The sequence below is a fragment of the Phodopus roborovskii genome, unplaced genomic scaffold (genome assembly GCF_943737965.1).
Source record: "Phodopus roborovskii unplaced genomic scaffold, PHOROB, whole genome shotgun sequence".
In the NCBI taxonomy this organism is placed as follows: Eukaryota; Metazoa; Chordata; class Mammalia; order Rodentia; family Cricetidae; genus Phodopus; species Phodopus roborovskii.
In genome coordinates this window covers 16,115,500-16,185,144 of record NW_026126480.1, presented here as the reverse complement: position 1 = coordinate 16,185,144, position 69,645 = coordinate 16,115,500, and the positions used below count along the sequence as shown (strand labels likewise).

Below are 69,645 nucleotides of genomic sequence, written 5' to 3'. Positions count from 1 at the left end.
TAAGATGTTAATCTTGACTGTGTGAAATAGCTGAGAACCTGAGTGAACATACAGACTCTCTGCATCTTTGCTGAAAATATCTGAGTGCTTAAGAATGACACTGCATGCACAAGCTGATCCTACATTCAAAACAGCTGGACAAAACAGCCCTACAGACTACAGCCAGGATATCTGAATCTTCTTAGAATCCCCCAAGACAGCGCCCCTTACCAGCAGGAAGTAGTTTGGAAAGAACGACACCCAAATTCCCAAATATTGTGTATAAATGTTTGTTTTCATTTAATTGGACTTTGTTATATAAAATTAAATTTAAAAAATCCAAAAAAAAAAAAAAAAAAAAAAAAAAAAGAATGACACTGCATGACTTTCTGGGTAATATCCAGAGAAGGTTTACTTAAGCAATCATGGGGAAGATGTGATATTTTTTGTAGGTAATTATAAAATGAGTAGAATGTGACAAATAACCTCAAAATTACTATGGACAGTACTAATGTGTGGGTGTCACCCATTTGAATATGGACAGCATCTGAGCTAATGATAAAGTCACAGGTTTGTCTAAAACCACAAGTGGACAGCATCCCAATATCTCTTGGTAATGTTGTAGTGAGTCCAGGTGACAGATGCATCTGTAAGGTGGGTACCATGAACCTAAGTGATACATGCATTTATAGGGCACTGTGAGCCCAGGTGGCATATGCATCTGTGGGGTGCTATGAGCCCAGGTGATAATGCATCTGTGGGGTACTATTCCAGTGAGACTGGCCAACACTCTTTGTACATGATGTCTAGGCATCTGGATAACAATGTGGTGTGTCCAAGCAACAGCATCCAGATAAATGAACCTGTCTTTGCACTTGGACTCTGAATCACTGAACACCTTGTTTCTTCAGGGACCTCCCCTTTACCAGCTGCCCTCCTTGGCATCAAACCTTTAAATATCTCTCCTGATTCTTGCCTGCTTTTAAATACCCAGGATGTAGCAAATCTGTAGTTCTTGCTACTCAAAGGGCTAATGCAGAAAAAGGTTTTGAAACCACCATTTTGAGATCAGCTTGGGCAACAAGCTGTTTCCAAACACCCTGTTCCAAAGGGTGGGGGCACAATTCCCTGCTACAGCCTACTCTTCCTCAACCCCATAAAATTTCTACCATTGTTCTATTTTTCTTCTCCCAACACCCCTACTCCTTGGACATTTTGCCTAACTACTCTTGTCCACATCTTGCAACCTTTCTTGTGGTCCAATATTCCACCTTCCGAGTCAGGTCTCAGTACCCACATACCCTCCTATGAACTAGTTGTTGTGTCTAAGTAACACCAGTTGCTGTTTTGTCCATCTCTGACTAGTCAGGGCAATATTTGGCATCACTTATTCCACCTCAGTCAAGACTCTCCTCTCCTTTCTGCAAAGACACACCTACTATTTCTGTTCATTTCAATTTCTTTATGGAATGTCCCCCCTTTGCTTTTCTTTTCAATACCAGCCTTCTGTAGGACCCTATCACAGCTTAAAAACAGTGCTTAAAAACAGATTTTTTTCCCTTTTCTTATGAGTTCTTGTACTTTCTATAGATGAAGACTTTTGAAGTCTATATTTCCAGCTCGGCCCTCCAAGGTAAGTTCTAGATCTCTGGATTCAACAGCTTTGAGGAATTAGCCATCAGTATTTGAACTCCATGGGTTCCAAACTGAGTTTATGGTTATCTCCTCTTTCAAAACTGCTTTTGCTCCTTTGTTGCTGGGGACTGAATCCAGGGCCTTGCAGTAGCTAGGCAAATGCTCTAATAGGAAGTGCATATCCAGCCCCTCCTTGATTATCTTTTTTATGATATGTCCTTTCCATTTCCCAAACCAGAAACTGAATTTCATCCCTTGACCTCATCCACCCTCTCCACTTCTAATCAATCATCAGGTTCTGTTGATTCCATTTCCAGAAGTGGCTCTCAGATCCATCCACTTCTCTTCATCCCCTCTGCCAGTACCTCTGTCTATGCTAGCATCATCTTTCAGCCAGATCTGTGTAATGTAATAGCTTTCTAAAGTATCCTTCTGCAGTTCATCTCATCTGCCCATCCATTTTTGACACAACACAACTAACCCTGGCCGCACTACTGAATCCTTCAGTGAATCCTAATGCTCAGGATAAAATCTATATTCTTTTGAAAGGGCTATAAATCTCACCATAAATACTCTAGGCTGGTCCAGCACAAGTGTTGATTACGTACCTTTAATGGTACATATTCCAGCCATTCAAAAACTAGTTGTGATGAACAAATATGCCAAGGGCTTAAACTTTGAGCCTTTTTAGACAGTGCATCTTTGCCTAAGACACTTTATGCCTCTTTTTCTCTTCACTTAGCTCCCCATCTGTCGTATTTTTCTGTTTCAACATTTATCAGAAAGGCAGTCTTAATTTCCAAGGGGAGGGCAGGCTGGAGGTGTTCCCCTTGTATATTAACTATCTTTCTCCTCTTTGTGCTGCCATTACTTGCTTGTCTGTTTCCCCTACAAACTCAGAGCGCCACGAGAGAGGATTGTGTCAGTTTTACTAAACTCATATCCTTGTTGCCTAGCAAAGTTTCTGGTTCAACAAATATTTCCCGAATGAAAGAATCTAAGTGTTGGTGGGTAACAGCCAAACTGAGAAAGCATGGGTTGTTTTATGGGGTAAGTAAATATGTAGATTATAATTTATTCCAACGTTTACTCCTTGAACACAGAATCCAACTCTTTCCCTTTCTGTTTACAGAATCTACTCTCCCAGGTCGCACCCTTAGTGAAGTTATCAGACTCCCATCTCCTTTGGGTGTCCATATTCTATCAGACCCTTTTGTGGGACTTACAGGTTGTGATTTTCCCAATGGTCTTTGCCCTTGTGTACTTGGCTGCAGACTGATGAGACTGCAGGCCATGTCTAGTTCATTTCAGTGTCTTCAGCGTTTAGCCTAGCAAGTATTCATTAAGCATCGGAAGTAAATATGGGTATAGGAAGGGGGGAATGCAGTTTAAGACGTTCAGCAGCGAAGCAATGAAGATGTTAGCTGATGGGAGGAGGGAGAGTCACTTTGAAGACAGGATGAGTGAAAGCAGTGGGGAGAGAAGGTGGTGGCACACAGGGATAGGGTGTCTGATGCAAGGGGAAGTTGGCTCTAGGAAAGGAAGACATAAGAAAAGAGGAACATGGGGGGCTTTGGAAAGGACTTGGAAACCTTCAGAAAAACAGAAGAGGCACGGAGATAGACAAAGGACTTGACTCTGGAATTTGGGGAAGGTGGCAGGCAGCATTCCCTCCTGCTGGCTAAACTCAGCTTTGGGAATCTTTTCTTGGGAAGGCTGGGTGAGGTAGGGTGGGAGACAGATTACAACTTCAATCTCCTATACAGGCAGTCCTGAGAGCTCCTGTCCTCACTGCCCCCCCCCCCCCTTGCTTTTCTTTTTCTGGCCCCTGTCTCTTCAGTGTTGGCTCTGTGAACTGGATGTTAAAGGAAAAGAGCTAGACCTGCTGGCAAGAAGAGGTCCTTGCTTCCCAGCTGTGTGGCGCTGAGCTTGGGGATGATCAAAAGTCATAGGTAGGGCAGAGGTAGTGTGAGGCTAGGGGCTCTGAACCAGATGGTGTGAAGGTGTGATGGAGTTATGAGAGCCTGGGGACACAGTGAGTGGAGGGGAGGGATCTGTGTGGAAGGCAAGGAAGTACTACAAGGGAAAGCAATGGATAGTTGACAGTGTAGAGGTCCTGAGGGCTATCCATTAGTGCTATGGGTTGCAGTGAGAAGGGCTTAGGGAGGCACCCACCTCTGGTCCCGGTTCCGCGGATGCGAGGGGGCTCGCAGCTGAGATTGCCCGCGTTGCTGCCATTGAGGAGGGGGACACCCGGGCGGCACAAGGAGGACCCCGGCCCTGGCCCCGGTCCTTGGATACTGTGGTTCAGCTTGAGCAGCTCCATGGTCCCCAGAAGTCCTACTCAGCTCCTCCAAGTGGGCTACAGCCCCGGTTCCACCTGCTCCCGAAGCGCTGGTGGTTCAGGCTCCCGCCCACCACATTGCCCGCCCCTCTTGGTTCCCGCCCCCTGCCGTGTCTCCTACCCCTCCACTCCTCCGCCAGCCTGGCCTTGGCTCCAGCCGGTCCCAGGCTCTAGCCGGCTTTTGTCCCACCAGGTGACTCTTGGCGCGCCTCCCTGCTCCAGAGTTCCGCGCGCGCTCCTGGGTGACTGCTCTCCAGGCTCGCTCCCGAGCTAGGTTCTCCGTTTTTCTCTTAGAGATGTCTTTCCTGCCCACCTCTCATACCACTGCCTCTAGTTCTAGAAATTCGTGTGTGTGTGTGTGTGGTGTGTGGTGTGTGTGTGTGTGTGTGTGTGTGCGCGCGCGCGCGCGTGTGGTGTGTACCGTATGACGAGAGGAGTGAGTAGTTACTGCTGTGGAGTCCAGCGCCTTTCTTTGGTGGTTTCGGAGATGTTGAAGTGGCAGTGGTGATCTGGTTTTTGTTCCAGGGTCCCCCACTACAGTGCAGGTTCCTTAGCCGGCCTGGAGCCGCAGTTACCGTGCTCTGCCGCAGTGGAGCAATGGACGCAGTAATCATCACAGAATCACCTCACTATTCTCTCTGCAGCTTTCTTGTGAGGGCAGGGTTAGTCCTAGCTTCTGCCTCAACACACCCCACCTCTTATTGAAACCCCAAACCCAGGCTTCTGCTCCAAGAGGATTTAAGATCGCTGCAGTTGCTCACAACCGAAATAGTACAAGGAAAAAGGCTGCCTCGAATTAGAGTAACAGCTGGGTATGGATGTGAGAACTGTCCTAAATGAACCGAATTGAGGTGTAGTAAGATTCTAGTCCTGGTCCCGACCCAGGTGAAAGATGGGGAGCAGGCAGCTCGGTCATCTCCCTTGTCTCTAGGCAGCGCCCATCAGCACCCGAAACGCTGGCGTTCCCTGTTTGCCCTCAGCACAGGTGCAGCACCGGTGTTGGGTGCTGGTTCCCACGAGAGGGGGCCGGAAAAAGACTGGGTCATGGGGATGTAGTGGAGGGAACAAAGCAGAAGGCACATGTGGAGTACAAGACTGAAGTGGGCTCAGGCAGGACGGACCTCCCCTACTTTTTCACTCTTATTTCTTTCATTCTCTTCCATTCCCAAGAAATGCCAGTATGAGGTAAAAAATCTTTTGGGCCCCCAAAGTGGCTGTCAGAAGTAGCGGCAGAAGAGGGGATTAGAGTTAGGCAAAGTCTGGATATATGGGGAATCGAGGGCTAGTATCCTTTGCCTGTTTTGGAAAGGACTTGACCAGGTAGCACTGAATTTATAAGGGCTGAAGCACTGGAGGGAGGCTTAAAAGCCTGGGACGTCATCACCCGCTCCATCCTGCTCCACTGTCTCCCTTGCTCTTCTGAGAGAACCTGGCATCAGAGGAACTTGATGTGCTGTTTGTTCAGCTCCAGCACAGGTGGTATCTCTGATAATCCAATGAACTTTTCCCACATTTGATGACGGTAGCATTAAGGAACAAAGGGACAAAGGAAGTGCAGGGGGAGAGAAGGATGGAAATAGATGTAGATTGCATTCACGTATCCAGAAAACTGTGCATGCGGCAATCAGTTATGGGATTGTGCGCCATTTTCCCATGAGGCCAATCAGTCCCGGAAGAGCTCCCACTATAGTGGGGATTTTACCAAATAAGCCAAAGATTGCAACCCTACACACAAACATTAAGATACACAAATTGAAAATTTAGGAATTAGGGCTGCAGAGCATTTTCTATTTTTGCAGAGGACCTGGGTTTGGTTTCCAGGACACATTTGATGATTCTCAGCTCCACTTCCAACAGATCCATTGCTCTGTTCTGGACTTTGTGGGCATCAGGCACTCATGTGGTATACATAAATATGTGTAGACAAAACACACATACACATAAAATAAAAATAAAGAAGGAAACCTAAGACTCATTCTTACTCCTCTATGCTCCTCTACCCCTGAAATGGACCTTGTGACACAAAGTCCAGACTCTTCAAAAATAAAGAATTCATTGCCTAGAAGACAGTGCTCAAGTACCAGTCTCCTCCAGAAGTTGTCAGAGCAGAGTACGGCTCCTTCAGCATCACCAATTCTTCCTGGGGTGTGATGCATCCACTGACTGATCAGCACAGAGGAAATAGCCCTGGTTTCCTCATCCCACCAAAGGACAATCTGTTCACAACACTCCACCCCCCCCCCCCCAGGCTGGCTGAGGGTTCTGTCGGGTCTGGATTACTGCTCAGCCTCTCCCATTGCCCAGTTCTATTTTCATGCTCTCTTGCACAGGTGTTGACTTCGAGAGTATTTCTTAGTAAACATCCTTCATAGTAATCTCTGTTTTAGAGTCTGTTTCCTGGAGAGTAGAGCTACATTGCTCCCACATTCAAACAATCACAAAGTCCTGCTGATTTTAGCTACTGAACAAATCTGTTTATTATCAGCAGTCTCTTGTGCTACAATTCCAGGCTCCTAGGACAAATACCACACTTTGCTGGTGCCTCTCTTCATCCAATCCTCTACCTTATGGCCAGAGTTCTATGTTCAGAATACCATTTGAGTTATGCTAACTTACTAATCTTTGCTTTTAGGAGAGAGGGAATCAGATCTATGAAGCCTGCATGACCTGGTTTCTACTGTGATTCTCTAGTTTTTGTTCCCTCTGATGAACACACAATGGCCTCCTTAAGTGCTCCCTCCCACCTTTTCCTATGCATTTCCTAGTCATGTGGATTTTGCATATGCTTTCTGGAGGGTCCTCTTTTCCTTTGATACCCATCTATCTGATATCATCTAGAGTAGCTATCTGAAAACCTGTTTTCCTGACTCTCTTGGAGGGTGATCTCTAATCATGTCCATCCTTGTGTAATCACCTCTAGAGTCTATTTGTATTGGTGAGTACAGTGAGGTAGCTATATGATTACATTATGTGAGAACAGAGATTTTGCAGGTGGAATCAATGTCACTAGTTAGTTGCTAGTCCTAGTCAGTCCTAGTCAAATCATACAGGTTCTTTAACAGCCAAGAGTTTTCCCTGACTGAACAGACAGCAGCAAAAATCAGATACTTGAAGTCAAAATAGGGTCTTAGGTAGCTCAGGCTGTCCTGGATCTCACTATGTAGCTGAGGATGACTTTGAACTCCTGATCTTCCTGCCCCAGTGCTGGAATTGCAGGACTGCATCAATGTCCTAATTTTTGATTTTGTGGTTTGTTTTGTTTTTGTTTTGTCCACTTTACCATAAGCTAGAGTTATCTGGGAAGAGGAACTCTATTGAGAATGTGCTTTCATCAGATTGCCTGTAGTCAAGTCTATCAGGTATTTTCTTGCTTAATGATTAATATGGGAGAATCCAGCCTACTGTGCTACCACCCCTGGGAAGGTGGTCCTGGGATGTATAAGAAAGTAGGTTAAGCAAACCATGGGGGATCAAGCCAGTTAAGTAACATTCTTCTATGGCCTCCAGTACAATTATGTGTTCAGACTCCTGCTTTGAGTTTCTGACTTTCTTTGACAATGAACTGTGCTGTGGAAGTGCAAGCCAAATAAACCCTTTCCTTCCCAAGTTGTTTTGGTCATGGTGTTTTAGCATAGCGACAGAAACCTAACTAAGACAGCTACCATGCCCAATTCAGTACATTAATGGTTTTACATATGGATTTTAAAATTTTTACTTATGTGCTTTGTGTGTGTCTCTATGTGTATATCTCATATGTATGTGGATGCCTGTGGAGGCTAGAAGGTGTTGTGTCTCCGAGCTGGAGTTACAGGCAGTTGTGAGTGTAGCTGCTGAGAAATGAACTCTGGTCCTCTATAAGAGTAATAAGCACTCTTGACTGCTGAGCCATCTCTCTAACTCCTCAACAAACTATTGATGGCTTAAAGAGAGGGAACCCCGGGAAAAAACAACAACCACTGTTACAAGCTAGAGATTGGAGGTGGACACAGAACAAGGAACTGGAACTTATTTATAGCTGAGAGCAGTCACCCTATGGCAGCCAGTGAAGTACCAGGGACTTTAAGTCCTTCCTGGAATTTCAGTGCACACAACAGCTTGTGGCACCCTGAACAGAGAATTCAGCCACACTGGTTAGACCTCAGGCCAACAGCTCTATGAGCTAATAAATGAATGGCTTTAAACCACTGAAGTCATTATAATCTGTTGCAGCTGCTGTAGACAATAGATACACCTTCCAGTTAAGGAGGTGGTAAGTGGAGACCCTTGTAAGCCATACTGAAAGATACACAGCGTTGGGAAGAATGCAGTGGCGGCTCATGTCAAAGCAATTCAGCAGGAGAGACCAATCCAGATGGGATGGGATAATGACTTAAAATTAAGTCATGGAGATTATATATAAGATGGATCTAAAAACTGTTCATGAAACAGACAGGCAGCATTTAGAGAGTTTGCAGGTAGAGACTGAGAGATGGGGATTAGAAAAAAAATCCCTAAGACTTCTAGTAACTGAATAAAAACTGATAATAGAAACTATGTTTCAGGCATGTTACTTTTGATGAATTATTTTCCTCTCACAAAGAACTATAAATTTAGGTCATATATTATTTTTAAATTTATATTTATTTTGTTTTAGGATTTTAAAATGAGCATACATAGTATCTGGTCTCATTTTGACATTTAGAAATTATTTTTGTTAATTCTCCTATCAACCTCTTCTCCTCCATCCCCTGACCTTTCCCTCCCCTTCCAACCCTTTTGTAGCCTCCTTTCTCATTTCATGTCATAGTGCCCTATTGCCCTCCACCACTTCCTCAACTCTTCTTCTTATCCTCTCATGATCTCCTGTGCACACATATCCACTTAGAGCCACTCATATAAACATTGCATGTTAGGATCTGCATATGATAGGGTATTCTATTTTTTTTGTCTTTCTGAGTTACCTGGCTTAATGTAGTATTTTCCAACATGATTCACTTTAGTGCAAATTTCATTTGTGTTTACCTCTAGCAATCCATTGTGTATAGGCACCTCAATTTCATTATCCATTCGTGAATCCATTTTCTTGGAATTGTGACTAATGCAGCAGTAAACATGAGTGTGCAAGAATCTCTGTGGTGGGGCATGGAATCATTTTGTTATATACCCTGGAGTAGTATATCTGAGTTACGGTAGTTCCATTGTTTTTCTTTCAAACTGTGTTGTATTAATCATTATTATTGTGTGTGCACAGAGTTTATGATGTGCATGTGTGGGGGAAGTGCTTATGGCATGACACAAAGGTAGAGGACAGTTTTGTAGATTAGGTTTTCTCCTTCCCACCTTTATGTGGGTTATCTGGGGATAGAATGCTAGATTGTCAGGTTTGTGTGTGTGTGTGTGTGTGTGTGCATTTGAGCATGTCTAAAATTGATGTTGGAAATCCTCTTTAGTTGCTCTTTAACCTTGTTTTTTGAGGCAGGGTCTCTCAGAACTCACAGATATATCTAGTTTCATTAGCCAGATTTCATTAGCCTCACTTCATAGGCTGGAATTGCAGCCGCCTGTTGTAGCCAGTACCTGGCATTCAAGTGGCTCTAAGGATCTGAACTTTGGCCCTCTTGATTGCCAGCAATCACTTTAACTGCTGATCCATCTCCCCAGCCCCAGTGATCTTTTATTTGAGATGCCTCCATACCTGTTTCCATAATGGCTATACTAGTTTAGATTCCTGCCAGCAGTGGATAAGGGTTGTTCTTCCCACATCCTCATCTGAGGAGAATGTGCTGAATCATTCAAATGCTGTTCCTGGGTAAGAAACTGAACGACTGAGAAATTGTTCAGAATTTAGTGATGTGGAGACCCTTGGCAACCTCAGAAAGAGCCATTTTGGTTGGTCATTGAGGCAGAAGAAAGGGTGGGTGTGCTAGCCCTGAATGTGTCTGGAGGAAGTGGAGTGACTGATTCAGGAAGGAGTTTTAGAAACATGAACATTAATGAATGTGAAGAACTAGAGGAGAATGTGGAAAGACTTTAGTTTTAGTCTGAATTCTCAAACATTGTTTTCAGATGGAATAATTCCAGTACAGAGAAGACTTTAGATGGGGGCTGGAAGAACAGAGAGGGTTAGTGCATGATTTCAGATTCCTTGGAAGACAAGGAGAATGGACTCTAGGGAAGAGTAGAAGTCCCTGGCTTTTGCTAGGAGTAGAGACTCAATCTCAGCTTCAAGTGTAAAAGGAGATTGGAAGTGGAGAAGTGGAGGGTTGTAACAAAGTTGTGAGCAACCAGCTAACAATTATATTTTTGTTTTTCTGCAGTGAAGTATGGCTTTATGGCTAGTAAAGTAGCTATGCCTGAAGGACAAAGCAAGGCTTTTAGATGTGGGCGTTAAAGAGGAGGAGCAGATCCCTCCCTTCTTGCAGGCTGACTGTAGCTGGGGTGGCAAGCCATCTTTGATGATGCATGGAGGCCATGTGGGAGAGGTGTGAGGGTGACAGAGAGGAAGAAGCCTGGATGTTCTTTATTCTGAAATGATTTTTGAAAAACCTCCCTCCACACTCTCAAGTCTCTTTAAGGTTTTCACTATTGCTATAGCAACATAATTGGAATCTTAACTAATACAGTAGATTTGTGGTTTGGTGTGTTCTGGAGCTAAGACCAGTGTGTGTGTGTGTGTGTGTGTGTGTGTGTGTGTGTGTGGATGTGTTCACACATGCTACAGTTTGTGTGTGGAGGTCAGAGGACAATTTCAGGTGTCTGTCTTTGTCTTTCATCTCATCAGAGACAATGTCTCTTCCTTCATGTTCTCCAGTGTGTATACCAGGCCAGCTGGCCCCAAAGTTTCTGAGGATTTTCCCTGTCTCCACCTTCCATCTGGAATAGAAACACTAGAATTGCAGACATGTGCTGCTGAAGTCTGCTCTGTTTGAGGTCTTAGGATTTGAACTCAAGTCCTCATGTTTACACAGCAAATACTTTACCCACTGAGCCATCACCCTACCCAAAATAGCTGAGAAGGAAGAAAGAAAACACAAAACCAACAAAACCTAAATGTAATAGGGGGTAGAAAGTGGAGAGCAGAGGGATGGAGTAAGTCTGTAGGACAGTAGGGAGGGCTCTCTGGAGATTAGAGTTTTTGTTTTTGTTTTTCAGTAATAGGTTCAGTTCATGAAAGGTAGGAATTTACCAGGTGAGTAGGACAGAAAAGCACAGGGACAAGAGCAACATACTGGGACATGAAATCTAAGTTGGGTACATGAAAGGAACTATGAGGGTTATAACAGAGTCTAAAGTGAGTAACAGAGGGGCTCCAGAGACCTTGGCTCTCCTCGTGATGAAGGGAAGTGATGAGTACAATTAAATGTGCACCTTCATGGAGAGGATAGGAGAGAGAGAGAGATAGAGATAGATAGATAGATAGATAGAGAGAGAGAGAGAGAGAGAGAGAGAGAGAGAGAGAGAACAGCATTGATGAGTGTGGGCCTCAACCTGTGAAATAGGTTGAAGGGGGTAAGGAAGATTAAATATGGTCATAAAGGGTCTGGAGTGCTGATGTCTTCATAAGGAAGGAGATCAGATATTCATATATCTACTATCTCCCTTTCCTCCTTCCCCTCTTTCTGCATATACAGGAATGATCAGTCACATGGGGGTACAATGAGAAGGCAAGTGTTTTCAGACCCAGAAATGACCATTGAAGAAAGCTGAATCTGCTGATACCTAGACTCAAAACTTGTAGCTTAAGAACTGTGAACAGCTTATTTCTGTTATTCTGTTATTTAAGCAACCCAGTCTGTGGTATTTTGTTATGGCATGCCCATTCTCTAATGGTTTCTTAGGCCTTTTCCCACACTTCTTTTTAAGAATCTGTGTGTGTGTGTGTGTGTGTGTGAGAGAGAGAGAGAGAGAGAGCAAGAGATATTTGTGTGTATGTGCATGCATATGCATTCCTGTGGGTTCTGGCACTCATGTGCCTTGGCATGGGTGTGGAGATCAGAGGACATCTTGGTTGTCAGTCCTTATCTTTCCTTTTGCTGGAGACTGGGTTTCTTGTTTGTCACTGCAGAGGCTAGCAGGTCCACACGTTTCTGGGAATCTTGTATCTCTGAGTGGACTCTCACTGTGGGTGTGCTGTGATTACAGACAAACAGTGCTGCGTGAGTTCTGAGGATCCCAGGCTAGGCCCCCATGCTTGCATGACAAAGTGCCTTAGCTACCGAGCCATCTCTTTAGCCCTCCATACTTCTTTCATTACTCTTTCCTGCCTGTCTTTCCTTGTTCTCATACTTAGAGCTTGGCTGTAGATGAAGGGTCATACTTGGCTTCAGAAACCTGAGTTGCTGAGTTCTTTTAAATAGAGGTTTAAATTGTTTTCATTTTTATATTTTAATAATATTCTTTCCCTCCCCCAACTCCTCCCAGCACCTATCCACCCCCTTTCCCAAAAATTCCTTTTCTTTATCCTCCCTACATCTAAAGCAAATCAAAACAAACAAAAGAAGAAAAATATCAAACCAAACCAACCAGACAAACAAAAGCACACACAAAACAACCATGGAGTTCATTCCTGAATATGAATACTCAGTATATTGATAGTACTTCCTGGCCCTGGAGTGTGATTGATACACCCACTCCATTGAAGAAAATGGATTTTCTCTGTCCCAGGAAGTATTAATTGTCAACAGCTTCTTGGTTAGGACTGTGACTTTGTGCCCACTTCTCCTTGTACTGGTCTTGTACATGCTGTCACAGACTGTCTGTGTTCAAGTGTGCATCAGCTCTGTTGGGTCCGAAAGAGGCTGTTTCCTTTTGCTCATCTACCACCTCTGGCTCTTACAATCTTTTCACTTCCTCTTCTTTGTTGGTAATCTTTTTATTTTTCAAACATAATATTTTTATTGATTATTTGGGAATTTCATATATGTACCTTGACCACACTTGATTCCCATTCTCCCAAGTCCATCCTCACACCTTTGTGCACATGGTCAAACTCTGTGATCCCTCATTCCCCACCCCCCTGGCCAAAAAAGAATTAGTACAGACAGGAAGCCATTGAAAGAGTCCTTATGAATGGTAATAAAGATGCTGAAGTGTAGTTTTTCATAGTGGATTGTAATTTCTTTTGCATAGCATGCTGGTCCTCTTCTCTGTGCCATACTACTCTCCTCTCCTCTGTCTAACTACTGCTGGAAAACGGGAACTGATGGCCAGGAAATACTGCGAATACCATGATCTAGTGAAAGTTGTTTAGTTAATTAATTCAGCAGTGTTGAAGATTAAACCTAGGCCTTGATCATGCTGGACAAACACTCTACCACTGAGCTACATTCTCAGCCAGTAAAGTGGTTTATAAAAAGGAAAGTAAAACAAATAGCTATGGTGGAGAAAGGGGATTTCCATGGGAGGCAGTGTAAGGGAATGAAAGCATGTTAAGAGGATAGATGTTCATTACTCCAAATGGGGAAATTCTATCCAGGTCAAGGATTTGGAGAGAAGGTTGTACAGGGCCAGGAAACAGGGAGGGTTTAGATAAGAACAAGAAAGGAACTGCAAAGTCAGTATGAACATTCATAAGCAAGAGACCTGAACCCTCATCCTAGAATCTATCAGAAATCCACATGCTCAAGAAGCATGTCAAACCACACGATGTCCCGATAGAGCCAGGTTCCAGATGAGAGAAGCTGTTGTAACTCAAGTCTTGACATGCCAAGGTTGTATTTGGCTTTTGTGTAGGGGCCTTGGGGCTTCTGAGCCCCTAAACTTGACTCCTGTGCTTAGAACAATTTACATTTACATTTCCGAGGCATACTCTAACCCAGTAATACAGGCATGATCCTTCTGCAGTACTCAGTATCACAACACAGTACTCAGTAAATGCTCAGGAAAGCAGCTAAAGAAAGAACACCCAACACCCAGCCAGATAACCGGTACTGCAAGATACTTATCACTCTAAGCAGCTGACAGGTCCACAACATACTAGTAATCTACTTGGGAAGCCCACCATTCACACACACAGTAGTGTCAGTGTCATGTAATAAGCTCTAACACACACACACACACACACACACACACACACACACACACGTGCGCGCGCACACACGTAGTTGGGGGCCACTTAGGAAATGATGGTATCTCAGTCCCTGGGCTTTCCAGCTTCTTCCTTTCCCCAGTTCATAATCCCTTCCTCTGGGTCTGATCAGGTTGCCTTCTCTCTAGTCTACACCTTCCAAGGCTCTCTCTGCCTTTCTATGATACGTGGATATGCTTCTGTGTTGGGCTCCTTCCTACGCAATCCCTGCCCACGCAGGAGGCTCATCTCTTGGCATAATTAAACAAGAGGAAAACGGCTGGGAAAGCAGCCAGCTGGAGTCAGAGCAGTGATGTTGGACAGAGGAAAGAAATCAGGGGCAGTCCTGACCTTCTAGGTCCCTGAGCTCATGCTGGGGGAGTACAGAGCCACATGCCCAAGTGCCCTTGGCTGGATGATCACACTTGGTGTCAGACTGAGCCCTCAAAGCTGGTCAATGAAAGCCAGAGATATCCCAGGTCAAGGCCTTGCTTGAGGGCTAATAGAGCCAAAAGAAAGCTATTCAGAGAGCTTCCAAGAATGTCCCCAAATTATTAGCTTCTGGCACTCCTGTGGAACCTGCTGGTGAAGGGAGAAGTCCGAGAGCAACAGGCTGATATTCTGAAGCTATTAATTAGTTAATCTTGTAGAGAATCTGGGTTCAGCTCCCAGAACTCATAGTGTGGCTCATAGCTGCCCCTAACTCCATTTCTAGGGCATCTAAAGTTGGTGTCTCACCTCTAAGGTACCAGGCACATACATACATATACACACATACACAAAATAAAATAATAAAATCCTTCAAAAGTCGAAACAAGTGTTTCCACCAACCAATCAAGACCACAGTTCCCCCCAATATTATCCTTGCACCTCAAGTTCCATTTCTCCCTGGCTATTTCCCCTAGTTTTTCAAAGTAATATAATTCTGAAGCCTGGAAAAGGGTTGTAAGGGGAGGAAGAACCTGGCACCCTCTGCTGGCCAGATTTGATACTGCCAGAAGAGCCCAGAGGCCACAGCTACTTGGGCCTACAGGAGCTAGCTAGACAGCTATAGCCTCAGAACACCCTTGCTGGTTTGGCAAAGTCACTGGTAGAGGGACATGAGTAATAGTTATAGATGACGATCATTGTGGGAAAATCCTTATCTACCAAGTACTGGTGAGAAGTTTACGTTCATAAATAAATTCACATTTTATGTCTCTAGCATTTGCTCTCAATAGCTTGGAAAAATATTGTAGAACAGGCTGAGGGGTTCCCAACTAGTAAGCTCTGCTTCAGAAGCAAACATCAAGTCTGACTGGCTACAATTATATACTCTGTCCCACTGGCTGTATTTCAGTCCAGCTTAACAGGTTCCCTGACTTGAGCACTAATTTTGATTCCAGCTTGACAATCCATCTCTGATTTCATACTCAAGCCAAACTCCCCTGAGCACCAAGCAAGAATCCACCCACTTTGTCTCCTGTTCTTAGAGCCTGCATTAGCTCTTACCTCCGGATGGATGGCACGTCTCCATATGAATCTGATTCCTTCCCAAGCTCGAGAAGTTATTTTCATATGTCTTTCAGGGCTAGCAGCCAAACACAAAGAAATAAAGAAAATAGAAAGAAAGAAGGTGGGAGGGAAGGATGGAGAGAGAGAGAGAGAGAGACAGAGAGAGAGAGAGAGAGAGAGAGAGAGATAGGGAGGAAGGAGGGGGTAGTAGCATGGGCTGATATTTTTTCTTCAGGAGAGTAGCTAACTGGAAAAATAGGAGGGGTGAACACCTTTGATTTCAGCCAGGCTAAGGTATCCTACAGTTGTGGCTCTTGAAGAGAAGATGAATAGGCCCCAAGTATGCTGGAAGGGAGGAGTCCTAAACCTCAAGGCAACCATGATCTTAGTAGGAAAGCCCTTGGCATATTTTGACACTTTGGTACAAATCTAGTAGGTGTGTCAATGCTGGCCCTCTGCCCCATGTCTCCAGTGTAGCAGGTGGTTTATGCCTTTGTGGCTGCATCCTTGAGACCACACTTCATCATCCTGGACAGCCTTGTCTGTGGGCCACAGCTTTGCTTTGCAGGAATGACGTGGTCTCCCCTGGTTACCACAGAGACTGATCAAAAGCAATTTTCTTTGCAAAGGAAGGAGCTCAAATGGCTTTAGCTCCAAACTGAGGTTATCGCTTTCCTTTACAAATAAGTGAAAAAGACAAACCTAGGTCTCCTTTCATGTGACTTAGGAGCCCAGTGATTTGGGGTGTGCTATTTAGCTCCATAGCCTCCCTCAGTTTCTTCATATAAACATGTTGGTAATAATATCCTTCTCATATAGTTGTAGGAATGAACTGCGACAATGTGTGTGGCCCAGAACCTATCATAAAGTAACTCTTCAACAAATCAAATCCAGTTTTTCCAGTTGCTCTATGGGCTCCAGTTTCCTGATATGGAAAGAATGAGCATAACAATAAACTTCCTAGCATTGTTACAAGAACCCAAGAGTAAAACATATGTATAGCAGTCTATCACCAATGCCTCCTTAATGGTGTGAAAAATATTGTACATAACCTTAGTTTTATAAATTTTATTAAAGTGTCTAACCATCTAACTTTTGGAGGATTTGATCTCAGTTGTATTTTGTGGATTCCTGTCTATTTTCTCTTCCCTAACTTAGGGTCTTGCAAATGTCTCTGGCCATCTGGGCAGAGTCTATCGTCTTCTGGCAGGGCTGGCTGGGATGAGCTTGGTTCAAGCTTACACACTTTTGCGGGGTGCATTCTGAGGCTCTCGTGCCTCCGGACACTGTGGTCACTCTCTAGTTTCCAAAAGATTCAACTTTTCTATGTCCTCTGTAAAAGTGGGATCGAAGGTGCTTCCTTCCAAGAGTATATAATAGGCAGAAACTTGGATGTTATTACTTTTGTCTACTGAATATGGGAAAGGGAACTTTACAGGTATAATTAAAATGAATAGTTGGCTAATCTTGAAGGGAAATTGTTCTGCACTATTCAGGCTGACTTGGCCTGGTCTGGGGCCCCATGAAGAAGAGCTTGTTGTGGAACATTTAACTATGTAAAGATGCTTTACATTTGTTTATGCTGTGGAGCCTTTCCTTTGCTTGGTCCTAGAAGTGGTATGTTTGGGTAAAAAGGTGTGTGTGCAGTGTTCTTAAAGGAGGCATGCATCAGAAAACTAAAGAGCTGAGTCCTAAAGTCAGGAGGGGCAAACCCTGCTAATAGCTGGAATGAATCTGGAAGCAGAGTCTTTCCTGAAGCCTGCAGCTAAGAGCCCAGTCCAGCTGACCTCTGAGCAGAGCCTCAATCTGAGTCACACACTGTGAGTTAATAAGTGGTGCTGTTTTAGGCCGTGAAGTTTATGGTAAGATTCTACAGCAAGGGGGAAAAAAACTAACAAAATCTTCAATTCCTGCTTTTTTTTAATTAGTCCTAAGTAATATTCCACCCTCAGGTCCAGTTTTGGTTCTTTCTACTCTAAGCCTGTGTAGACAGATAGGAACATTTGCTTCCAAGTGAATTGCTGGCAAGGTCCTAAGAGAATTGGCTTTCATAAACAAAATGGGGCAGTGGTTTCTGATGATTCCTGGTTTGGACACTGCAATTCAAAGAGCTTTACATTCAGGGGATGCAAACTTTTCAATTATTTCCTATGATTGAGAGGAGGGATGAAACGTGTAGCACTACAAAGACTATGTCAAAAACATTTCTTACCATAAACAGAAATATCTTGCTTGATCCTTCTTACACACTACAGGTTTTTCAGACTATAAGAAGCAACTTATTTTGTGTTTTTACAGGAACTTAAATTTGTGTTCTAATCTACCTCTGCCCAGCACAATCCCAAATTGTGAAAGCATTGGCTTCAACACAGTGATGGGAACTGCTCCACCACTTAGATGACTTATACAGTGACATCACAGCCCTCATCCTAGAAGAATGGAGGCAGGAAAAGATGCACATCTGGCTTTGAAACTTTACTGTCCTGCATCCAGGAGGTTAAAGCTGGTCTGTTATCACTGTGCTTATATTGCTACAGATGAGGATTCTATGGAGTAGCAAGAATCACCCATTCTAACAGAGCCTCCAATGGGGTCAAGTGTGTCCATCACACTGTACTAATAATAAGCTTTCACTTCCTTAAGTCCACCAGGTATGTGATGAAACCATTTGCAACCTACCCACCCATTGTAGTTAAATGTGATTTGAGGGCAGAGATGATAGAAAAAGCTTCAGAGGAACTGGCACTTACCTTCTTCCAGCATTGGGCTCTTATGTTTAGGCTCTCCTCACTTTATTTTCAAAAGTGTGTGTGTGTGTGTGTGTGTGTGTGTGTGTGTGTATGCGAGCGCGCGTATACCTACTATGTACCAGGCAGTTTAGGCTGTGGCAACATAAAAATGAATGAGATAAACCCAGTGCCAGCTTTATGAACCTTTCATTTTATTAATAAAATCACAAAATAATTACATATCTTAGGATGTTTTAAAGTGCAATAACCCTCTTAATCCCTCCTGATAATGATACTTAGCATTCACTTAGATCTCTAAGTTATACATCAGGTTTGTTTTACAGTTCCGCCTGTCACAGCTCAGACCTGAAGTCTGGCCATGCTCTGATGCAGCTGAAGCAGTGACCTAGAGTGAATGTAGTTCAGACATTATATCGGACTTCTTTCCCTGCAGCTCCAACACTGTCCTTGTCCTATACCAGCAAGCCTCCTTTAAATGTACTGAGGTCACCCAAACACTTCCAGTGCAATCATCATTCTCTGTCATTGTGGGTTAAGTGAGTGTAAGTCATACTTATGCTTATGACAATGTATGTGTGTGCAGAAGACAGAAACATTTTATGTGGAACTCAGTCTTGAGCCAGCATGTGTGTGTGTGTGTGTGTGTGTGTGTGTGTGTGTGTGTGTGTGTGTTGGTGAGTCTGGGGCAAATGTATGCTACAATCGACATCACTACATAGGCATCTATAGACCAGATTACCTAAGTCTCTGTGACCTAGCAAATAGGATGACAGTTCTACAGGCAAGCTTTCCTACCATTGTAGATTCACTTGGAGCTGGGAGTCCCGGGGTCAGGATGAGGTCATTATATGGCTGAGGGTCCCTCCTGGACAGCCTTTCCCTCTCCATCCTTGGAAGTTCCTTCCCCAGGCTCAGCCTCATCATCAGCTTCAGCCATGTCCTCTGGCATTGGCCACTCTCTAGTCTGCCACTCCAGCCTTTCTATGCGGTAAGCGATCTTCAGTGCACTGGACTCTAGCTCAGCTAGTAGGCGGGCAAACTTTGTCTGTAGATCATCCAGTTGCTGGTCCAGGCCTTTTAGCCGAGACTCTGTGGCCTCCTGGAGGGCGATCTCAGCCGCCTCAGCATTCACATCCAATTTATTCATTTTCAGCAGGATCTCACGGCCCTTCTCCTCCATGACGGCCTGGGCCTGTGGATACTCACTCAGCACCTCCCGCAGATCCTCCTTGCTGAGGCAGAACAGGTCGGAATAACCTAGGCTCTTGATGTTGGCTGTTCGTCGGTTTCCCGACATGTTCCCTGTGGTCCAAGGGCAGACAGATGTGGGGAGGGACAGGAAGGTGGTGTTTCACTCCTGAACCAGGATATAACCTCTATACGGGTGCTTCTGACCCTCTTTTTTCCTGATTTATTCTTTAACTTAGTAACCAAGCCCTGTGCTTATCGTTAACCTGCCTTGATAGATATTTAATGGGCTAGTTATATAACAACACAGCCGGTACAGTAACTTTCAGCTGGTTTGTTGGAACTTCCTCCAGTGCCCATGGAACACATCTGCTTTGCTTTCTAACATTCCACCCCACCCACTGACCTTGGTTCAGCTCCTCCTCAGGGAACAGTTAATCCATATCTATCCTGCTTCTTGCCTGAGTCCTGAAGCAACTCAGACAAAGGTCAGATCTTAATCTCTGTGCTCCAAAGTACCATCTTGTCCTAGGGTTCTGCCATTCCCATTCCTCTGCCCAGCATGTCCCTATCACTTCCCCATGGGGACTCACCTTTGATGTTGATGATACTGATCTCCCCAAAGTAGAGCCCTGCACCAAGCACAGCATACTGTGTGACCCCGTCGTCTGCCACCACAGCCAGCTGGCCCTCACGGATGATGTACATCTCGCGGCCAATGTCCCCTTTGCGGCATACATATTCTCCTGGTGAATAGGTCTGGGGCTGTAGTTTCAGCACCAGCTCTTCTAGCAGACTGGCTTCACAGTTCTGGAAGATCTGGACTCGGCTCAGGGTGGACAGGTGCACGGACACAGCAACCTCTGCCCGCAGCCGCTCAGGCAAGTGCTGCAAGATGGCTACCTCATTGGTCATCTTCTTGTTGATCTGCAGATGCTGGTACCTGGGAGAAAGGCAGTAAGTACCATGTCCACACCAGAATCCTGTGTGCCTGCTTCTACCCACTTCATCGGGACTCAGCTCAGCCACGAACCCAGCCACACTGAGTTCTCCTTAGAGCAATGGGAGTACCTGACAGTTTTCTGGTCCCCTTTCTTGATTACAGACATGATCTTTTCTACTTCTTTCAAGGTGAGGAGGCACCTACCACTCCTTCATCTCCTGTCAGGCCCTACCCCAGCTGCAGTGTCCGACAGCACTTCTATGAGCTGCCATAGTTAGCAAGCTCCCACCCTCTCAGATGGGCTTTGTGGTGGCTCCCTGACATTGAGGCATTTCCTTTTACTCAGAACATAGTTTGCACTATCATAATATAGCCAACCATCTGTTGTCCATCTCCTGTGTGGTTAGTTCCCTTGTCCACCCACTCCTTCCAGAGTCTCCCAAATCCTCCCGGGCACTGGCAGCTCCCATTCTCTGGTCTCTGTGTCACTCTTGTACATAATTTCCCTTCCTTGTCAGTCTTTTGCCCGCTCTTTTCCCCTAGTCTAGATTCCCTCAGACAAAGATACCTCTTTCTAAGTCTTGTCCAGCAGACCTACCAGCGAATGCTATCTTTCAAAAGCCTGGTATAGCCAATAGGTAATAAGAACAGAGTCACTGGGCTCAGGTCCCAAGGCATACCTCCCCTCGCTAGGTCTGCAACCAGCATTCTCACCAGTCAATAACTCTCCGCTCCAACCTCCGGTTGACATGCTGCAGCTTCATGTACTTCTTTACCAGAGCGTGGTCTGGGTAGAAGGCTGCATCTGCAGTGTTCATGTTGTAAATGACAGAGCTCATGCTACCCATGATGGTGGCAAAACCCATGACAGCCAGCAGGAAGTCACCCACCATGAAGAGGTACTCTTCCTCCCGGGCTGGCAGTGGCGTGTCACCCACCGTGGTCAGGATCAGAGTGGAGAAATAGAAGCTGTAGAGATACTGGCGCCGTAAGCGCTCAAAGCCAGGCTGTGCGGGATCTGGGTATACCCATGCATCCCGTCCGAAGCCCAGGTATCTAGACAGGGCAAAGTATAAGCAGCTGTTCCAGTGAATGACAACAAAGATGTAGAGCATCAGCTTGGCGATACGGAAGGCATTTGGATAAGCTGTGCGGGTCTCTGTGCGGTCAAAGGCCTCAAAAAGGCGGGGCACCCGGAGAAAGCGGTTTAGCCTGAGCATGGGAATGTGGGGGCCCAGCCGCACATATGCTGCATCTGTGGGAACCAGAGAAGCCAGGTCCAACAGGAAGCTCCAGGTACGTACATAGCGACTGGCGATCATGCCTTTGTCCACCACTAGGATGCCCTGTTCTAGGAATCCTAGGAAGAAAGGAGATGTGCTATGGTCAACGGTGGGCAGGTCGGGACAGACCAGGTATGTTAGACCAGGCATGAGGGCAAGAGGGAGGCAGGCGTAGTAACTAACTCTCTCCCCGGTTTCTGGGGTGAGCACTCTTACTTTGTTGAGCACAGACACACATGACAGTGCAGCCCTAGAGGTAGCTGCTTTCTTAACAGACTTTTAAAAGAAATGTGAGGAAAGGGTCATCCCCCAAAACTCACTGACCTGTGTGGAAGTGCACCCCGATGTCTAGTAGGTACAGCAGATCACTCGTGTAGTCCAGCACAAACCAGACCACCAGGTAACTATGCTGCAAGTCAGGAAAGCAGGCTCTGCAGGGCAGGGGCAGAAGGGATTGGCTTAAAGATACCAACTGCGTGTAAGGTGGCTGCTAGGACAGGTCCCTCAGTATCCTTCCTTGAGCCCTTCTAGGGAAGATGCCCCTCCTTTAGGCCCTGCTCTCCCTGCCAACCCTTCTCCTTGGCTTCACTCTTTAGTACAGCTTAAGGCCCTGTCATTTAGCACTCGTGACAAACCTGCATACAACGATGATGAGGTTATACATGACTGGGAAGACCATCGTGTTCAGCCACCAGTAGTAATAATCCCCAGATGGGTCTAGGACAGGCAGCCCCTTTCTGTAGGCAAGAAGAGACTCCTCTCATTTATCCACCAGACATTCAATGCTTGGGTTGTGACCAGGGCACCAAGAAGGTGGAGGCCCCAGGGACAGGTAATTAGATCCCTCACACAGGACCAGCCTTCTCACCTGGCTTTGGATGGGGCTGGGGGGCTGGACTCTGTTGTCTTCACTTTGCTGTCCTGGCTCATGGTTCTGTGGCTTGGTCCTAAGCCTGCAGACTATTCAGTGCTTCTCTGACTGTAGTGGCTTGAGAACGTGGGGGCTAGTGCCTGGCTTCCTGAAAGAGGCTGCCCTGGGGTTCCAGCTGCTTATTCTCTGTCTTTGAAGCTCTTAGCAACAGAACTAGGGCTAGCAGGTATGGAGTGGGTGGAGGCAATGTAGCTCCAGCATCCTGCCTTGTCTCCCAGTGCTGAGGTTGGTTTACACCTGCCCAACTAAACACCTTTAATGAGGTCCCTGGGGATGGTTGGAGGAGAATGCTTTGGAAGGAAGCTTTGCTCTCATTGCTGTTTTTTCACTTGCCCCTTAAGCCCATGGTATCAAGTTCAGGAGATCCAGCCAACCCTCACTGTAGGTTTGGATTCTGTTTTTACCTTATGTATGTTCACCATTTGGGCCTAGTTATTTATTTAACAATTACGTGCCAAGTGGCTCACTTGTGTCAGGTGGTAAACTAGTCTCCAGGGACTAAGGGCTGCCTCTCACAAGGTGTTTTCATTAGCTACATCTTTATCTACATACATATCACCTACTCTTCTGGGGTGTATGTGTGTCATCCTATGCCACTTTGCCCTCATTAATGCTGCGAAGAGACACCATGACCATGGCAACTCTTATAAATGAAAGCATTTAATTAGGACTTGCGTACAGTTTCAGAGGCTTGACCTATTTATCAGCATGGCAGGGAGCATGGCAGCAGGCATGGAAGGCATGGTGATGGAGAAGTAGCTGAGAGAGATACCCTCATTCATAGGCAGAAGGGGAGGGTGGCATGGGCTATTGAAACCTCAAAGCCCAGCCTTAGTGATACACATTCTTCAACAAGGCCATACTAATCTTTTAATCCTTTCAAATAGTCCCACTCCCTGGTGACTAAACATTCAAATATATAACCCTATGGGGGTCATTCTTATTCAAGCCACCACAGTCACTTTCAAACTACTGTATCTGTACCTTTTTTCATATTAACATTTTTATTAATTTATTTTTACTTTTCAATCCATGTTCCCCCTTCTCCCCTCCTCCCGCTCCCTACTTACTCCCACCCCACCTCTCATCTGCTCCATGGAGAGGGTAAGGCTTCCCCTAGGAAGTCTACTAAGTCTGTCCCATCATCTGGTTGAGGCAGAACCAAGGCACCTCCCCACCCCCACCCCCATGTGTCTAGGCTGAACAAGGTATCTCTCCATATAGAATGGGCTCCACTAAGTCAGTTTGTGCATTAGAGTTAGGTCTTGGACCCACTGCCAGTGGCCTCATATATTGTCCCAGTCACACCATTGTCACCTATATTAAGGAAGTCTAGCTTGGTCTTATTCAGGTTCCCTATTTGTCAGACCAGAGTCAGTGATCTCTCTATAGCTTGGGTCAGCTGATTCTGTAGGTTTCCCCATCATGGTCTTCACTCCTTTTTTCATATTGTTTCTCCTCCCTCACTTTGATTGTATTCCAGGAGCTTGGCCCAATGGTTAGTTGTGAATTTCTGCATCTGCTTTCATGTGTTTCTGGAAGAGGGTTCTAGCTTCTCTGTGTTTGTGGTCTGTAGGCTGAGTATCTTTTGCTTTATGCCTGGTATCTACTTATGTGTGAGTATGTACTATATTTGTTTTTCTGGGTCTGGATTATCTCACTCGTAATTTTTTTTTCAAGTTCTGCCAATTTGTCTGCAAATTTTAGGATATCATTTTTCTTACTGCTGAGTAGTACTCCATTGTGTAAATGTACATTTTTTAAAATCCATTCTTCACTTGAGGGGTATCTAGGTTGAGTCCAAGATCTCACTATTATGAATAATGCTGCTATGAACATAGCTGGGCAAATATCCTTGTGGTGTGAATGTGCCTCTTTTGGGTATATTCTCCAAAGTGGTATTGCAGGGTCTTGAGGTAGGTTGATCCCTAATTTTCTGAGAAAATCACCATACTGATTTCCACAGCGGTTGTACAAGTTTGCACTCCCACCAGCAATGGAGGAGTGTTCCCCTTACTCCACATCTTCTCCAGCATAAGCTGTCATTGGTGTTTTTGATCTTAGTCATTCTGATTGGTGTAAAATGGAGTCTCAGAGTGGTTTTGATTTGCATTTCCCTTATGACTAAGGATGTTGACCATTTCCTTAAATGTCTTTCCACCATTTGAGATTGTTGTGTTCAGTACTCTCAGTTTAGATCTGCACTCCATTTTAAAACTGGATTATTTGGTAGTTTGAGGTCTAGTTTCTAGAGTTCTTTGTATATTTTGGAGATCAGCCCAATGCCAGATGTGGGGTTGTTGAAGATATTTTCCCATTCCGCAGGGAGCCATTTTGTCTTGTTGACCATGTTCTTTGCTTTACAGAAGTTTCTCAGTTTCAGGAGGTCCCATTTACTAATTGTTGTTCTCGGTGTCTGTGCTACTGGTGCTCTATTTAGGAAGTGGTCTCTTGTGACTGTGTTCAAGTGTATTTCCCACTTTCTCTTCTATGAGGTTTAGTGTGGATGGATTTATATTGAGTTCTTTGATCAATTTGACTTGAGTTTTGTGCATGGTGATAGATATGGATCTATTTGCATTCTTGTACAACCAGTTATATCAGCACCATTTGTTGAATATGCTTTCTTTTTTGCATTTATACTTTTAGCTTCTTTGTCAAAAATTAGGTGTTCATAGGTGCGTGGCTTGATATCAGGGTCTTTGATTTGATTGGTCCACCTGTCTGTTTTTATACCAATACAAACTGTTTTCATTACTCTATAGTAGAGTTTGAAGTCAGGGATGGTGTGTATCTGTGCCTTTATCTTCCTTTATCTACTCTTTCTCTTCAACACCCATTTCTGTCCTTTCAGCAAAAAGCATGGAACCAATATTTTCTATTATGTAACATGGCAGGTTTGAAAAAAATGATCACAAATTCTTCGATGTTTGTAACTTGGAACTGTCAACTGATAAGAGTATAGAAAGACTGATGTTGTGTGATATTTGAGCCTAGACCATCAACAACTATATTGCTGCTTTCTGGGTTTCTTAGGATGCACGTTGTGTGATAACTCCCTCTTAGGATCCTTTTCTTTCTGAGAAACTCTGGAAGTCTGAGCTGAGTTCATCCTTTCAGTTGTCCCAGCCCAGACATAGCACATATGACTGAAGAAGCCTTTAGATCAGCAGTTCTCAACCTGTGAGTCAAGACCCCTTTGAAGGTCATGTATCAGATATCCTGAATATCAGATTATATTACGATTCATTAGAGTAGCAAAACTCATAACTGGAGGTAATCCTTTAGGCTGAAATTTACATTTTTCCTTTTTGAATACTTTTTACTTTGAACCAATTTTAGGCTTGCAGAGAAGTCACAAAAATAAAGTTCCTCTGTCATCCATCACTTTATGTAACTATAGAATAATGATTACAATCAAGTAACACAGATATAATACTTCCAACAGACTTTGTTGGAAACTATTTCTCTATCTTAGTGTTTCTCACTCTTGTTTCAGCCAACATCTCTTTCGGTAAGCCATCTCTCAGCTCCTTCATCCTCTAAGCGCAGAAATCATGTTAAGTGCTGATTTTACATCCCTAATACTACGTTTTAACTGTTTGGGGCCGGTTCTAATAGACAAGGAATCCAGGCTGTCATGTAGGAACTTATTTCGCGTTCTACCGGAACATGGAAGCTTTGGGGGAGCCAGGAAGAGGCGGTCCTCGCGGGTAGGAAGGTAGAATATAAGATGCCTGTACAAGTAAATCTGACGAAAATAAACTACCTTCATGGCAGTCAGCCTAGTCTAGGATCACTTCTCCACAAGCCCTGCCCACAGAGCTGGCCCTTGGCATAGCCTTCAGAGGAAGCCCCGCCCACTTGACGCTAAAGCACCGCCCAGGACCTGTGGGCCCGCCCCCCCACCCTCGTCTGGATCTTCAGCCGGATTCCTTCCCAGGCCAGGTTGTTCTGACCTCAGAGCCTCTCCCTCCCTAGGAGCAGCCTTCTCCCTTCTATTTCGAATTTTTCTCTCTAGGCCCCGCCCCTGCCCGCAGGTCTCCGCCTCTTCTCAGGTCGGCCCCTATGAAACGCCGGAATTCTCAGAAGGGCGGAGTCTGGAGCGGGAAGGGGCGGGGCATGGGGGGTGTGGAAGCGCTCCTTCCTTGGAATGCGGGCTGCGACCCCGCCCCTGCGCTCGGCCGTTGCCTGGAAACGAGCGTCGACGCTCTAGCTGGGGCCTGACCGGGCCAATGAGCTGGCACGCCGCTGCCCAGCCGTGCGTCGCTGGGCGGTTGCGTGAGGTGCGCGGGGGCGCGGGCTGCGTGTGGCGCGGGGCGGGGCGCGGCTGGTGCGCCTGAGGAGCGATGGCGGCGGCCTGAACTCACCTAGCCCGGCCGCCGACAGGCCCGGGCAGGGCGGCGTGGTGCAAGCGAAAGCGACGCGTAGGCCGCGGCGCGCGCAGAGGCGCAAGGTGCCGAGGGGATTTGGGATGACGGCACCAGCTTTGGGAATTGCTGGCGTGAGAGGACAGGATGAGGGGCTGGCAGGTGGTGAGGGGCTGCTAGCGTCTGAGGTAGGGGGGCAGGGGGACAGCCTGGGTGCTGTGGACCAGGAAGAAGCCGGGTAGAGGAGATCCTGGGATGCTTTCTAAAAGGCCAAGTTGAAGGAACTCATTAACACCGTTTGCAAAGGGTGTGGGTTCGCTGAGCTTGGAAAGGTGAGGAACGTCCTGGGACAAGAGTTGAAGGGGGTAAGGCCTGTGGAGGATGAGGAGCATTAAAGGCCAAGGCGGGAATTTGCGGCGGATGGCTGTGCCTTGATGAAGGAGTTGAAGGCAGAGCAAAGGAGGAAAGAGGGGCTGAAGGTTGTGAGACTTGGATAGGAGATGAGGTTGGTTGCCGGGCCTCCGTGGATGACCTGTCCTGTCCAGTGCAGTCCAGAGATAGCAATAGTTTTAGAGCAAGCAAGGTGCATGTATTGTGCACTTGGCTGCCCTGCACCCATGAATATTTTAGAAAGGAAGAAAAAAAAAAGCAAAACAACAACAAACCCAGCATCATGAGAAATAATAACTATGATAATGTCATCCACAGAATAATAACTGAACCGCAGTTTCCTCAGGTTCCGCTTTTGTAAGGCAGACTTAAGATGAGATCCACATGAAGATTTTTTGCGAGAGGTGGAGAGGTAGAACTGCTTGTAGTTTTCTCTCTGCCTGCTTCTGGACATCCTTGCTCCATTCCCCCTTACCTATTTATGGTTGTCATCTGTATTGAACTATAAGTTGCTAATTCTACTTTTCATGGAAGTCACATGGCTTGTCACATGCAGCACTGTATTTAGGTTTACTCTCCTCAGGAATTTGAAAAGCAAAAGCAAAACATTGCTTTGTGGAAGTAAACCTTTATACAATAAATTACTCATACTTTTAAATTTACATGTTTTGACATGTGTGCACATTTGTGAAACCGAGATGCCAAACACTTTTACCCTTCTGACAAGTTTCCTCTATTCTTTTATAGTTTATCATTCCCTCTATACCCTGTAATTGAGTTAATTTTATTTGTGTTTTACAAGCCCATCTCCTTACCAACTCACACAGATAAGAATTTTGGAAAGCTGGATTCAGTGATTACTGGCCATTTTCACATCACTCAATCTTCTCTACTCAGTGTGCTAGGAAGCTGAGGCATCTTGAATCTCCTTAACCTTCCCAATGTTTGGTCTTTCCCATGAAGTTCATGCCTTGAGAATTAGAGGCAGCTTCAGTCTACATTCTGTTCCAGAATATTAGCCTGAGAGCTAGTTACTTTATTCTGTGATGTAGATAGATATATTTTCTTCTCTCTAGAGGCCAAAGAGGCCTTCTTCATAATGATAAAACCTTTGGCAGCCTGCCCAGATAATCAGAACTTTATAGGACCCACAAGTGTAACAGGGTGTAGAGTAGTGGTCTCCAAATTCTGAACCATGTATGCAGTCTATGGTAGTGTTCATGCATATAAGATAGGAAGAAAGAACTAAAGATAAAGTTATAACCTGGATGGTGTAGCTCAGTGGGAGAGTGCCCTGCTGTGTTCAAGACTCCCAACACTGCTAAAAAGAGGGTGGGGGTGGGGTTAACTTATCCATGGTTATTGCTTTTACTCTTTTGGTGTTAGGGTACTCTTTACTCTTTCACCGAAGAAACAAGTAATGATAAAATAGATGGTAAGTTTAAAGAAAATAAAAAGTGACCATCCTATTTTTAATTAGAAAATATTTTACTGGTTCATGAAATTCTAATGTTTGGAGTGATAGTGGTATGTGTATTGTTTTAGGTTGAAGCATATACTTATAGTTATTTTATGTAACTTCAGATATCTGAGTAGCATTTGTGTTTTCATATTAAATAACCATTATAAAATCAAAGTTTCATGCTTTACATAGCAACTTCAAAATTTGCTGAAATTATATTGCTACCTTGTGAAGTAGGTAAAGGAAGAAATTTCAGAGATGAGGAAACAGATTCAGAAGCTAGAAATCACACAGGGATACAGTGACAACTCAAAATTTGGCATCTTCGAAGTGCTAGTCACTTGAGGAAGGAAGAGTTGTAATAGAGCACATTATATATTAGAGAAGTTGTGATGAAATAGAGGACCGCATACTGGCAAGAAGTATGTCTTTATGATTTGTAATTGTTCTATTTGCAAAAGCAATTAATGGAGCTAAGAATGTCATAGGGATGAGAGCTTTAATATTGTGTCAGTGAAATGGACTAGCTATGTGTAATATCTGGCGCATATTCATAATGAGAACCCTGCCTTCCCTTCCTTCCTTTCTTTTTTCTTTTTAGAGACAAGGTTTCACTATGTAGACTTGGCTGGCCTGAAACTCAGAGATCTGCCTGTATCTGCCTCCTAAGTGCTGGGATAAAAGGTGCTCACTACCATGGCTGGCATGTTAGAATATTCTTAGGATTATACTAGAGAAGGCACAGAATCAGGAAAGCTTTTGTTTCCTATACTAAACTCTTTGTTGCCGCAGTGACACATTAATTAAAATGGATTGACTTCTGACTTAGAGGAATGGTAGGCCTGATAGGATGAAACAGAGATGAGGATGCTATAGTGATAGAAACTTTTTTGTGGTGGTGTGTGTAATCATATTTTCCATATCTTTCATGTGCTAGGTACTCTAAGAGCTAGGAAAACAAATTCATTTAATAAATTCTTGTTGGGAATATAGTTTCATAATGTAACAATAGAAATAAGTTGTAGAAGTTGCATAGAACTTGTGTAGAGTTCTCATTCTGGTTAAGAGAGAAATGACAGTTTAGAGGGAGAATGTAAAAATATAAAAAAATGCATCACAGTGATGTGATTATTTCTCTCTTCCTGTGTTCTAAATATACATACCTAGGTATGCATATGTCTCCACAAGTATCTCTGAATTAACATGCCTGTAACAGAACTTAGTGTTTTTGCACTCATGTGCCTTGTATTGATCCAGAATATGACTTCGGTGTCGTTATCTATCCTTTGTGCTCCCTCACCTCCTATATTTAGTCACTAAGATCCCCTCCATTATCTCTATTACCACATCTTCACCAACTTTAGCCTGGTTCCTCAGCTCCTTAGCTCTTACCTAATTTTTTTTTAAAGCCTATTTCTTTAAGAGTTGATTTTTTCCTTGCCCATTCCTAGAATGATCTTTCTAAAAATAAAAATATTAAGCATGGAACTACACTGCGTAAAAACTTTGGCTCTTTGTAGCATGTAGGACAACATCCAAATTTCTTAATATGGCCTCGGCTCACCTCTTCATGCCTTGTCTGTTGCCACTTCCTTCTTGTGTTCTAGCTTGAATAAATTGCTTATAGTTCTCTAACAAACATGTTCCTTTTTATCCTTGAAATCTTTGTAAAAGTTGCTTCCTCTTCTAGGAATATCTTTTCTTCTCAGCCCAGTAAACTTTTCTTACCCTTTAGGATCAGTTTCACCCAGGCTTTGACATCCTCTTTGTCACCCTCAAACAACAGGGGTAGAGATAACCGTGTGACATTGAAGAGTCGCTGTTGTAAAGGCAGTTTCTGTGTGCTAGACGTTCACTTTGTGCATTATGAGGATCCACTCAGATGAGATAATTGTAAGAGGCTGAGGTGATATGGGGGAGATGGGCCATATCTTGGTAGTCTACTTGTCTGAGACATGGAAAAGCAGGGACGGTATGTGTGAGTTGAGCTCCAGAAAGATAGACCATTAGGTGTCCCTACCCCACAGTATTTCTATTGGTTTAATCAGGTCTTTCCACTTTTAGTGTTTGGCCTTATGCCAATAATGAGTCTCGCTTAGGAAGAGGTCTGTTCTTGGAAGATCATTTGGTCTCTCCTTGCCTGGTAAAGTCCCTTCCTGCCTCTTGTTTTTTTGCCTCTCCCAGGGTAAAGGTTCTTAATGGAGGTTGAGCCTTTTCCTGTCCCTGCTATTTTGAGGTTGGTTGACACCTTTTGCTGTGTAGGCCTATAAAGCTGTATTGTGTTTTGGACCCTGAGGTGAGTGGCTGACCCTGGCTGTATGTAGATAGATTGGAGAAATCAACTGCTTCTTCCTGTTCATTTTGTGGTTGAGCCTGTAGATAAATCAGGAGAGAGGGAGAGAAGAGGGAATGGAGGGAGGGAGAGGGAGAGAAAGAGAGAGAGAGAGAGAGAGAGAGAGAGAGAGAGGGAGGGAGGGAGGGAGAGAGGGAAGGAGAGGGAGGGAGGAATCTTATCTTTTTCTTTGGACTTTGCTGTGGGACAAAGGGCATCATAACTATATGTCAATTCTGCTTTCTTTGTCTTGTCTTGAATTTTGCCTGGAGTTTAAGTAGGTGGCAGGAATGCCAAGGAATGGCCTTTCATATTTTTTCAGTATTTGAACAAGGCCTATATTAAGTGTTCAATTTTGCTTTCTGAGGTGCAGATTCCAAGTGGTTATTTTTCAGAGACCGCAGGAGGTAATGAGAAAAGGCCTGGGGGTCCGTCTTAATTCCTGTAGGTGCTTTGTAGTAGTTAAGCAGGGGAGCAAGAGTAGGTGCCCCAGATATGTTGCAAGGTAAGAGGGGTTTGTTAGTCTTTCAGAACCTGGGCAGGGTTTTGTTTTGGACACAATAAGGGCTTACTTTGCTGAGCTCACTGAGGCTTGAGTGTGAGGGACACACATTAGAGCAGGTTAGATTTCTCATCTCAGAGATGTGAGCACCCTGGTCAAAGAGGATCAGAAAGGAAAAGAGCAAAGAAACAGTTTACAGAATATCTTTATGCCCAGAGTGCTGTTCTCTTTCTTTTTCTTAGGAAGAATACTTAACTTTATTAGGAATTTTTTTAACAAGGAAACAGGCTCAGATTTGTGATTTATTGAAGATCACATAACTGGAAGGTGGTGCACTGAGATTTAGACTTGTTTGAGGAATTTTAAAGCCAATGCCTTACCTACTATTTGTGTTATTCTTTTCTGAGCATAAGGTTCTATTTGTTTTCAGTTCTCAAATGAGATATGTTGTAGAGAGTACTCTGTAAACACTGATATTCTTGTATCAAGCAAGCTCCTTGGCAGGTGGCAGGTGGCAGATGGCTCAGGCTGGGTTTCATAAGAGTTTCATTAATAATGGGACTGTATTTACAAAGGTATAGGCAGTGATTAAAGAAACCAACACAGGCTGGTAGAATTTTGAAAGGTTAATAGCAGTTAAGAGGGGAAGAGTTTTTATTGTTTAGTTGTGGGCTTTGCATTTCTTAGCTTATATCCTCTTGGGACTTCAAATCCTTGGGACTGTGGGTAAGTACTTTTTCCAGTGCATTCTTTCTGGCCATAGCCGCTAGTGTGTGGGCTTGTTTGATGGTTTATAGGAAGCTATCTTTGAAAGAGTGAGCATACTTTCTGTGGCTTTTCTACTTTCTCACCTTTCCTTTCTCCCTTACTGTTAGTGTCCTGAGGGAGGAGCAGGCTGGGGGATGAGGTAGATACTTCCCTCTGTTTTTGCTTCTATATTTACCTGAGTACCTCATTTTGTACTATTGTTTTCCTTCCTTCTCAAAAAGGTGGTATATCTCTTTCTTTCCCAGATATCTTAATCCTAATTATCGTTTGTTATCCCTAGCTCATTTATCCATTATATTAACTCTTTTTCTTCAGGTGACAAACAAAAAAAGCCTTGAGGTTTTTCACCCAAAACCTAAACCAAAGCAGTCCCCCGTGCCCTTTTTTTTTTTTTTTTTTTTTTTTTTTTTTTTGACACAACTCTTATTCTGTACACAGGCTGACCTGGAACTGTGATCTTCCTGCTTCAGCCTCCCGGGTGCTGGAGTACAGGCCTGGGCCAGCATTCAGTTGAGAACCACATAAACTCTTGATTTCCACCTCTCCATTTTTTTTTTTTTTTTGAAACACAAGTTGCCCTTGCTTTTGTTCTCTGTGTCACTGAAATTTGTTAATGTTAAATTACATGTTATATATTTCTGATTCTCAATCGTTCTTTAACTATTTTTCTAAGATATTAAAAAAAAAAAAAAACCTCAATAAAACCAGTGGACTTTTTTCTGTCTTCATTCTACTTGTTCTTTCTGTGGGATTATAGGCACTCCCTTCAGCCTCTTGAAACAACCATTCTTGATCTCTATATCATTATATTTTCAATTTCTCCTTTAATTTCTGCCTACTTTTATTGTCTTTATTGGATGTGTGTGTGTGTGTGTGTGTGTGTGTGTGTGTGTGTGTGTGTTTGTTTGTCTGTGTTTATATGTTTGGGAGTGTACAGTGTTGCTCTATACACCTCTAGCTGATTTGAACCTCTCCATGTAAGTCCAGGCTGGCTTTGAACTTATATACTTTTGCCTCCTGAGTGTTGGGATTAAAGGCATACAGTACCATGCCTGACATTTTTGTCTTGTTTTTCTCTTTTCTGTTTTTGAGAAATTATCTTGTTATATACTTCAGGCTGGTCTCAAACAGTCTTCCTGCCTCAGCTTCTCAAGTGCTGGGATTATAAGCATGCACTATTATTTCTGGCTAAATCTTCGTTACCAGATTCTCTTTGTGTCTTAGGGTTTCTGTTGCTATGAAGACATACAATGACACAGCAACTCATATGAAGGGAAACCTGTAATTGGAACTGGCTTACAGGTTTAGAGGCATGGCTTGTATGTAGATATGGTACTGAAGAAGGGGCTGAGAGTTCTACATCTGGTTCACCAGGCAGCAGAGAGAGAGAGAGAGAGAGAGAGAGAGAGAGAGAGAGAGAGAGAGAGAGAGAGAGAGAGAGACTGAACCTGGCTTGAGCATTTGAAACTTCAACCCCACCTCCCACTTCCATGATTCATGTCTTCCAACAAGTCCACACCTCATAGTAGCCTATGGGGACTATTTTCATTCATACCACCACACTTTGTTTTCCTAAGTCCTGGTGTTCCTTAAGATTTAGTTCTTAGCTTTATTATTCACAGCTTTCTTGATTGTCTATAGACTGACAACTTAATGAATTTCACTATGTAGTAAGTGTTCAATACATACATTGGCTAATATCATTATATTGAGACAACATTTAGTTTCACAAACAGTTTTAATGGTTTGTTGGCACTGGGATTTCAAAGAATGAATGATAGGGCTCCCTGCAGAAATAGAAGAAACACAGTATAAATAATTTGCAAAGACATTACAGATAGTAATACTTACTGCACAAGACATGTTGAGATAGAGGTGAATCTAAGATTTAGCTTTTTATTTGCATTTTTGCTATCTTAGTTTATGCCATTACTTTTTAAAAAGACACCATTGAAACTTATAACTTGTCTGTTGATATCTTTCCCTCTCTGCTCTACCTTATAATTCTATTGAGGTATTTTTAAAGGTAAATCTGATCTTATCATGTCTTTGTTAAAACTTTTTGTCTCCAGGATGTCAATAGGTAAAACTCAAGTTCCTACATCATGACATTAAATGGTGTTTGTAACCTTCACTCTTACTTTTCAACTCAGTGCCATACCTCTACTCAACTAAGAAGTGATTAAGCCACAACAAACCTGCAGTCTCTTCAGATTTGTCATGTGTCCCCCCCCTCCCCGCTCTCAGTGCTATACTTTTGGTTAGACTTTATTGTTTTGAGATTTGTTTTAACTTATAGCTTGTATAGCTTAAGTTATACTAGAACTCATGATCTTCCTGCTTCCAGCCTCCCAAGTGCTGACATTATAAGTATGAGCCATTTTGCCTGACTTTATTGTTTTTGCTATGAAGAAAGCACCTCTTGTAACTAGTGTCTCATCATTAAAGAGCTAAGTCAGATATTGTCTTTGTAACCCTCTTACAGCACCCCAGGCAGAATTAGTTGCTTTTCTTCACTCTTCTATTAGTTTTGCAAATATTTATATATATTTTGCCCATCCCACCCTATTTTTATGTTTACTCTATTTCCAGTGCTTACTTAGCACAGTGCCCATTATTTTATCACTGCCATTATACCTTGAGTTAATCAGCCGAGTATGCTTTTCCTGATCTTTAGGACTGGCTTTCCCTTTATAAGATCACATCTACAAAAGGTGTCCTTCAGCACAGCTGCCATCTTCCTTTAGTTGTGATGAGGTGATTGTGAGAGAAATGAATGCAAGGAGGTGTTGGTTAATATAACCTTAGGTCAGAGTGTGGTACTGCCACCAGATTTCAGGGTTCTTTAAGCCCCTTTTGAGCCTGAAGAGGAAACATGGCTGAACCACATAGTTCCTGTGAAGAGTTTTTGCTTGTTAGAGACAGTAGTGATGATGAAGAGGTGTTAGGTGTGGTGCAAGAGGAGCAGTAAGCCAATAGCTAGTACATGTTGTTTATTTATCTGTTAATTGAGCAGGTATTATTTATTTAAGCATTCAACAGATAGTAATATTCTAGCCAGTGAGGATAGAAAAGTAATTAAGATAGGCAGGTCCTGCCCTCAAAGAGCTGATTTCTTCATGGAGAAAATAGGTGGATAGAGTGAAGGTTGGAAGGTAAACTGTTTAAAATTGTTAAGTAGGGATGTCTTCTCTGAGAAGATGACATTTAAATAGAACTGTGAGAGCAAGGGGAAGAGCTAGAGAACATTCTGGGCTCAGGGAATAGAAAATAAGTCCTATGATTGAGTGAGGAAGAGACTGACAGAGTTTATAGAGATTACATTGTATAGGCTTCTGTAGGTTAAGGTAGAGAATTTGGACTATTACTATTGTGATAGGATGTTAGTGGAGGCTGTCCAGAAGAAGAGAGATGTAGAAAAATCTAGATTTAAAAGTAATATGGTTGCTGAATGGAGAATAAACTCTCAGGAGAGCAGTTTGAGCCAGACATAGTGATGCATCACTAATCACAGCATTTGCAAAGGTGAGACAGTGAGGCAAGATGATGATGAATTTGAGCCAGCCTATTCAGTATATCAGAGCCCGTTTCAGAGCTATAGAAGCTTTTGTAATAATGAGACATGATTTTATTTTTGTCCTTTTTTTTTTCATCTTTGTTATTTTCTTTTTGAGACAAAGCTTTAACTATATAACCTCTGCCTCTCTTGAACTTTATGTAGCCCATGCTGATTTGAACTCAAAATCCTCTGAAATGATTAAGATTTGCTGATGAATTAGATATTGGAAGGAAAAAGATAAACAAGGACAATGCCCAGGCTTTTGATCTAAGCATGTAGATGAATGTTGTGAAATTTACTAATAGAAAAGGTTGAGGAAGCTACAGGTTTGGTGGTAGAAATTATGCATTCTATTTTGGCCATGCAAGTTTCATGTGCTAACTGTATGAACCTGTTCTTTTTGTTGTTGTTTTGTTTGTTATTCTGTTTGTTTTCAGACAAGGTTTCTCTGTGTAGCTCTTGCTGTCCTGGAACTTGCTCTGTAGACCAGTCTGGTCTCGTACTCACGGAGATCGCCTGCTTCTGCTTTCCCATGTGCTGGGATTAAAGGTGTATACCACCATCACCCAGTGCTGGCTATGTGGAATATTCAATGGAATGCTTCTTACTTACTCTTTCTGGGAAGTTGAGAGAGGTGGGCTTCTGTTTATTCTTTTCATCTTCTCCCTTTGAATTAGATTTGCAACTCTGGACTGGGCAGTGAACTCTGGGCTTGCTACTCTAGGTGTAATCTGTGTCTCCATGGCCAGCTACTGGCTCCTACAGACCGGATGAAGCAGATTGGAGACAGAAGTGGAGAAAGCCTCCTGCTGGTACAATCTCAAAGTGTAGTTCACTGGCTGCTGGCCCTGTCCAGCCTGCCTCATGGAGAAGATGAACTGGCTGAGCAGGCTGGCCTCCCGGGTCCCTGGGCACCGTGTACCTCAAGGGGCCAGTCTGCAGACCCCTGTCATGGCTGACCCCGAAACATGCCTCATGGTCTTCAAGAATCACTGGTCCCAGGTAGGAGACTCCATGGCAAAATACCTAGTCTGTTATTCACACTAGTAGTCTTAACCTTCAGAGTTGTGTGTTATTACCCTATTTAGTTAACTTATCTTAGATTTTTCCTGTTTTCTGTCCTTTGCCTCAGGTGGTGAGAATCCTGGAGCGGCAAGGCCCTCGGGCAGCTGCTGGAGGTGCAGATGATCTCAGTGCTGTTCGAAACCACACATACCAAATGCTAACATTGCTAGCAGAGGATCGAGCAGTCCCTTCGGCCCCTGCAGGCCCTGGGCCTCTGCTAGAATTTGCTCTGCATGAGGATCTGCTGAGCCGAGTGCTGACATGGCAGCTGCAATGGGATGAGTTTGGGGATGGGGTCGAGGAACGGCGGGCTGAGCAACTGAAACTATTTGAGATGCTAGTGAGTGAAGCTCGCCAGCCTCTGTTGCGGCATGGGCCTGTTCGTGAGGCTCTGCTTGCCCTGTTGGATGCCTGTGGTCGCCCTGTTCCCAGTAGCCCAGCACTGGATGAAGGCCTGGTGCTACTTCTCAGCCAACTGTGTGTGTGTGTTGCTCGGGAGCCCTCATTGCTTGAGTTCTTCTTGCAGCCACCTCCTGAGCCTGGAGCTGCTCCACGACTTCTCCTCTTTTCTCGCCTTGTCCCTTTTGTCCATCGAGAAGGCACCCTGGGCCAGCAGGCCCGTGATGCTCTACTTCTGCTCATGGCTCTCTCAGATGGGAGCCCCACTGTGGGCCGCTACATCGCAGATCACTCTTACTTCTGCCCGGTTAGCAAACCTTAGGATGGGGGATAGGGTGTGGCATGTGAACATTGGACAGCATTTTCCTATCCAGGAGATGTGGAAAGGCGAGGTGTCAGGGAGGGCTCTTTGCTTGAGATTCAAAAGCAACTCCTTGGAGGTGGAATGGGGGTGAAGTATGAGCATAGGGCAGGTGTTGCAGCTGAGGGCCTGGCACATAGCAACTTAATACCAGCCTTAGTTGTGTCTTTTACATGTATATCCTTCAAATATTATGACTAGTTAGTTCCCAAAGCCCTCTCATTATATTATTTGAGCCTTTGGTAACCTTCTCTAGGTGCTGGCCACAGGGCTGAGTGCCCTGTACTCCTCACTGCCCCGAAAGATTGAGGTTCCAGGGGATGATTGGCATTGCTTGCGACGGGAAGACTGGATAGGAGTGCCAGCCCTTGCACTGTTCATGAGTTCCTTAGAGTTCTGCAATGCAGTCATTCAGGTAGGAATAGGATTCCTAAGGGGTGTGACACATGGTACTTCTGGGAAGTTGGGGTAGCGGGTCCATTTCCTGGAGTTCTATAAAATGTGGGGTTAGGATGTCTATCTTTATTATATTACTCTGCTCCCTTCATAATCACTTTCTTCTCTCTTGCTCCATGTAGGTAGCTCACCCCCTGGTGCAGAAACAGCTGGTTGATTATATCCATAATGGTTTTCTGGTGCCTGTCATGGGCCCTGCCCTGCACAAGGTAAGGATGATAGGTGGTGAGGCATAGAAGGACCTGGACTGGGGTGTGATTGACCAGTGAAAGGACTAACATGGGAGGCAGTGGGTAGTTTCTCCTCTTTTTTCTCTTTCTGATACTTCTTGTTTCCTAGAACCTGGGGAATATGAATCATGTATATGCAGGGAAACTCTAAGTCTCCAATCATTGTCCCCCCCCTTCATCCAGACCTCTGTGGAGGAGATGATTGCCAGTACCGCCTATCTGGAACTTTTTCTGCGGAGCATCTCAGAGCCTGCCTTGCTCCGTACCTTCCTGCGATTCCTGTTGTTACACCGGCATGACAGCCACACCATCCTTGACACCCTTGTTGCCCGTATTGGCAGCAACTCCCGGGTATGGCTCTTAAACTCTGTCCTGGCTTACTACCTGGGTGAGCCATCTTTCTCTGATTTCTGTTGTCAAGGGGTGTACCTGCTCTTTTTTGGGTTTTGACTCTAGCAGTTACTTCAAGGTGACAGTTTGTAGCACTAAGCTTTTAGCCATTTTGAGTAAAGAATTCAATTTACTTCCCTGCTTTTTTATACTATGTGCATCTGCAGCACAGTTATCCATCAAGACTATAGGCTTTGCCATCGTGCAGTGATTATAATGTATTGTTCCACAGTTCCCTTAAGCTGTTTATCATTTTCCCAGTTGCTATGGGTGATATGAGTGCTTTGGGTTTTATGCCTGTACTTACAAATGGTCCTGCATTCCCTTGTAGTCTTGCCTTTTCTCCTCTTCGGATTGGCTACATTTGAACTATTATCCGGGCATATATCCACCCAACTGCACACTTAGATTTCCTCTATTGACACATGTATATTGATAGTGACATGCTGTTGGGTCGCTAGGTATTGGGGACATAATGATAGTCTTTGCTGCTGATGTCTTAGAGCTTATTTTTTGGAGACTATAGATAGCATGTTAAGTTACTAAAATAGTTGAAAATTGAGGTTACTGTTTATGAAAAAAAAAAAAAGTTTAGCAAGAAATGGATTGGCCAACAAAGACATTTCAGAAGATGTTATGTTGATTTTATAAAGGTAAACTTTTATCCTTATTTTAAAGGTAGGGCATGCCATGGCATTAGGTCTCTTTGATAGTTAATTTTCTTCTTGAGGTTTATTCCCATCCTCTTTGTGTTTGTCTGCCATCTTTTATCTTACTCTTTTTGGTTTTCCTTCATTGTTTTTAGTCTCTATCACTTATTTTTATTAATTTCCAAGGTTTTTATGAGCTTTTCATGTTCTTGGGTTGTTGCTTCTTAGTTTCTGGTTCTTGGAGGAAACCAAGTCTCTTCTGATTGCAGGATGGCCATGTTAAACATGTAGATGTTTTTATTTCTACTTTCCAGTCCTTTTAAGGTAGTTGACTTGGCTTTTGTGCTTTTTTTTTTTCCCATTATGCTTATTTTATTTGGCTTTTTTTTTTTTTTAATTATTTTTATAAGATTTATATTATGTATACAGAGACTGCAGGCCAGAAGAGGGCACCAGAACTCATTGCAGATGGTTGTGAGCCACCATGTGGTTGTTGGGAATTGAACTCAGGACCTCTGGAAGAGCAATCATTGCTCTTAACCCCTAAGCCATCTCTCCAGCCCGGCTTTTGTGCTTTAAGTGAACTTCTTTGGCTACCTTGTCTGTGAGCCTGATTATCTGTGTTAGTTTCTAATTGCTATCAAATCACAAGCTTAGTGATTTAAACCATTTTATTACCTTTTAGTTCTGGAGTACATTTTTGGGCTGTTATTGCTGTCTGTTGAAGACCATTCTCAATTTTACTACTTTCTTCCATCTTCAGAGCCAGCAATAATGGGTCACATACCTACTAAATAATGAGCCCCCTTACCAATATTTCTTTTCTTTACAAACTTTTTTTATAAACACTGCTGGGAGCCAAACCTAGGGCCTTCTGTATGCTAAGGCAAACAATCTACCACTGAGCTATAATCCCAGGCCTTCTTTTTCATTTTTCTTTGAGACAGTCTTCCTGTGTATTCTAGACTGTTGTGCTGTATATTATACCCAGGGCCTCATGCATACTAAATAAGTACTTCTATCACTGAGCTACATTATTATATCTAAGGTCCACAATTATATCTGTAAAGTCTCTTCTGGTCTGTAAGGTAAAATGTTTATAGATTCTGGCCATCAGATCTTTGAAGGACTACTTTCCTGCTCACCCTACCATTGTGGAATGAGTCTGAATTTTCATTGCTGGTTAAAGTGGTTATTTAGGATATCCATGTTACCTCAAATGTGAACTTTCCCCTACTATTGATCCACTTAATTCTCTCACAGCCACTTAGCAAGCAGTGCCAAGACTATACAAGACCAAGATGTCTAACATAACTTGCCATAAGGAAACTACAAAATGTTGTAGGGATTCAGAGCAGTGAAGTTAGCTTACTGCATGTCTTGTTATTTTTGTCTATCTGGAAAAGAAGAAGTCTTGTTCTGTTTCTAAAGCAAAGGTTTTCCTGCTCTTGACCTACCCACTTACTTTTTCCTTTTCCTGTCATTTGCCCTGAGCTTCTGTGGCATATGTCCTGTGAAACACTGGGGTTGGAGAGGTGACTCAGATTCCATAATTATGACTCCACCTACTTCCCAGTTGGGATTTTTCCAGGTTTCCTCTGATTCCTTATTGGTAGCCATTCAATTACTGTATGACTACAGTCCTTTCTGACACGTCATTACTTGGCTGCTGTATTGCTGTAGTTTCCTGTGAATCATTTACTTTGTTATAATCTTTCTTAGTGTTTTTTTTCTTGGGGTCTCATTGTAGCATTGATGGAATCATTATGTTGACAGATAGTCCAGTTATGTATATAGTCTATAGAATTCTAGTGGATTAGTTTTTTTTTGTGTGTGTGTGTGTGTGAATAATGAAGTCTTGTTCACAAAGAATATGTGTTTATCTAGTAAATGCTTAATAGACTGTTTATAAATGCTATACCTTAGTTCATAGGCTATTTTTGGAGTGGCTGGTTGGGCCTGGGGTTGGGGTAATGGTGATTCCCACTGGTGAATAGTTTGGAGGGTAGAGAGCTCTTATGGTGACTCCCTCCCTCCCCTTCCCCCTCAGCTCTGCATGGTCTCTCTGAGTCTCTTCAGGACCCTTCTGAACCTCAGCTGTGAGGATGTTCTGCTGCAGCTGGTTCTCAGGTACCTGTGGGGGCAGGGCTGAGGGATGGTTGACCCTCAGGGCCTAGTGTTTTGTTGGAGTGATGGGCTGTATTGGGATTGTTTATGAGTACCCTCTTGGAGCCTAGTTTAGCAATTTAGTTCACCTGGTGTGCTTTTAGGTGCTTTTCTCCTGATCACCCTATATTCTTTTTCTGCTATCTCTCAGGTATCTTGTCCCATGTAACCATGTAATGCTGAGCCAGAAGCCAGCTGTGCGTGATGTGGATCTTTATGGACGAGCAGCTGACAAGTTTCTCTCCCTAATCCCTCGCTGCTGTCGGCACCATGCCCCCAGCCCACCTCGTCCAGAGCATGCCTCATGGGCACGAGGTGGGCCTAGCAGAGAGGCAGGGAGAAGGGAGGACACCACGGGTATGGCCTGGGTTCTGTGGGGAGCCTAGGGAGAAAGCAGGGCTAGGGTGAGGGGAGGAAGGTGATAATGAGTGGAATTCTTGGTGAATGGTCTTGCAGAGAGGATCTTTAATCTCAGAGAAATTACTTCTGGGAAGAGCTAGTCCTTCTCTCTTCTTTATTTCAGTCATGTGTCCTGTTTGCATGTTTTTTTTTTTTTTTTTTTTTTTTTCCATTTTTCGGTTTATTTATTTATTTTGAAGCAGGATTTCTCTGTATAACAGCTCTGGCTGTCTTGGAACTCACTCTGTAGACCAGGCTGGCCTCAAACTCATAGAGATCAGCCTGCCTCTGCCTCTCAGGAGTGCTGGGATTAAAGGCTGCCACTGCCTGGCTCTGTTTACATTTTTTTCATTGATGGAAGTGGTGAGGGGGATGAAGAGATTAGAAAATTAGCTATCAAAATAGTTCCATTTCTGCTTTCTCCCTCTCTTCTCCTTTAGTCTCTAGATCTCTTAGTCTCTCCTCTTGATCTAGCTCCTTGATTTTGCTTATACTTTCTTCCCTCTAAAGGCCCTGGAAGCCCAAGTGTTGATTCTTCTTCAGTGGTAACAATGCCTCGTCCCTCCACACCGTCCCGCCTCGCTCTGTTTCTTCGGCAGCAGAGCCTAGGTGGCTCTGAGTCCCCAGGTCCAGCTCCTCGCTCACCAGGGCTTACTGCATCCCCAACTTCCAGCCCTGGCCGACGGCCTAGCCTTGCAGAGGAGCCTGGTGAGCTAGAAGACAATTATCTGGAGTATCTTCGTGAGGCACGCCGTGGTGTAGACAGCTGTGTCCGAGCTTGCCGAACCTGGTCTGCTCCTTATGATGGCGAGCGGCCTCCTCCTGAGCCTAACCCTTTTGGCTCCCGGACTAAGAAACGTAGCCTACTGCCTGAGGAGGACAGGGACAATGTGGGAGAAGGGGAGGAGGAAAATCTAGGGAATCGGGGGCTAGCTGTGGGTGTAGGGGATACTCCTGGCCACCTACCCCCACTCCAGCTCAATGGGATACCAGGGCCATGGCCTGAGGGAGCCAAGAAGGTTCGTCTGGTGCCACGATTGGTACCACAGGAAGGAGTTAGAGAATTATTAGAGGGTATGTCTGAGGGCATGGCAGGACTAGAGAGCTTTGGGCAAGAGCTCCGGGAGCTGGAGGTGGCATTGAGCAATGGTGGAGCTGGCTCAGAGCCACCCTTAGAGCCTCCACTACCTCCTGAGGAGGAGGAGGCCTATGAGAGCTTCACCTGCCCTCCTGAGCCCCCTGGCCCCTTCCTCAGCAGCCCTCTTCGGACTCTCCACCAACTGCCAAGCCAGCCCTTCACTGGTAAGCCATTTAACCCAAGCCTTCTCTTCTGTGTACTCTTGCATGGTCTCAACATCTTTGTGCCAATATTTCTAAGACTTTGGCGATGTCATTTTTGTGTATTTCCCTAGCCCTCATCATTTTTGCTTGAGTCCCTCTGCATACATACCATGTCATACCATGCTCTCATGTTTGTTGCTGTTTTTCTATGCTTGTGCTGGTTTGGATATTGACTTATGTCTGAGCCTTGTATGCCCTTATATGCATGTTCCTCCTCCTTTTCCCTTAGTCTGGCCATTTCCTGGGATTTGTAATAGGATGCTCTGTGCTTGGTAAATAACATATCTGAACCACATATATGTTGTTTGTACTGTAATGTGTGAATCACACATGTGTACCTCTGTTTTGTGCCATTCCCACCAGTCTGTGTATTTGGGTTTTGAGTCTTCTGCTAGGTTTTTGATGGCCCTGGAGTCACCTGTTTTGGTGTTTTCCCTCCTGTTCAGCACCTTCCTCCCTGCGTCTTCAAAGGGCCTGATTTCATTTCTCCCATCTACTGTCTTGTACCTTCTTGGTTGCCATGACTGTCCATTACACTTATTTTAAGGACTTCTGATTAGTAAGGATTGGGGAATGGGTGATATTCTTCTTAAAGACAAATGACAAGACATGGTTTTAAATGTACCTGATAGGCCCTTTCTGGTTGATGACCCTGGAACTAGACCAACCTGAGATTTTGGGCTGGCTCTTCTTTGTTTTGTTTATGAGCAAGACAAACCTTTATCAATCTGTAATCTACATCTCAGCAAGGGAAAACAAAACAAAACAAGACAAAAAAATTAAACTCAGGGAAGCAGTGCAGTGACGAGGGTTAATACCACAGACTTTGGATTAGGTACCCCTTAAGTTAGCATCCTGCCTACTATTAGTGCATGACAATCATTTATATAATATTGACACATTGTGAAAACAAATAGTAGCTTTGCACTGGGATCTTCAGTGGGTCATGGAAGATTTAAGTTGAATAAGGTACCACCTATCCTAGTTGTCAGTAGTCAAGTTTGTATGCTGTATATCTTGGGTAAGCCTGGGTTTGATTATCTTGTTACAGCACTGGGGCTTCTGTCTGCAGCCGTATTCTTTTATAGACTATAGAAAATGAATCTTCTTATTCATTTAGCCTCTGCTCCATTCCTTTCTTGCTCAGTAATTCTAGGTGGTGACTTCTAGGTACTTTTACCACAGTCTTGTAGAATTATCTGATGATTCTTTCCCTTTTGTTTGTAAAGTCATTTGTGCTCTTTGCATTAACCCTTACAAGATACTCCCAAGGAATGAACAGAAGGATAAAGTAGAGATTTTGTTTACACTCTTAAGCTAGTATTATTTTTGAACTAAGGTTAGTCACTACCTCTTGTTCATCATTCTTCTATCATGGTTGATAGTACAATTTAAATAATAGTCTCTTCTCCAAAAATTTTCATCAGAAATACTATGATGGCTTTAGTGGTCCAGTGTCAAATCTTAATTTTTCCCAGGGTAGAATGCTAATCCCTTCTCGTCATCCTGAATTAGTCTCCCATGCTCCTGAGCTAAGCTATTCTTTTCCTGTAGAGCCTAGTCTACCTCCTTGATTCCCTGCTTCTGAAAGACAAGCTGATATCGTCTGTTTCCCTAAAGACTTACTACTTGCTTTGAACTTCACAGCCACTTTCTTTGTCACTTTTTTGCTGTCTGACCAGTTTTGTGTTACTCTTACATGGAACCTGGTTGTGTGTTTTGGTTCTCTGTGTATTCTTCTGTTGTGTTCTTGAGTGAAGTTTCTTAAAAATAGCAGTATAGTTTAGGATGTGAAAAATTTGCCAGATCTTATATTTGACATTGATAGCTCATTGGTCCTCCTTATTATCTTATGAGGTAGGTATATTTATTTTACTATAAATAGGAAAATAAATGTTGGTGAGCTTTCAGCTTATCCAGTCATAGGGCACGTCTGAAATCTGAGATGAGATCTGTGACTCCAGAGTGTAAGATCTGACTCTTGAATTATAATGTCTATAATGCTGGCATCTGGATTACCTTAATTGACCAGAAAAAGTGATCACAGGTCATTTGATACACTCAGATACTTACATATACTTTTCATCTAGTGGGGGTCTTGTTTAGGGGAAGAATGCGAGCCATGTGCATTGTGTTCAGGCCTTGTATCCTTGTACCCATCCCCCTTCCCAGGCCCCTTCATGGCTGTGCTCTTTGCCAAACTCGAGAACATGCTGCAGAACTCCGTCTATGTCAACTTCCTGCTGACGGGGCTGGTGGCCCAGCTGGCCTGTCACCCCCAGCCCCTGCTCCGCTCTTTCCTGCTCAACACCAACATGGTCTTCCAGCCCAGTGTCAAGTCCCTGCTGCAGGTGTGCGATGCATGCATGCATGGGTGCGTCCAGGCTCAGTGGTGGGCCAGGCCCACAGCTAGAGTAACGTTGGGTGGGCTGGGAGCAAGTGCAGTGGGACAATAGAAAGGCCTATGCCAATGTGAAACCATCAGAAATGTTATAAAATTGTGCTTCATAGGTGCTGGGCTCTGTGAAGAATAAGATTGAGAGCTTTGCAGCCTCCCAGGAGGACTTCCCTGCTCTGTTATCCAAAGCCAAGAAGTACCTCATTGCCCGTGGCAAGCTAGACTGGGCTGAGGGTCCTACAGCAGGACCTGCTCCCCGCCGCTCTGATTCTCTAGGTGAGGATTAATTGACCACCCTTCCTTATTCTCTCTAGATACCTCATTTTAGCCCAAGTTTGCTAAGCTTCAGAAACTGAAGAGCTGTTGAAAATGGAATCTTTATGTTGTGAGATTTTGAGAGGATAGAGTTGTTTTATTAAGAGCCTAGTTAGCAATATCAACAAAAAACTGTAATGGTCTAGGGACAAGGAAGGAGAAAGAAGTTCTTGGGTTGAGATATTGTGAGATCTTGATATGCCATTTGCCCTCAAGTAATGAGAATAGGGGGTTTACAAGACTGTGCAATAGTTGGTGATATAGCTAGAAAGATTTGGCCAGAGTAAGAGGTTTTCAGAGTGGAAGTTAGGCTGGGAAGAAGTTGTGATTTTTTTCTTTCAGACACTAAGATAACAGAGATTTTAAAAATCTGGATGTGATGAGAATTGCAGGTGAATTGGAGTTAAGAGAAGGGATTCAGGAAGAATAATCCAGACCAGGAAGGTTTGAATTTGAATAGTGGAAAAGAAGGAAAGCACCTGATAGGGCAGAGATGGGAAGGAAGTTTTTGCAGAATTTGGTTAGTGGATGAGGAGACAAGGAAGCATTAAATACAGCAGAATTTGGTAGTGGTTGAGATAAGGAAGCATTAAATGCGTGCATCAGTCTTAAGTTCTTGAATTCATAGTTCAGTGCATGAGATAGAAGCCTTGGGAAGAAATTATTGATGTTGAGTTAATGATAGCAGAACAGGCAGTCACTGTAGGGAAGATCACAGAGTGTTTTCAGGGTTCTCCCAGGTGGAGATAACTAAGCTAGAAAGGAAAAAAAAGTAGGAGTGACAAATTGTAGCCAAAGGAAACTACAAATAGATGTAAGATGCCTATTAGAATCAGTGAAGATAGGTGTTGGTATAGAAGCTTGTGGGCTTTAGAGAGTTTGAGTGAGACCCTGATTGTGAAGGGCTCTGAATGTAAGGTTAATAAATTTGTATGGTGTCTCTGTAACTATTATTAGAGGTGGTGAATGGAAACATTTATCATGATCTAGGGGCTAGAGACTAGAAAGTTAGGTAGAGGACAGTATTTTAGGTAGCTCAGTTGAGCCTAAGCAAATATGAAGTTGTCTGGGTATACCCAGTATGAGGGAGGGCTTGGTGAGTGTAGCACAATTACTGATGAGTGATGAAGTGGTAATATAAGGAAATTGATGCTAGACAGACAGTAGAGTGTAAAGAAAATGAAGCAGTTCTTCATTTTCATATAGGTATTAAAAGAGCAGAGGATGTAGGTTAGCTCTAGGTAGTTAGAGCAAAGTAGAAGTAGTTAACTGTATATAGTCCTAGAAAAATGGTTCTCAACCTGTGGGTTGTGACCCTTTTGGCGGGGGGGGGGTGGTGGAGGGGGGGAGTCTGCATGTCAGATATTTACATTATAATTCATAACATCAAATGACAGTTATGAAGTAGTAATGAAATAGTTTTATGGTTGGGGTCAGCACAGCATGAGGATCTCTTAAAGGGTTGCAGCATTAGGAAGGTTGACAATTAGTGCTCTAGAGGGTGATAGGAAATACAAAGTTAGGGCATATTATGTACGAGAGCAACCATAGTGGTGGTAGAATAGTGGTTAGAATGAATTCTTTAGGGTGAGGGGTCATGGAGAAGGAGGGAGTTGTAGCTGGTAATAAAGTAGCGCAAATATTGGCTACTGAGGAGACTCGATAGAGGGGAAAGGCTGAGCGAGCAGGATCTTAGTGAGAAAATGCACCTTTCTCAAATCTTAAGTCATTTTAGAGATGAGAGAAGAAATGAACTTCAAATTCAGTTCCTGTCCATCTCGTCCTTCCATTTTTCCAGAACTCTCGGGGAGAAGTTCAAGAATCTAAATGGGTTAGGGAATCTGTTCCCCAAACTAGGGCAGGTTCCCTGATCCCAGCACTTTCTTGATATTCCTGTTTATTCTCAGTGAGGAGCCGGAGACCATCCTTGGGGGAGTTACTCCTGCGGCATGCACACAGTCCAACCAGGGCCCGGCAGGCGGCACAGGTTCTTCAACCTGGGCGAGAAGGAACAGGACTTGGACTAGGTGGGGGCTCTCCAGGAGCTTCAACTCCAGTTCTGCTCCCCCGGGGTGGGGCTTCTGAACGCCAAGGTGAGGCTCTGCGAGTCAAGAATGCTGTCTACTGTGCAGTTATTTTCCCTGAGTTTCTCAAGGAGTTGGCTGCCATCTCCCAGGCCCATGCCGTCACCTCGCCTTTCTTGTTGGATACTTCAGAGGAGGTATCTGTCCCTCCCATCTCAGGCTTTGGACCCCTCAATCCTTAATTTTCTTCCATGGACAATCAGGGCCTTTTGTGGCCTGGGCTGAATTCCAGGACACGGGCTCCTTTTTATGTTTGGAGGCAGTGACAAATGGACTTTTTAATTTATTTCAGATGAATGTTTTATGAGAACTTGTTGCAATATGTATAAAAGGGAAATCTCTATTCTGTGCTCATTCTTCTTTGCCACCCTTTATCTATGGGGCTGTGGCCCTGTTAAGGTTGTGTAAAAGATGGGGACTCATCGCAGGGATTTTCTCTCTGGTGGTAACACTGATAATAGGGTTTCAGGATAGCCCCTTTACTCTTAGAAGGTGAGAGGACTTGATGTTCAGGGGAAAGTGGAGACTCTTCATTTTTCTGGACCCTAGAAGGAAGAAGCACATAGGCCCAGGGTGGTTTGGGGGTGCAGCAGCTGATGTTTATTGGGGACCAGTATCCCTATGTCAGATCTTAGGGACCTTGCCCCCTGCGTCTCTTGCCTCAGCTTCATTCGTCGCTGTCGAACTCCGAGGACAGACCCTGCAGCAGGGGCAGGGACATGGAGTGCCGGTCGGGGTCCCCGGGGCCCCCACCCTGGGCTCCTGGTGGGGGGTTGCGGGGACTGAAGAGCCAGTTCTCTGCTAGGGTTGGGGATAGTCACAGCTTGACTCATGCCCTGGTCTTCCTCCTTAGTCCCTCCCCCCACCACACACCCTTAACAGGGCCATGCTCCCATCTCACCCTCCCTGGACTACTTCAAGCCTGTCCCTTCATAAGGGTCCTGTACACATTCTGGGCTCCTGAACCCATCCCTGGGCTATATTCCCAGTATCCTTTTCCTCCAATGGTCTTTCCCATCCCTCATCTTCATTTCCCCTAGCAGTACCTGAAAGCATATAGGGGCCCCTCCGGAATGGGTTTCGGCCCTTATAGGAGAATCTGGTAGGTCTGCCTTTTGGCCCTTCTTGGGGAGGAGGTGTAGGTGGGGCTGGGACAGGTTGAGATACATCAGCAACTTCAAGGGTATCAGCAGGTACTGATGTAGGGGCCAGAGTTGATAAGATGCTAAGGCTAGGTCTAACCCAGTTAGCTCCTTGGGGTAGTGGGTCTTTGGTTAGAGACTTCTGTGGTCCCAGCACACCCTTGGGCTGCAGTGAAAACTTGAGGCAGGAGAAAGCAATAGGTAGTGGCCGCTGTAACCGGAGTAGCTGGGGCTCACGGGCTGTAGGTAACAGCCCTAGCTGCAGCCAGGTGCAGGAGAAGACCTGGTAGATGACGTAGATGCTGTGGGTGCTTCGGAGCCAGGGAAGATTCTGCTGTAGGCTCACCTGTCCTGGTGGTAGCAGCAGGAAGGCAACCTTCTTGCGCAGGCCTCCCATATGTAGGCGGATGCGACAGGGCTGCCCATCCAACATTCGCATTTCTTCATAGGCTATCTCGGCTCGGCCATTTGGTGAGTATTCCCGAGTGCAGTGGGCAAAGACACCCTCTGACCCTGCCTGTTCTAGAAGATTTGGTAGCAGCCCTACTGATTTCAGTGCCCTTCTGCCCTGTCGGCCTGGCAAAGTTAGGCGCGTGTGGGCTGGACGGGACTGTTTCACTAGCACGCCCAGTAGATCATAGCAGGCTGCATCCGACAGGAAAGGTACTGCCACTACATTGGACCCAAAACGCTCCTCGATGACCTGCAGGTGGCCAGTTTATAAGTCAGGGGCTGAGTTAAGGTCAGAGGTTAACTTGTGTTGTCTAAATGACCTTCCCACCATTGTTCACTGTTTAAGTACATTTCTACAGTATACACAGACCCACACTTTTTAATCTCCTAGTCCCCTCTGTAGCAAAACTTTGAGTGTCTTATTTTTGTGTCAGATTGTGGAAGATACTTGGATACATGAAAGAATGAGACTGTGTCCTTATCCTAATGTAGCTTGGGCTAGTGGAGGGGACAAAAATGTGAACAGTAGTTAGCTAAGTAAAATAATAGCAACATGTGACAAAGACAAGTGATTTAACAGCCTTTGTCATTAATAAAATGATAGTCAAAGAAGTTTGCTAGGTGGCAGTACTTGAGCTTTGGAGGATTTAGCTGGTTGGGCAGTGGTCATTCCTGGCAGAAGGGACAGCCAGGGAACGTCTCTGAGCCATCAAATTATGCACATTTAGGAACACAATTTCATATTGCTTGCACTTGTGGTAGGAAGAGGAAAGGCACAAAGGAATTAGGCTATGGAAAGGTGTGTGTATATGCCTTTTATAAGTGACTGATTCTGATGCCAATGGGAAGCCACTTGTAGGCTCTGGGTGAAAGATGGGATCAGGAAGAAGAGAACTGATCCTTTAATATGCCTAAAGACTGTTGCAATAATGCAAGCAAAACATGATTTTAGTTCCACTAAAATAATGGGAAGTTGAAGTCACAAAATTGGTTGAACTTAGTCTCTTCATAGATATGGGATAATGGAATCTTCAAAGATCATGCCTAGGTGATAGGTTATAGTGAGAAAGGATACACAGATGTAGGCTTATAATGACTTTTCTTCGCGTGTATTCTACCTTAGTTGCAAGGTATAGTTGTTTGTGTGTGTGTGAAGCCTAATCTTTGTGTCATTCTAGTATCCATTTAGGGTATCTAGTTCCTTAGATCTGTCCTTTATATCTTGTTTTTGTTTGGAATAGGTGTACTTAGTGGCCAGTTTATTGAGAGTACCTGGAAACCCTGTAAGATCATCTTTAGTAGTAACTTACTTAGCTGTTACAGATATCCATCTATCCAAAGTTTCATTGGCTGAGCCTTCTGACTCTATTATTCTAGAGAGGTAGTGATCTTTTTTATCCACCAGATCACACATATCTGTGCTCCTACACTGAATTCACCCAATGATCCCTGAGGCTGCCCTGCTCTCACTTTGTAACATAAAGCTGTTTTTGAAGTTCTGGCCTGCACTATTGAAAGGAGGAAATCAAGGTGCCCTGTTCTGCTTGAAGTGTTAAATTTGTCCTGTTTATCTCTGCCCTGAGTTATTCACTGAGAAGGAGGGGTTTCTTTTCTTCTTTCCTATAGAGGAAGACCTCATTTATGTTCACTGTAATTTTAGCAGGTCTAGTGTAGATAGACATTAGTTAGCACTGTTGAAACCAATTACTCTTAATCATGGGAAAACCCTTTGCTCTCTAGTTTCTACCTCCCTTGCCTCTGTGGTGAGCACCTTCCCAAACAATGAGAGTTAAATGTCATTAATACTGCTTCAAGTCTGATGGATACTATTCTAAGATGGCAATTTAAGTTTGGGAGTATACATTTTTCCCTTTATTCTCTCATGGATTTTGATGTTTGTCTTAAATTAGTTGTTCATTCACCCATCATTCATTCATTCAGGTTTTTATTTTGTGGCTTTTATATATCAGTTGCTATTGCTATTATTGTCTAAATATCCCACCTCTTCTTACACAGAAACCACCTAAGAATCAGCTTGGTTACAGTTTGCTATTCTTCTGTGCCTCCTCGTTTTACCTACCTTATCTTTGATGAGGGCCCAAGTGGCATCTGCTTCATCCAATGTAAGCAGGTGGGGGTTACTGACCAACATGATGGGGAGTAGGAGGGGTTGGGTAAGGTAGTGGCTGCTGCAGGAACCCCCAAGCTGCCCAGGGAGGTAAGTCCCCCCTGCCTTGGGCTGTGACCTACTCCAGCATGAGGTCATAGAGGTCCTGCTAGGTGATGGAGCCTTGGATACAGAGAGGACAGTAACTGTACTAGCGTCCTTATAGCTTGTGGGTCATAATTACACATTTTTATTTCCTTTTCCTTTTTCTTTCTTTCCATTACCCTTTGCCATTTCATTTTTCCTTTCTATTCTTGTCCTTACCTTTGAATAGCACAAAGATGATCTCTTTTCACCCCTCTCTCCCCCATTTTTTTTTTTTTTTTTTTTTAATCATACAACAGAGTCTTGCTTCATGGTCTCATGGTCTTTTGCCTTAGCCTGGAGGGGCCATTCTCTTGCTTTTTGGGGAGGAAAATGCAATACATTCTGTTTCAGTTTCTCCTTATCTGTAGTTCTTGGTTTGAGTTCTTTAAGGAAACGGGGTAGGATCATTCTTCTTTTTAACTGGCATCTAGTTAATTGTGGATTACTTAGAAGTTGTATTGTGGTCCTGAAATACATGGAAGTAAAGATGAAGATTTACACTGAAAAAGAAGCATATAAACAACAGTAAAAACCCCAGTGATTATCAACCTATAAATACCTGGAGATTTAAAAATTATCGATACTTGTCTCCTGTTCTCAGAGATTCTGATTTAATTTGGGTTATGCCTGGAAATCCTAACTTCTGAAAGATACCAGATTAAAACCAGTTATTAATGAGAATAAAAGCTGTAGAAACCAGGTGTGTGTAGGAGGGTGTTAGCTTGATCAGTGGCAATGTGGAAAGTAAGTCTAAATGGGATTTTGTTCCCTTAGTAACCGGCAAGAGTTTTCAGAACGTCAGAATTACCCAGGTAAACATGAAGATTTTCTTTATGCTCCATTCCTGTCTTAGGCCAATTTGTGTGTAGTAGTTTCCTCTCCCACTCTAGTTATTACTTTTCTTCCTTGTGGTTTTGTCCAGAGATCTTACCCAGTATTTTGCTGGAGAAGAATAACTTCAAAAGAAATCACTTTAGAACTTTTAGTAATCATTTTTCCCTTCCATACCTTGTCTGTCCCATAGTCCTCTTTCTGGAGGTCTCCTGCCTAGGGTGTGTCCTGTTGCAGCCTGACCTGCTGCAAAGCTGGCTGTCATCTGAGCCAGCTGAAGTGATGCATGTCTTACCACACAGAAGGATACTGCAGTGATGGGAAAGTGTTACCAAGAAAATTTTCCAAAAGGAGGTACAGTTGGACTCAAGGGAAAGCACATCATCTCAGAAAGAACTGAATATAGAGGTGCTAGATCTTTTAGCAAATGAGTAACAGTAGGCTTAGTCCTGTTTCCAGGAAAGAAACTGTCAGATATTTGTTGAACTCTTCTGTGCTAGGGCCTGTGTTAGATATTGACTGTGTTAGCTTAGAGGAGCCTTTTAGGAATCTCCTTTTTTGTTTTTTGTTTTTTTTAGACAGGGCCTCACTGTGTAATCCAGAATGGCTCTGAACTCATGTAGCTACAAGCTGGCCAGAACTCACAGCAATTCTTCTGCCTCAGACTAATGCTGGGATTACAGGTGTGCAGCTCTGTGCCCAGCTTCTTTTCTGGAGTAGGTATTATTGTTTCTTTTTATAGTGAAGGAAAGGTTCAGAAAAATTAATTAGCTAACACACAGTGAGTAGTTAATAACAGATCTTGGGTTCCAGCTCTTACTATTGAATAATAGCTCCTTTTGGTACTATTGCATGGCTCACTTCAGTGTGTAATGAGAGAAGTATGTGGCTTAGTGAGAAGGAAGTGGGCAGGATGCAAGAGAAGCCACAACAGTCCAAGTGAGAAACCTTGCATTTCTTAAGAGAACTAAAACCAAGTTCATTCTTTTTTTGTGCCTATTTAGCAAGCCCTTTGTACAATATCATCTTTGATACTAGGGCTCTAATTTTTAGTGGTTTTGGATGTTTTGCCTACATGTATATGTGTGCATCACATGTATACCTGGTGCCAGTGGGGTCCAGAAGATGACATCACATTCCTTGTACTGGAATTAGACATAGTTGTAAGCTGCCATGTGGGTGCTGGGAATTGAACCCTCTGGAAGAGCAGCCAGTGTTTTTAACTGCTGAGCTATTGTTTGCATTCCCTAAGCCAGCATTCACTGTGTCACTGAAGCTGGTCTACTACTTGTGGTACTTCTGTCTTGTGTGCTACAGTTGAAGATATATATGATCACACCTGGTTTAGCACATCCTTTCATTTTGGATGACAGGGAAAGGATATGTTGTGTAGTGTAGTTGGCAACTCTGTTCCTTCCTGAAAGAAATTTGATAATGAACCCTGAAGTGGAATAAGAGGCAGACAGAGACCAGAAGAAGGGACAGAACCATGTACTTCTGCACCTCTGCAGTGTGGAAGAGCTGACTGTAAGGCAGAGAATTGTACATGTGCAGATGGCAAGGGGAGTCCACAGTGAGAAGACATGGATGAGATCAGTATAGGAATGGTGGCTTATTGGTCAAGTAGGAGGCAGAAGATTTGGGAATTTTTGTTCATGGACATGAATTCAGAGGGCAAATTGGGTTCTGATAAATTACTTAGCTGGAAGCTCATACTTTCTGCCTTTTCCTTGATTTCTGATTCCCATGAATTTCTGGACTCCCTAAATTCTAACATTGAGTAAGTCTGTCTTTTGTTTTTGCTCAGAATCTGAGACTGAAAGATAATGAAGGAAAACAGATGGCAACTGAGTCCAGATGAGTTGGTGAGCCCAAGGGTTGGGCTGTTGGGTAGTATCTTGCTGGAATTTGCTACCCATGTGACATCATTCTGTGGTATCTTTAGAAAAAGGCACTGATGACCTTGAGGTTATCAGATGGGGTTTGGGAGTAAATAAATAGGATGGCTTATGCAGAGAATGTGAAATTACCTGTATGAATTTCATGTCAGCATAGAATAGCATTGGTAGTAAAGACTTTAAGGTGATAAAGGTCCTTAATAATCTCTTATTTCAGGTTGCAGGGATAATTGTATAAACTCTTGATGCTTTATTTTCAGCTTTTTGGGATAAATATGTACTAGAGCCAAGATGTTTCCATTTTACGGATGGAATAATATTTTCTATGTTAATGAATATCCCAGTTGAGATTCAGGTGGTGCCCTGTAGTCAAACATTCTTTTCAGTTAAATATGTGAATATTTACACTTAAGTGAAATAAAGGCTAAAAATAAGATCATAATGGTTGGGGGCTAGGGTTTTGGCCAAAGCTATAGAAAAAAAGATGTTTTTACAGGGCATATAGTTACTTCTCAGGTTATTATGAAGAACGAGAATGTGCTGGTAAAGCTTTCTGAACATATCACATGTTAGGTATGTATTCAATGTCAATGAAACACAAACATGTTAGATTTTTGGCTTGAAGGAAAAACATTCTCTGCACACAGCTTTGGAAGAAGCAACCTTGGGAGAATTGCACAGCTAGGAGCTGAAGGTGCCTTAGAGCAGTCTCTCATGATGGGACAGTGACAGACTCATTGCTCATGAACATTCCCTTCCCATGTATTAGAGGGAAAATGGTGTGTGTGGGTTTGTATGTGTGACATGGGGATTATCACACAGGAATTCCTTTCTATTTCCTTATAATAATGTAATAAATATACTACTGCTATACTGTTTCTTCACATCTCAGTTTTTTTCTCAGAGTATATTTTTCAAAGGGAAGTTTCTTAAGAGAAATATATGGACATCTTAGTTTGTGGTCCCTTAGGTTCAGTATGTCTTTGTGTGCATACACATGTGTATGGAGGATCCAGATTGAAGTTGGGTGTCTTCCTTTATCTACCTTATCTTTTGAGACAGTCTCTCTGAACCTGGAGTTCACTGAGTGGCCAGGGAGCTCCAGGTATCTGTCTCTCTTCTTCTCCTCAGTACTGGGATTACAGACTTGCACCTAGCTTTTATGAAGGTGCTAGGAATCTGAATGAAGTCACGTTTGCAGGCCAGGAGTTTTCCCACTGCACCATCGCTTCCAGCTCTACGACTTGTATTTCATAGTTTTCTACCAAATCATTTCATGGAGGGCTTTTAAACTTCAAAGTTCATGAAAAAGATAAGTTTTGGGAACAACTAAACTCATACATGATTGACTAGACCAAGTAGTTCTTGACCTGTGGGTTATGACCCCCTTGACAAGCCACTATTTCCAAAAATATTTAGATTATGACTCATAACAGTAAAATTATAATTATGAAGTAGTAATGAAAATAGTTTTATGGTTAATAATCACCCCAATATGAAGAACTGTTTTAAAGGGTTGCAGCATTAGAAAGGTTGAGATCCGCTGAACTAGATGCTCTCTTCAGCCATTCAGATTCAGTGTGATTTACTTGAAATCATGCAGACATTTTGAGGTACCTCTTGAGGTTTATAGGGATCTATTGAGACACCATTTAGTCCTAGGAATGACAAATGTCCTTACAGGAGCTTGATTAAGCTCTCTGAGCTACCTGTCCTGGGTTGTTCTTACTTCAGGACTCCCTGACTAACACCAAAACATGATGACTGCAGTTTTCTCTGACATAACTGTTGTGACTCCCTGCCTATTATATATTATTCCTTCCATTATCCAGCCATAATTAAAAATGAATTCCCCCATTGGGTAACATTATGCCATTTCCTGTTTATTATCTCTGGGCAGTGGCAGCAACATGAAACATTTCTATTTCATCATATTGTACCGGTATCACATGCTGTTAGTGACAACAAACAGAACAGATAGGGGTTCTTATGGGGATTTTACATTTTTTGGCTAAGGGTACACAAAAGGGCAGGCTGACATGTGATTATACTGACTCTATCCTTTAGATATCAGTTTATGTTTTTTTAGTTCGATACTTGACTCCCAAAGTCCCAGCCCCAGAGAAAGACCATGTAGGTATTGCTTTAGGGGCTTTGTTGGGATTGAAGGAATTAGTGATTACATACAAGACCAAGAGAATTCTTTGATTGGGAGTATCTTAAGTCCAGTTATTCTGGCTAAATTGGCACTATAGGGCACATTTTGCAGATTCTTAAAATGTGGACTAAAAGTTTGTATAACTTCTTGAGAACAGGATGAAAATAGAGTCTGGCTCCAGCTACAGAGAGGGTTGTAACTCCAGACAAACCCTGACACATTTAAGAAGCATAGTGAGACTTGAGTTGAAATGATGGGTTGGAAACAGAAAAGGGAGATTCACAAGTAGACTAGATTTTAGGATTTCAACTAGTTCCTTCATCTCTTTTCCCCCTGCATTGTAATTTGCAGCACCTGCCATTGCCTCTTTTCAAGAAAGACATGGCTGGCTAGGCCAACGTCTACAGGTGCCAGTGGTATACACACCAAGGGCTTTGTAGCAAATACCTTTTGGATCATCACAGTTCTATGCATACATAGGACAAATTCAACATGACCCACACTCCCAGACTCCAGGTTTTGGTTCAAGTGAGTTCCTTTATTCTTTTTACCCCGAGGTCCCATAGTTCATTAAAACTGCTTTTTTCTGAATTTGAACATTTCTAAGAGTCGGTCCCTGATCTGCTTGGTGCGGACCCCATAGATGAGGGGGTTGAGGGCAGGTGGCAGCATCAAATAGATGTTGGACAAAAGAATATGCACTAATTTTGGAACAGTGTGGTGACCAAATCGGTGTGTGAGGAAGGAGAAGAGACCAGGCACATAGAAGGCCAGGATGACACATATGTGAGAGCTACATGTACCAAAAGCCTTTGCCCGGGCCTCCCAGGTAGGTAGCTGAAACACAGCATGGGCAATGAGCCCATAAGATCCAGCAATGCCAAGGATATCTACACCAGACACAGCCAATGAAAGTGCCAGCCCATACAAGTTGTTTACCTGTGTATTACCTACCACCAGTTCTACGACTGCCATGTGTGCACAATAGGCATGGTGTATGATCTTGGCATGGAAATGCTCAAATCGTGCCACCATTAGAGGGAAGGGCACCACAATAGCCACAGCTTTCAGAGTCAGTGCCAAGATGGCGTAGCCCACCCGGGCTTTAGTGACTAAGATAGAGTAGTGGAGTGGACGCCCCACTGCCACAGCACGATCACAGGCCATGGCCAAAAGCACACCAGATTCCACAGCAGTCAGTGCATGTACAAAGAACATCTGGGTGAGACAAACAGCATATTGCACAGGTCGGGGCCCAAGCCACAGCACAGCCAGTAACCCTGGGGCTATAGATGTGGCTAAGCCCAGGTCGGTAGCTGCCAGTGTAGCCAGGAGTAGAAACATGGGCTGGTGCAGTGTAGAATCTATCCGGATCACTGTCAAAAGTGTTGCATTGCCCAGCAGGGCCAGCAGATACATAGGCCCAAATACTAGTGTCAGCCAGGTCTGGCTGTCTGTCAACCCTGGGATGCCAGTCAATATGAAGAAAGTTGGGTATTGAAAGGTGGAGTTGGACTGTGGAGTTGGACTGTGTGCCATCCTGTAAAGATGACATTTGGGTTTCATGGAGGTATTGCTCCTGATAGGAGAAGGGCACAAGGAGAGATGTTACAGTGGTACAAACCCATCCATGGAGTAGTAAAGGGCCTAGAAGCATAATCTTTGCTTGGGATGGGTTGGATGCATAATTATGGTCATGACACTAACTAGGATGGGAGAATCATTTGTTTCTAGCAATCCATGAGTGTTGTAGGGAGATCAGAGGCAGGGGTAGAAAGGAAGGGTTAAGGAAGTAGGTGACTGATGTGGCAGAGTCAGAGTCGTCTAGTATGTAAGGTCATCTGAGGAGATAGAGCCGAGATAACTACTTTCTTCCTCAGAGTCCAAGGACAGTCTTGGTCTCTCTATTTGGGGAGAAAAAAATGGTGTGGAGTGACCAGGTTATCTCATCTGGACTATATTTTTGGGAGGGATTTTGAGCCTCAATGATTTTGATTCTGTAATAGGGGTAGACACAGTGATCTTAACCATTTCCTTGAATTAATATTTGGGGTACCAACACCCTAGCAAGCAAGGAGGAGACAGAATAACAGGATGGGAAAACTCTATAGGGGCACAAGTAGGATTTGGTGTGAAGCTGGGAGCCTGGAATGACAGGAAGAAATTTGGTGGGTTCAAGGGGTGCTTACATTATTCTGGATTTGGTGCTGAAGTTGTAATTTTGAACATCAGGTGGAGAGTTAAGTTGGGAGTAGGGAGCAATGGAGACCGAGATGATGATGACAGCAAAACAGAATCTTTTCTTGGTATCCTTTCATTCTTCTGGATCCAGAAGGGGGTTCCACTAGAGTCTTACTTCTGAAAGGCCTCAGAGGTAAGGCAATTGAAGAAGGAAATGGGAGAAATCCCAGAGTATTAAATGTACGAAGTAACACCTCTGATGGAGGAGGTAGGATGAGTAGATGGAGCAAAAGCTTCAGTGTTGCGTGAAGACAAAACCAGCAGCAGAAGACTTGACTAGGGAGTTACCCCGAGCACTTTGCTGGAAGCCTCTATTTATCTTGACCAGTGCCTCTTGGGGCCTTTTATGAGACTGTTCTACCTGCATCCCACAGGGCCCTTATCCATCCCACCTGTACCATATTAACTCTTGTCTGTACTGTATTCTTGCCCAGTGCTTACAGACTAAGCATGTTCAATAAGGTGGCAGGAAAGGGGAAAAGCAAGGAAAGCCTTTGAAATATCCGGGAAAGAAGAACACTTCCTCTGGGAGGTCTTTGTAGATGGATAAAACTTGTGTAATTCTATAATGGCATTTACTCACTCTATTGCATTAACTATTTGTCTCTCTCCTCATTAGATTAGAATCATTGTACAAGCATTGCTTACCATTAGTCACATTGTCTTCACAGCTTCATATTGTCTAACATGCAGTTGGTTATGGATGAAAATTTATTACTGTCAACTGTGGACGGTCTGCTAGCCCCAAAGCCTAGAATGACAAGTACACTTGTTACTACAGTTTTAGGAGTTATCCATGGAGAAAAGAAAGTGTTCACCATCAACCAGAAGACTACTGAATCCAGTTCTTTCTGCTGTAAAGAGGCATCCTTAAAATCACCTCACTATGTGAAAACCAATGGCAAACAAGATGGAAGTAAGGATGTAGCACCCCAAAATATCAGTGACACAGATGAAAATGGTAGAGATGAAGACCAGGGAGATGGCTCATGGAATAAAGTACTTGCCACATAAATACGAAGACTAGAGTTTGGCTCCTTAGCACCCACATAAAAGTCAAGTTGATGTGGTGGCCTACCAGTAATCCCAGCAATTAGGAAACAGAGATAGGAGGTCTCTTGAACAATCTAGCTAGCCTAAAGTGGCTCTAGGGTTAAAAAGAAACCCTGCCTCTGTAAATAAATGGAAAGCAATTGAGGAAGTCAACCTCTGGCCTATACATGTACATGCGCGCGCGCGCGCGTGTGCGCGCACACACGCACACACACACACACACACACACACACACACACACACAGTGACAGAACTGTTTTAGGCATTATATGGTTAGAAAGTATGCAAACACTACAATACAGTACTTTATCTTGAGGGGAAAAAAAAAACTTGAGTTTTGTTAGAAAGGCTTCTCAGAATTGGGTTGAAAGCTATTGTGGTAAGCTGAGGTAGCTGACAGATACTTGGAGAAGAGTACATATTGAGTCTTCCAGCTAGGGTCATCTGTGTGAAGTTCTCTGTGTTTATCTAGTTTCTAAAATTGCAGAATCACTTCTAAGCATGAAACTCACTGCTCAGTTTTCTAATGTGTCAGCTGTGTTTTAACACATTTGCATTTCAAAACCAGCACGTAGTTCCTGGTCCTGTGTCATATGTGGGAAGATGCAGTGCATATAAGAAGACCTGTCTTTCAGGAGTTTATAATCTCATGCACTCATGCAGTTGTTGGAGAGGTGCTAAGGTAGCTAACACTAACTGAGGTCAGTACTGACACAATGGCAATGCAGGAAAAGAAGCTTCTTAATCCGGAAATCTCTGTATCAGTGGTAATGGTTTCACTGTGTTTCCCACCTCCAAAAAAAGTAAGAGTGAACCTCCCCAAAACAAAACAACCAAGCAAAAAACATATGGCACAAGATAAAAATAACCTGCCAATAGTCATAGCCTGCAAACAGCAAAGTTAATACACAAACTCAAATAGTTGGCTTTAGTGTACTTGCTCTTAGTCACCACTAAGGATTTCAACTGGAATGTAGCACATGGGTAGAAGTATAATAGTGTAGCTATGGTCAACAGGTACTTGTTTCTGGGACAAATAATTCAGGAGACTTTGGTTTTGGTGGGTAGTCCCAGTTTGGTGTAATTATTAGGCAGTGGATGATGATTGCTTGAGGAAGGAGGGAATACTCAGGAGGTAGGAACTGTAGATGGACAGCTATGGAGAGAGTTGGAGAAAAATGCTTTTGGCTTCAAGAGATAATCCAGAGAGTTTTGGCTGTATCCCAGGAATGACTCATAAGATAAATCATAGACTTTTCAGATTTGATAAATCTAAAATCAATGTGACTGAGTTCTTGGAAGCCTGCTATATTTTGAGTTTATGAGATGCACCTGTAGATTTGTTTTTTTTTTTTTAGAAAGTTCCTTTATTGGTATTTCAGACCCTAGATCATATATGTTCTCTGAGTGCATGTTTGAGATCTCCCAGGTTTGTGGATAGTAGCATGGGAAGAGAAGTGTTGGGGGTACTGAAAACATTAGGGATACAAGGAATATTAAACACATTGGCTGGAAATGGAGGTAACTAATAGCCTATGTAATCCCTGCATTATTTATAGGGTCAGGCCCTACCTGGCTCCTTCCAAGCTCCCCATAACCAGGACCAGATGTGGTTAATAAGGTAGATGACCCCTATGCTATCTGCATGGCCAGGGACTTCCCCGGCTCCCGCAAGCAGGACCAGAGGTAGTTAATAACTTAAGTAACTTATGTGCTATCTCTGTGACTGAGACCACACCAGATCCTCCCCTAGGCCCTTAAGATAACATATGTAGCTTATCTTCAGAACCCATCTTCACCGAAGAAGTGGCATGTACTTTGAGAAGGGTTTCTATATAATCATGCCTCCTTGTGCACATGGGATTGTGTTTCACCAGGAAACTTTTTTTGCAAGTTGTACTGGACTTAATATGCCTACAACAAACTGCCTGGTGTCAGGTTCTAGAAGTTTTAACTAACATCAGCTACTGAGTTGTGCTGAACCAGATTTCCTTCTTGCTTGACACAGATTGTTGCTCTGATATCCCTGGTGTTTGCAGAGACCCCCATAGAGAAGAGGACCCTATAGGGAAGAGGGCATTGAACCTCCATGGGGGATGTGTTAGCAAGGTCCTTTTGTGCACAAGGGATACATCCTGGCTCCACTGTATGAGGTCCCTTAGACTGCTCAGTCCTTCTGGCTGAGACCCATATTCAGGGGGGTCTGAGTCAGTCCCATGCTGGCTTCCCAGCTATCAGTATGGTGGCCCGTTATCTCCTCCTTGTTCAGGTAAGCTGTCTCTATGTGTTTCTGCAGCCTGGTCTTATCCTCTCCATCTGCATCTGGGTTCTAGTTCGTCTCAGTGTTTATGTATGGGTGTTTGCTCCTGTTTCCAACAGGCATTAGATGAGGCTCCATGGATAAGTTAGTTTTGATCTCACTATCCGGGAAGAGCATTTATGGTAGCCTTTCCACGGAAGCTCAAATTGTTAGTTGGCAGCAGTCTTGTAGTTCTCTAGACCTGTCTTTGTGTTCAATTTTATCTTCAAATCAATATTGGCTCCCTCTTTTATGTTCTCTCTCTCTCTCTCTCTCTCTCTCTCTCTCTCTCTCTCTCTCTCTCCTGTCTTCTATTCCTAACCTGGCTCAATCTTTCTGGCACGTGTTTTCCTTTCCTCCCCCTTGTTTTCTCCTGCTTCTCTCTCCATTTGCTGCCCCTTCCACTTCCCCTGTGCTAAGGGGGACTTGTCCCTTCCCGGTTCTGTGAGGGTCTTTATATGAATCTCTTAGAATACACCTTGAATCCTAGTTCCTCTGGTGATGTGAATTATAGGCTGGTGACCCTTTGTTCTAAGTGTAAAATCCATATACGAGTGAGTACATACTATATTCCTCTTTTTATGACTGGGTTACCTCATTCAAGATGGTTTCTTCAAGTGCCATCCACTTGCTTGCGAATTTCAAGATACCATTATTTTTTTCTGCCAAGTAGTATTCCATTGTGTAGATGTGCCACATCTTCATTATCCATTCTTCAATTGAGGGATGTAGGTTGCTACCAGGTTCTTGCTATTAAAAATAGTGCTGCTATGAACATAGTTGAACAGATGTCTTTGTTACATGGATGTGGATCATTTGGATATATGCCTAAGAGGGGGATTGCTGGGTCCTGTGGTAAACTAATTCCCATTTTCCTGAGGAAATGCCATACTGATCTCCAAAATGGCTGTAGAACTTTGCACTCCCACCAACAGTGGAGGAGTGTTCCCCTTTCTCCACATCCTCTCCAGCATCAGTCATCATTGGTGTTTCTAATTTTAGCCATTCTGGCAGGAGTAAGATGGTATCTCAAAGTTGTTTTGATTTGCATTTCCCTGATAGCTAAAGATGTAGAGCATTTTCTTAAGTGTCTTTCAGCCTTTTTGATTTCCTCTCTTGAGAATTCTTTCTTCAGTTTTGTACCCCATTTTTAAATAAGGTTATTTGGTGTTTTGTTGACTAGTTTCTTGGGTTCTTTGTATATTTTGGAGATCAGCCCTTTGTCAGATATAGGATTGGTGAAAATCTTTTCCCAGTTTGTGGGCTGCTGTTTGGTCTTGTCCACTGTGTCCTTTGCTTTACAGAAGCTTCTAAGTTTGAAGAGGTCCCATTTATTAATTATTTCTCTCAGTGTCTGTGCCTCTGTAATTATGTTCAGGAAGTGTTCAAGGGTACCTCCTACTTTCTTGTCTAAGAGGTTCAGTGTGGCTGGATTGATATTGAGGTCTTTAATCCATTTGCACTTGAGTTTTGTGCATGGCAACAGACATGGGTCTATCTGCAGTCTTCTATACACCCTCATCCAATTGTGCCTGCACCATTTGTTGAAGATGCTGTCCTTTCCCCATTGTATAATTTTAGCTGTTTTGTCGAAAATCATGTGTTCATAGGTGTTTGGGTTAATATCAGGATTTTCAATTCGATTCCATTGGTCTACTTGTCTATTTTTGTGCTAATACCAGGCTGTTTTCAGAACTATAGCTCTGTAGTAGAGCTTAAAGTCAGGAATGGTGATGACTTCTGAAGTTCTTTTATTGTACAGGGTTGTTTTGGCTCTCCTGGGTCTTTTGTTTTTCCATGTAAAGTTGATTATTATCCTTTCAAGGTCAGTGAAGAATTGTGCTGGGATTTTAATGGGGATTTCATTGAATCTGTAGATTGCTTTTGGTAAGATTGCCATTTTTACTATGTTTATCCTACCTATCCAAGAGCATGGGAGAGCTTTCCATTTTCTGGTATCTCCTTTAATTTCTTTCTTTAAAGCCACAAAGTTGTTATTATATAGGTCTTTCACTTGTTTGGTAAGCATTACCCCACAATACGCTATGTTGCTTGTGGCTATTGTAAAGGGTAGTGCTTCTCTGATTTCCTTCTCATCCTCTTTGTTGTCTGAATAAAGTAGGACTACTGATTTTTTTGAATTTATCTTGTATCCTGCTAATTTGCTGAAGGTGTTTGTCAGCTGTAGGAGTTCCCTGGTAGAGTTTATTGGATCACTTATGTAAACTGCAAATAGAGACAGTTTGACTTCTTCCTTTCCAATTTGGAACCCCTTGATCTCCTTTTGTTGTCTTATAGCATTAGCTAGAACTTCTAGTACAATATTGAAGAGATATGGAGAGAGAGGGCAGCCTTGTCTTGTTCCTGATTTTAGAGGAATCGCCTTAAGTTCCTCTCCATTCAGTTTGATGTTGACAGTTTGTTTGCTGTATATTGCTCTTATTATGTTCAGGTATGTTCCTGTTATCCCTGATCTCTCCAAGAACTTTATCATGAAAGGGTGTTGAATTTTGTCGAAGGCTTTCAGCATCTAGGGAGATAATCATATGGTTCTTTTTTTCTGTTTGTTTATGTGGTGGGTCACGTTGATAGATTTTCGTATGTTAAACCATCCCTGCAACCCAGGGATGAAGCCTACTTGGTCATGGTGGGTGATTTCTCTGATGTATTCTTGAATTCGGTTTGCCAGTATTTTATTGAGTATTTTTGCATCGATGTTCATCAGGGATATTGGTCATTAGTTTTCTTTCTTAGTTGTTGGTCTTTAGTTTTCTTTCTTAGTTGTTTCTTTGTGATGCTTGGGTACCAAGGTAATTGTGGCCTCATCAAAGGAGTTTGGCAATGAACCTTCTGTTTCTATTTTGTGGAACAGTTTGAGGAGTAGTGGTATTAGTTCCTTGAATGTCTGGTAGAATTCTGCACTGAATCCTTCTTGCCCTGGACTTTTTTTGGTTGGAAGGCTTTTGATGACTGTTTCTATTTCATTGCGGGTTATAGGCCTATTTAAGTTGTTTGTCTGTTCTTGATTTAATTTTGGTAAGTGATAGTTATCCAGAAATTTGTCCATTTCCTTCTATTTTCAATTTTTGTGGAATACAGATTTTCAAAGTATGACCTGAAAATTGTCTGGATTTCCTCTGTGTCATTTGTTATGTTCCCCTTTTTGTTTCTGATTTTGTTAATTTTCATGTTCTCTCTCTGCTTTTTCATTAATTTGGATAAAGGTTTGTCTATCTTGTTGATTTTCTCAAAAAACCAATTCTTCGTTGCATTGATTTTTTTTTTTTTTGTATTGTTTTCCTGGTTTTTATTTTGTTGATTTCAGTCCTCAAGTTGATTATTTCCTGGCGTCTACTCCTACAGGGTGAGTTCGCTTCTCTCTGTTCTAAGGTTTTCTCTTGCGCTGTTAATTCTCTTATGTGAGTATCCTCTGTTTTCTTCATATGGGCACTTAGTGCAATGAACTTCCCTCGTAGCACTGGCCCGGGACTCTAGCAGAGGACTGGTGGTGGGGTCAGAGACCAAGCAGGTGGAAATTACGTGTGTTCCCGTGTGGATAGGCCGGTCTCCTTTGTTCAGAGTTGCTCTGAGAAGATATCATATTAGAATGGATATTCCTATCACATAAACAGAATAAAAACTGAAAACATATATAGAAAAGATCTCTGACTTGATTATAAAAGGTAAATTAAGACTTTGTCAGCTAATAGGAAGGGACCCAACAGAAATTATAGTACCTTTAACTAATGAGGAAATTTCTTCCTTATGGAAAGATAACGAATATTGGCAGAGAGCTTGCAGTAACTTTTTGGGAACAATTAGCAACAACTATCCCAAAACTGAGAGAATCAAATTCATAAAGAAAACGATTTGGATTCTTCCACGCATTGTAAGAAAAACACCTATTTCTGGAGTTCATACATTCTACACTGATGCAAATAAATCAGGTAAGGCAGGATATAAATCAGGAAATATTAGCAAAGTGGTTCAAAGCCCTTACAATTCTGTACCAAAGGCAGAATTGTATGCCATTCTCATGGTACTTATGGATTTTAAAGAACCCCTCAATATAGTTACTGACTCTCAATACGCAGAGAGAGTCGTTTTACACATTGAGACTGCAGAATTTATTCCTGACAATACAGAATTAACTTCATTGTTTATACAGTTACAAGATACTATCAGAAAGAGGACTCATCCTATATATATAACACACATCAGATCCCATACGGGTCTGCCAGGTCCTCTAGCACAAGGCAATGATGAAATTGATCGTTTATTGATAGGAAGTGTGCTAGAAGCCTCAGAGTTTCATAAGAAACACCACGTGAACAGTAAAGGTTTAAAAAGGATTTTTCTATCACTTGGGAACAAGCCAAGGAAATAGTAAGGAAATGTCCTACTTGCTTATTCTATAACCAAACTCCTTTACCACCAGGCAGTAACCCTAAAGGTATAAATAGGAATGAAATATGGCAAATGGATGTGTTTCATTTTGCAGAATTTGGAAAATTAAAATATGTACATCACACTATAGATACATTTTCAGGGTTTCAGTGGGCTACTGCTCTGAGCTCTGAAAAGGCTGATTCTGTTATAACGCACCTTTTAGAGGTAATGGCCATTATGGGCATACCTGCACAAATAAAAACTGATAATGCTCCAGCATATGTCTCCAGCAAATTGAAAGAGTTTTTTGAGTATTACAAGATAAAGCACATAACTGGTATACCACACAATCCTACAGGACAAGCAGTGGTTGAGAGATCCAATCGTACTTTAAAAGAAATGCTCCATAAACAGGCAGGAGGAACCAAAACACCCAAACACAGATTACATAATGCTTTATTAACATTAAACTTTCTTAATGCCGATGAAAAAGGAAAAACAGCTGCAGAAAGACACTGGACAATAGAAAAAACTTCTGAACTAAATCAGCCAGTGTATTTCAAGGATGTACTGACCTCAGAATGGAAAGCAGGATATGTGTTACGTTGGGGTAGGGGTTTTGCATTTGTATCTACAGGAGAAGAAAAACTATGGATACCATCTAAGTTAATCAAGATCCGAGTTGAACAAGAGAAACATCTTAATGAAGAGAAATGACAAGTCATCCAACAAACTAGGTCCTATGAGGTGTGCGGAGGCCTCTCAAAGGTAGGGGAAGTGTTCTGTTCTTGTTTTTACAGGAAAACAGAGAAAACCTATCATCAAACAGCCAAAAGACACTGAACATGTAGGTGCCTACAGAAGAGAAGACAGCTCTTCAGAAACAATCACTTAAGGAAGCAGAATCTGATATATGGTAAAAAAAAAATATTTAATTGTAGTAAACTATTTCTATATAGAAATCTATTTCTCTCTATTATCTAGTATTCCTGAAGTCCCAAATTTTGTAAACCAATGCTGGCTTTGGAGTTGGATTTGGCTTTCCTTCTCTAAATTCAAGCATGTTGTTAAGATTAAATTCATGGTTTCTGCCTTAAATCAAGAAGCCAATTGGTGTAAGGCAGAAGAAACAAAACCTGGGGACTCATATCTTATGCAATTTTCTCTCTGAAATCCTAATTTTCTCACATACTTTTAATGCTTATTGTTGTCTTTCCCTAATGCATACCTTAAAACTTGAAAATTTTACTTTAATATTGATGTGTAACTTTTCCACAAGGAATAATAACGATTCCTAACAGCAGTCTTTGAACTTTCCAGAAAGAAGATGGGGCCCCACATCATCATTTCCACTTGACTCAACCTGATGCATCGGAACTACAAACATCACCCTAAAACCGGTTTGAGACTGTTTTGCTCGAGACAACTCATGAATAGCTAGCTGTAATGGTGCACCTTTTTATTACACCCTGGCCAGTTTCAAATAGAACTACAGTCAAGAATTTTCTGCCACACAGTGACTAACTACATATGTCACAGCCAGTTCTGTTGAGAAATTTGGTTGCTAAAAATTTTCTTCCTACAGGATCCATTGGAGCAATCATCGTCCCATTTCAGCAGGAAGTAATCTTAATATGACTACGCCCCCTTTCCCTACCCTTGGAATTTTGGGATAATAGTCATCGTCTTTGGGTTGGTTTTAGTTATTTGGGATTGGGTGATGCTTACACTCGGGTTTATCTTTTAGACAGGAATAGGGAATGGTGGGTAAAGGTATGGTTTAGATGGGATATAAGTAGATTAGCCTATTTCCTTGAGAATTTGAGTATGAATGAGATAGTATTTTACAGCTTACATTGTTATGTATTCCTATGTGGTAAGCTATGTAAAATTAAGTTTATATTTTGTTATATTGTGTTAAATGTTTCCACTTATAATATTTATGCACATTATTTTTTACCATATTCTATGTATGTATACTTTTCCTGTATTCAAGACATTTTGTATATTGATACAATTTGGGATATTTATCTTGCTGCCCTTTATAGTTCTACCTCTTGTCTTGACACTTATACTCTACCTCTATTTTAGGGATTTACATGTAGGTATATGTAAATAGTTATATTGTTTAAGTATTTGTTCCTGCTTTACTCAGGAAAGTTTTAATCAGTCTTTTAGCTAAGTTCCCGAGTATTACAGATTATCTTCACTCACATTTCCTGTACCTATGAGATTAGTCAGATATAGATGCTTAATCTTCAATCACTTCATAGACATGCAGAACATGGCATTTAAATGTTTTAATATTAGTACTCCATTGACATGAGACACTGTTGCTCCTGACAGCACCGTGCACTTTCCCGAAAATATGTTGGACACTGTTGTTGCTCCTGCTGGAGTTCAATCTCGCCTCAGCTAATGGCCTGTTGGGCATAGAATTGCCCCCACCTTGACCACTGATTTGGACATGCAGTCCTATGTGCTTGCAGGAGACAAATATAGAAGACTGCTTGACCTTGCCAAGTCAGGGTAAGACAGCCATTCTATTTCCCTGCTGTTGTTGTGGTCTGTCAAGTTCTCTTGGCCTTAGCCAAATCTGGGTGTACCAACGTCGCTGTGAGACCTAGGGTGACTGTTCAGGTGGCTTGCTGTTTCTGTCCTTGCTGCACCTTTTGGAAGTTGTCCATCCGCATTTCCT

At 43.1% G+C, this 69,645-nt stretch overlaps 5 protein-coding genes across 9 annotated transcripts in view; 1 reads left to right on the top strand and 4 right to left on the bottom strand.

Annotated features, from left to right (window-relative positions):
• The window catches only part of Cckbr (cholecystokinin B receptor), a 10,103-nt gene extending 5,973 nt beyond the window's left edge, over window positions 1-4,130 (bottom strand). Inside the window, exon 1 of the mRNA XM_051192537.1 lies at window positions 3,790-4,130. Coding sequence (XP_051048494.1) covers window positions 3,790-3,940 — 151 coding nt within the window. The 5' untranslated portion in view covers window positions 3,941-4,130. The remainder of the gene's footprint in view (window positions 1-3,789) is intronic.
• Window positions 4,131-19,061: 14,931 nt separating this feature from the next.
• On the bottom strand, window positions 19,062-22,795 carry Cnga4 (cyclic nucleotide gated channel subunit alpha 4). Its single transcript, XM_051192041.1, has 6 exons — window positions 22,530-22,795; window positions 22,297-22,398; window positions 21,986-22,092; window positions 21,093-21,738; window positions 20,029-20,378; window positions 19,062-19,549 (listed from the first exon to the last, which is right to left on the bottom strand). The coding sequence occupies exons 1-6, from the start codon at window positions 22,589-22,591 to the stop codon at window positions 19,092-19,094; spliced, it is 1,725 nt and encodes a 574-aa protein (XP_051047998.1). The 5' UTR covers window positions 22,592-22,795; the 3' UTR covers window positions 19,062-19,091.
• A 4,090-nt stretch (window positions 22,796-26,885) lies between these two features.
• Fhip1b (FHF complex subunit HOOK interacting protein 1B) lies at window positions 26,886-48,572 on the top strand. Of its 3 annotated transcripts, none has more exons than XM_051192532.1 (12): window positions 26,886-27,048; window positions 36,653-36,977; window positions 37,108-37,746; window positions 38,057-38,215; window positions 38,379-38,465; window positions 38,670-38,837; window positions 41,577-41,656; window positions 41,844-42,007; window positions 42,602-43,393; window positions 45,605-45,783; window positions 45,944-46,106; window positions 48,053-48,572. In XM_051192532.1, the coding sequence occupies exons 2-12, from the start codon at window positions 36,840-36,842 to the stop codon at window positions 48,409-48,411; spliced, it is 2,928 nt and encodes a 975-aa protein (XP_051048489.1). In that variant the 5' UTR covers window positions 26,886-27,048; window positions 36,653-36,839; the 3' UTR covers window positions 48,412-48,572. The 3 variants fall into 3 exon arrangements, with proteins under 3 accessions (XP_051048489.1, XP_051048488.1, XP_051048490.1); XM_051192531.1 differs by having other exon boundaries at window positions 41,844-42,049; XM_051192533.1 differs by lacking the exon at window positions 48,053-48,572 and having other exon boundaries at window positions 41,844-42,049; window positions 45,605-45,806; window positions 45,944-46,099.
• A 77-nt stretch (window positions 48,573-48,649) lies between these two features.
• Window positions 48,650-52,046, bottom strand: CUNH11orf42 (chromosome unknown C11orf42 homolog). 3 transcript variants are annotated; one of them, XM_051192536.1, is made up of 3 exons: window positions 51,905-52,046; window positions 49,276-50,074; window positions 48,650-48,774 (listed from the first exon to the last, which is right to left on the bottom strand). In XM_051192536.1, exons 1-3 carry the CDS (start codon window positions 51,974-51,976, stop codon window positions 48,695-48,697), a joined length of 951 nt encoding a protein of 316 aa, XP_051048493.1. In that variant the 5' UTR covers window positions 51,977-52,046; the 3' UTR covers window positions 48,650-48,694. The 3 variants fall into 3 exon arrangements, with proteins under 3 accessions (XP_051048493.1, XP_051048491.1, XP_051048492.1); XM_051192534.1 differs by having other exon boundaries at window positions 48,667-48,929; XM_051192535.1 differs by lacking the exon at window positions 48,650-48,774 and adding an exon at window positions 48,807-49,030.
• A 5,432-nt stretch (window positions 52,047-57,478) lies between these two features.
• LOC127227685 (olfactory receptor 52W1) lies at window positions 57,479-58,531 on the bottom strand. The gene has a single exon (XM_051192040.1). It carries the CDS (start codon window positions 58,529-58,531, stop codon window positions 57,536-57,538), a length of 996 nt encoding a protein of 331 aa, XP_051047997.1. The 3' UTR covers window positions 57,479-57,535.
• Window positions 58,532-69,645: the final 11,114 nt, after the last annotated feature.

Bases quoted from the DNA above. Each gene is read 5' to 3' on its own strand.
- CUNH11orf42 (XM_051192534.1), bottom strand. From the start codon at position 51,976: ATGTTGGTCAGTAACCCCCACCTGCTTACATTGGATGAAGCAGATGCC. The intron at 50,075-51,904 runs GTAGGTAAAACG...GGCCACCTGCAG, and splicing joins GGGCCCTCATCAAAGATAAG to GTCATCGAGGAGCGTTTTGG. The intron at 48,930-49,275 runs GTACTGCTAGGG...CCCCTGCTGCAG, and splicing joins GGGCCCCTATATGCTTTCAG to GGTCTGTCCTCGGAGTTCGA.
- Cnga4 (XM_051192041.1), bottom strand. From the start codon at position 22,591: ATGAGCCAGGACAGCAAAGTGAAGACAACAGAGTCCAGCCCCCCAGCC. The intron at 22,399-22,529 runs GTGAGAAGGCTG...TCTTGCCTACAG, and splicing joins CCAGCCCCATCCAAAGCCAG to AAAGGGGCTGCCTGTCCTAG. The intron at 19,550-20,028 runs GTGAGTCCCCAT...CTTGGACCACAG, and splicing joins CAGTATCATCAACATCAAAG to GGAACATGTCGGGAAACCGA.
- LOC127227685 (XM_051192040.1), bottom strand. From the start codon at position 58,531: ATGAAACCCAAATGTCATCTTTACAGGATGGCACACAGTCCAACTCCA.
- Fhip1b (XM_051192531.1), top strand. From the start codon at position 36,840: ATGGAGAAGATGAACTGGCTGAGCAGGCTGGCCTCCCGGGTCCCTGGG. The intron at 43,394-45,604 runs GTAAGCCATTTA...CCCCCTTCCCAG, and splicing joins GCCAAGCCAGCCCTTCACTG to GCCCCTTCATGGCTGTGCTC. The intron at 45,784-45,943 runs GTGTGCGATGCA...TGTGCTTCATAG, and splicing joins GTGTCAAGTCCCTGCTGCAG to GTGCTGGGCTCTGTGAAGAA.